Source organism: Varanus komodoensis, unplaced genomic scaffold, assembly GCF_004798865.1.
Source record: "Varanus komodoensis strain SLA01 unplaced genomic scaffold, ASM479886v1 scaffold56, whole genome shotgun sequence".
Lineage (NCBI taxonomy): Eukaryota > Metazoa > Chordata > Lepidosauria > Squamata > Varanidae > Varanus > Varanus komodoensis.
In genome coordinates this window covers 4,270,870-4,332,581 of record NW_025336169.1, presented here as the reverse complement: position 1 = coordinate 4,332,581, position 61,712 = coordinate 4,270,870, and the positions used below count along the sequence as shown (strand labels likewise).

The 61,712-nt window shown below is 53.2% G+C and overlaps 2 protein-coding genes across 3 annotated transcripts; one reads left to right on the top strand and one right to left on the bottom strand.

Moving 5' to 3' along the window:
- Positions 1 to 58: 58 nt before the first annotated feature.
- Positions 59 to 13,482, top strand: NEFH (neurofilament heavy chain). Its single transcript, XM_044448927.1, has 6 exons — positions 59 to 929; positions 9,054 to 9,253; positions 10,791 to 10,915; positions 11,802 to 12,435; positions 12,478 to 12,726; positions 12,808 to 13,482. The coding sequence occupies exons 1-6, from the start codon at positions 59 to 61 to the stop codon at positions 13,453 to 13,455; spliced, it is 2,727 nt and encodes a 908-aa protein (XP_044304862.1). The 3' UTR covers positions 13,456 to 13,482.
- A 5,965-nt stretch (positions 13,483 to 19,447) lies between these two features.
- THOC5 (THO complex 5) lies at positions 19,448 to 49,845 on the bottom strand. 2 transcript variants are annotated; one of them, XM_044448938.1, is made up of 21 exons: positions 49,779 to 49,845; positions 46,840 to 46,954; positions 45,408 to 45,551; positions 45,142 to 45,255; positions 44,352 to 44,449; positions 43,228 to 43,374; positions 41,183 to 41,297; positions 40,206 to 40,338; positions 37,718 to 37,795; positions 37,039 to 37,079; positions 36,361 to 36,460; positions 35,739 to 35,847; positions 30,152 to 30,253; positions 29,973 to 30,069; positions 28,402 to 28,516; positions 27,510 to 27,653; positions 26,815 to 26,918; positions 25,356 to 25,443; positions 24,586 to 24,701; positions 23,564 to 23,754; positions 19,448 to 19,693 (listed from the first exon to the last, which is right to left on the bottom strand). In XM_044448938.1, exons 2-21 carry the CDS (start codon positions 46,933 to 46,935, stop codon positions 19,630 to 19,632), a joined length of 2,196 nt encoding a protein of 731 aa, XP_044304873.1. In that variant the 5' UTR covers positions 46,936 to 46,954; positions 49,779 to 49,845; the 3' UTR covers positions 19,448 to 19,629. The 2 variants fall into 2 exon arrangements, with proteins under 2 accessions (XP_044304873.1, XP_044304874.1); XM_044448939.1 differs by lacking the exon at positions 27,510 to 27,653.
- Between the last annotated feature and the right edge of the window lie 11,867 nt (positions 49,846 to 61,712).

Genomic DNA, 61,712 nt, shown 5'->3' with positions numbered 1-61,712 from the left:
AAAAGCGCCGCCCGCGCCGCCGCCGCCGCCGCAGTGCCCTCGCGCTCCCCGCGGCACCATGATGAGCTACGGCGTGGACGCGCTCTTCGCCGGCCCGGGCGGCGGCGCCTTCCGCAAGGAGGCGGCCGGCGGGCGCTACCTGGCGGCGGCGCGCTCGGGCGGCGGCGGCGGCGGCGCCTCCTCGCTGGCGTCCAGCGGCTTCCACTCGCTGGCGTGGTCGCGCGGCTCGGCGGCCGGCTCCCGGCGCCTGGGGGCGGGCGCGCTGAGCCAGCTGGGCTCGAGCGAGAGCCTGGAGTCGTCGCTCAACGGCGCCGGCGGCGGCGGCGACCTGCGCGGGCGCAACGAGAAGGAGGTGCTGCAGGCGCTCAACGACCGCTTCGCCGGCTACATCGAGAAGGTGCGCCAGCTGGAGGAGCAGAACCGGCAGCTGGAGGCCGAGGCGGCGGCGCTGCGCCAGCAGCAGGCCGGGCGCTCGGCCATCGGCGAGCTGTACGAGCGCGAGATCCGCGACATGCGCGGCGCGCTGGTGCGCCTGGGCGCCGAGCGCGGGCAGCTGCAGCTGGAGCACGAGCGCCTGGAGGAGGACGTGGCGCGCCTGCAGCAGCGCCTGGACGACGAGGCGCGCCAGCGCGACGAGGCCGAGGCGGCGGCGCGCGCGCTGGGCCGCTTCGCCGGCGACGCGCGGCTGGCGCGCGCCGAGCTGGAGAAGAAGCTGCAGGCGCTGGCCGACGAGGGCCTCTTCCTGCGCCGCAGCCACGGCGACGAGGTGGCCGAGCTGCTGCGGCTCGCGCAGGGCGCGGGCGCGGGCCCCGCCGAGCCGCGCGACCCCGCGCTGCGCCCCGACGTCGCCTCGGCGCTGCGGGAGATCCGCGCGCAGCTGGAGGGCCACGCCGCCAAGAGCGCGCTGCAGTCCGAGGAGTGGTTCCGCGGTGAGTCCCCGCAGGGCGCGTCCTCCCCCGGGGGCTTGGCGCGCGGGCGGGCGGCGAGGGGGGGGGCGCGGGAAGCGCGCCGCGGGCCCCGAGGCGTCCCGCGCGGCGGAGCGGCCGCCCTGGGACGGGGGCGCGCTTCCTGCCGGCGATGCTGTGCATCGAAAATCACAGCGACCCCCTGGAAAATGCCCCCTGCTCAGACGCGCAGACCTTCCTTTCAGGTCCGTCCAGGCGGCGGCACCGGGACTGCGCTGTGACATTTCGCCCCCCCTCCGCCAAAATCGACCCTTTCTCTCCCCCGGCCCTGTACCGACCGCTGCTGCAATTTTGCTCCAAGCGCGAATGGGCCGGGGCAGCGCCTGTCCTGCGGGAGGGGTCCTGACGGGCTCCCGGTGCTCCCCAGGAAGGAAAATGGAGACCTTGTATTGCGGGGTGTCCCCCCCCACGAAGGAAAGAATTGCAGTGGGAGGGGTGCTGGCCTCACTGGCCCCAGTACAGTAAATTAACTTAATCAGGATATTAGCGATCCTCCCAGCCTCCATAGCCTCTGCATAAGTGCCCCCATCAAGACCCCCTCGGGAAAGGGCTGGCAGGCGGAGCAGAGAAGCTAAGCCACGGAGAGTGAGAGCAGTGCAGCGTGTGTGTGTGTGTGGGGGGGGGGGGGGGGGGGGGCTTCCCTTTCCCGGGGGGGGGGGGAAAAGGGGGGGGCCGCCGCGGGGGGGGGGGGGGGTGTTGGGGAAGTGCAGTGTCGAGGCAGGTGACTTCTGGAAAGGCGCGTTTCGGATTAGCTGGGCGAGGTGATCGCGAGGGGGGTGAGATGCACCCAGGGCAGGGCTAGGAGGAAGGATTGCGTGCCTTGGGCATATGGGGGGGGGGCTGCTCCCGTCAAGGATGCGGGTGGGCGACACTGCATTATCGCTGTCGTGGGAAGGGACGGCATCTCCCCTCGTAGGCAGGAATCTCCACCGGTGGGGCGGGAAGGGGGGAAATGAAGTCCCCACATTCCCCGATATTGTGCAAGGAGTCCAAAAGGAAGCGTGGGGGAGGGGGTTTGAATTCCCGGACCTCTGGGGGTAGGGGCAGCAGGGGGGAGAAGTGAAAAAGCCCCCGATCCATCCACAGGAGAACAGTGGGTGGGGTGGGTGCGGTTAAGTAACCTCGTGGGGGGCAGAAGGGAGGCGGGGGCGTGCCTGGGGGCGTGTGTGGTGCCATCTGCAGTCGCTGCTGAGTCAGCTCTTGTCTTCTGCAGCAATTTGAGGCCAAAGTCAGTGCATGTGGGCAGCCGCGGGGGCGGGGCGGGGCGGGGCGGGGGGAGGAGGGAGCTCCCGCTGGTGCAGCATGACTGGCCCTGTCCCACCCCCTCCACTCCCCGGCCAGCCCCTCCCAGTGCCCTCAGTGCCCCTTTGGGAGGCATCGATCTGCCCACAGACGGACGGACGAGGCTGTAGCATTGCGTGGGAAGGAGACATGGGGGAGTAAAGGGGGCCGCAGCCCCCCACTCTGGGAGCTTGGGGCTTTTCATGATGCCCACGAGCAAGGAGGCAGCCGGCACCTAAAACTGCACCGTCACTGTTCACAGTGCTCCTTTCTGGTACCCACCACCAGGCAGACATCCAGAATCAGAATGATGCCGTGGTAGTAATGGGGAGTGGCCTGTTTTGTGAGTGGGTGGGGGGCTTCTGAAGATCGCCTGAGGGCGAACGGGCGTAGGGACAAGTGTCCTCCATAAGGAGAGCTTGGAGACTTAGGGGGCTGCGTGCACATGGGTGGCTGAATCTCACAGGGACCCAACTCTGAAAAGTTATAGGACCACCCAGTGGAAAGGAGCCCCCGCCCCCATCCCCCTCAAAGGCTGCAGGAATCAGAGTCCCCGTCCCCCATAATCAGCCTGACATTTGGGCAAATTGCAAGGGCAGGTCTCGTCAATCCATCCCCTTTCTTTCCCCCACCGCACTCTGCAGCCGCAGGTCCGCTCTCGCCTCTCCCCACCCCGCGCGTTGTGCCGGGCGCACGGTGGGTGGGTAGAAGGTCAGCCGCGGGCCACTGGGAGGTTTCTGAGTGCAGTGCAGTGGAATCACAATTCTTTAACGACAGCCGCAGGAGAATGACCACCCAGCCTCCCTTTTGCCGCTGAAAGGAGAAGCTCAGCATCCACGTGAAAGGGCTGCGAGCTCAGTTCACTTCTGGCAGTGGCCTCGGCGTGCCATTATTTCACCCAGTTTAATTCAGTTAGCTAGCGGTGCTTCACCACGCGGCTCCCGGGTTCAAGGAAGAGCACAAAGGACCCCACAGGCCTTATCCTTGCCCTCCCGCTGGTGTCGGTCGGTCGCAAAGAGCGCTCACCGCGAGCCGCTGTCCTTGGTGCTGATGCGACGCTGGTCGGGTCGGCTGTGTGTTTCTGTCTGGATCCCGAGATCTGCCAGTTCGAGCCAGGTGCAAAGACCTAGAATTAAAGCATGGGGCACCTTTCAGCCCATCCTCAAATGTGTCCCTGGAGGGCCTGCCGTGTTTGCTCGATTGCATTGGAGAGAAAAATACATGAATTTTGTTGAATACATGAATACATGCCTACATGAATTAAAGACGCAGCACGATCAAGCACGGTTAGTCAGCAAAGACAGGCTAAGCCCGCTGAGAGGCACCCAGAGATCGGCTGGTGAATCTCCTTTGCTAGACCTGCTTTTGGCCATGTCTGGGCTGTCTTGCCTCGCTCCTCCTGTCCGGAGTGGAGCATTGCAAGGGTAACTGGAGGTTTTGAGCACCTCAGCAGGGTTTGGTTCCGAGATGGTTCTGGAGCTTTCTCTCCACTCTCACCATATTTTCCGCAAGGGTAGGGGAATGTGAGATTTCATGCCAGGTTGCTAAGGAGCAAAACCAATCAAATGGGAAAACAGAGCGAGGCAGATTTCTGCCACTGTGCTAATCAGACGTTGACCGTTACTCCTTCTGCTAATGAGCATGATAGTTCTATGCAGCATTTTAAAGTGCGCACTTCTCCTTAGCTCATTGCTTGTGCCTCGGCAGCCTTGTCCCCTTGCCCAGCGACTTCCCGTCTGCTGAGTCAGACGGCACTGGCACTTCTGCCAGGGACGGGGCAGCAAAGTCTGCCTGCTGCCAAGGGAGGGAGAGCCAATTCCTGCAAGCCTCGCCTTCCAAACCGCTTCCCACATTTCCTTCCTTCTTTCCCCACCTCAGATGGGGACAGACCTTTCTCCCCTCTTCTGGACGGTGCACCCTCCTCTCCAAAATCACAGGGTGGCATTGGACGCTTTTGCGTGCAGACCTCTGCTTGCGTAGCGGGACTTTTTCCTCCTCCCCCCTCCCCAAACCTGCTCTGGAGGCGTGTCCCCCAACCCTTTGCGGCAGCTTCTGAGGGAATGAGGGGGCTGCAGGAGGGATGAAGAGCCACCCCTCCTCATGCCAGTGAAGGAGGAAGGACTTGCTCGATTCCACCCACGTTCCTGTAAGCCACACTTACTCACGGAAGCAGGAGTCGTCACTCACATGCGCACCCACCGTGTCTCCAGCACCCCTGGCCTGAGACAGGCTCCGAGGAAGATCCGATCCGAGGGGCACTGCAGGATCCACTGTTTGCCACCGGGGTGCAGAACTCCCTGCAGCAGGTTGTGGCCCCGTGTGAGTGCTAGAGAAGCTCCCAGGGTGCGCATGCTGTGATGGATGGGGTGGGGGGGCAAATTGTTTTTTATAATAACAACATAAAAAAACAAAAATTGCTTAAAGAGCTTCCTGCCAGTTGCTAAGTCTTAGGAGACACAATTTGACCTTTTAGGATAGGAGCATTGGCACAAAGCCTGGGAGATCTCCCCATGTTTGCTGCCTGGGAAAAAGGGACTTGGACACCAGGGGGAACCTGATGCTCTACCCCCTCCCCCATTAAAGATCGAGCATCTTGATTTGAATTTGATCAAAGATCAAGATCTGCCTTGGTCTGCTCTTTCCGACCCCTCTCACCTTTCGTGGTTGCTCGTCCACCACACCGTTTCCATGCTGCTCTTGCTGGAACCGGCCCCTCCAGCCGTCGCCCCGTTTTGTAGGGCCCCTTTGTTCAGCACCGTCAGGGATGCGAGTGAAGGGGAGAAAAGGCCCCCTTGAGTGTGCAGCATCTTCCTCAAGCAGCCCAAGCGGCCCCGGAGGACCCAAGTCACATTCCAGCCAGTGCAGCCTTCCACCCGGGGAGCTGTTGGACCACAACTCCCAGGCATTCGCAAGCCAGCATCCAACACCCCGGAGGGCTCCGGGCCGGAGGAGGCGGATCCCGTCCTGCATTCTCCTTGGAGCAGCCCTCAGCTGCACGCCTTGGGGCGGTGAAAGGAAGTCCTTCCTCCGGTCCGGAGCCCCCGCGGCAGTGCTGTCTGTGGGGATGCTCGCAGGCTGAGATGCAGCACGTGAGCTTCGTGAAGGAGGACAGTGCCCGTGAGACTGGACCCAGGCACGCATGCTGCCTCCAGCCTGCCCTGTGTTTGCCTCGAATGCAAGAGGCAGACGACTTTGAAACAGGGAAGCCCCACTGGGTGATCATTGCTGATCCCCATAAATGACCCGTCATGACCTGCACGCAGCCCCCTAAGCCTGGCCCTTGTCCCACTTTGTGGAGGGGGTTGTCTGTACTGATGCATGACAGGCACACCAGGCAAGCAGGCCAGGAGCTTCAAGCCCTTTTCTTCGGACGACTTTCCTCCGACGCCCTTCTCAGGAGTGCCGATGCACAAGGGCGATGGAGGAGGAACGCCCACTCTCCGGGGCAGTGTGACCTCTGGTGCTGAGCCCCTCTGACTCTTCCTCTGAGGAAGACTCGCATCGGGAAGAGCTCCTTCTCCTCGTTTGTGTGTGAAGGTTATTCAGGGATGCACTTTTCCTTATCCCAACTATAAAAAGTACATTTAGTATCAAGCTATTTTTCCTCTTCCCTCCCCATCCCCATCCCCTTTCATGCTGCGTCTTTTTAGATTGTAAACCTGTGGGCAGCAGCTGCCTTGTTTACCGATGGCATGTGACCCTCCAAGAGCCCTTTTAGCTGAGGATTGGGCCGCATATCTTTTAAATAAATTAAATATCTACAAAGTGGAAGGCCTTTTCTGCAGTTATCCCTTGATACTCCTCTTCTGCCTGACAGAAGAATTGTATTCTTTTCCCAGGGATTTCAAATTTAAATTTGTATTTTTAGCTGGGTAAAAGTGTTTATCCTTCTCAGTATTATAGTTTTATGTTTAGATTTATACTTCTAATGTTCTTTCATTGAATACCTCACTTTTGTGATTTCCTCTGAAATTCTCTTTTGGATGAAGGTGCCAAATATGCATTTTTTTAAAAATAAAACATGGATGAGATTGTGAGAGAGAGTCACCGACAGCTCCTTAACTATTGCTTTAGCCAGCTCATTTTAAAAATGAGGCTGCAGCCCTTTACCCATTTTCTTGAGAGTAAAGCCTCTCGCTCACCCACCGAGACTTGCAGTCCAGTGCATGCCTCTTCAGAAGCAGGCTGCATTTCTCCCTCTCCACTCCAAGACCATCGCAGGGAAATCCTTCTGCACCTTAAAATAGTAAAATGTAGACAGAGATGAAAAAGGGAAAAAGTAAGACCATTCCTTCTGAATCGATGGTCAGAGTCACTGTTTATGGAGTGTCACGTCACAGCAATGCTCTTGTTTCATTATTCTGCAAGACACAAATGAAAAAGGACCACCTTTTGTTTCGAGAGAGGAGGCCTGCTGAAAAGCGAGTGAACAATTAGGACAACGACCCCAAGGCTGAGGATCCCCAGCTCTGTGGCTGCAGTTGTGGAACAAAGCCGAGGCTTAAACCATGCGAAGTATGGACAAGAGAACGAGGAGACCGGTGTATTCATAAGAATGCTTGGCGGTTAAGGGAGGGGTGGGGCTGGGCGCAGGGCACAGCCACACGGGCGCCAAAGGGCAGGCATGGCCCGAGGCCTTTGGTTCCCCACCCCTGCGTCGCGCAGAAGGGCCGGGGAAGAGGTGTGCAGGGCAAGGCGCTGGATCCCTGGTTGCCGGTTCTTGCTTTCCTCTGTTCCTCCTGCCAGGGACTGGGAGCGGGGCTGGTGGCTCTCTCTTGGGGGGCTGGCTTTGGGTCCTGCGCACCGAGACGGCGGGTGGGAGCGCCGCTCACCTCGAGCAGCAAAGCGTCTCGCGCTGGCCCCCAGTGGAGCGGTCACTCGGAGGTGCGGGCACTCCTCAGCTGCAGCCCAGGGAGAGTCCAGGAGGGAGGGGGGTCGAGCAGGATCCCCCCCTGCTGACCACGCTCCTGCTTCCACCTCCATCTGGAGCAGGGCTTTTGGTCCACACTGCCCCTGCAGTGAGTGCCCCCGCTGATGACCGGACGGTCGGTCGCACTTCAGTGCCACGCGTCCCGCCTCCGCGACTGCTTTCTGCATTATGTGCTGCCAGCCGCTGCAGATGCGCACCAAAGCCAGGGAAGGCACTCTCCCGCAGAATCCCAGGCCTCCTCTTGTTCCGCCTGTCCAGGAAGGGCAGGAACAGCCCAGGCTGCAATAATTCTGATACGCTCAGTCCAGGGACAGGTACACGCCAAGCCACGTGTCCCTGTTTCAGCCCTCCCCCCAGAGGTGGGGGCATCCACACTTTTCAGGAAATGCTAACAGCTCCTCTCGATGTGTTTGTGTATCACAGCGTTCCCCAGACATTTCGTGGCTGCAAATGTGTCGTCTCTGAATCAAAGCTGGAGCTTCACGCATCAGAGTGTGAAAGGGCGATTTCCTGTTTTCTGGTATCCTGAGATCTGGTTGAACAAGCAGTGAACTCATAATAAGGCATCTTAGTAAAGGGATGGTCCAGAGCAGCTTTTTAAAAAATGTAATATGTGACACAAACCTAATGCTCGCCTTGAGAATGTGCCTCATGTGGTGCTGTATATTCTCAGTTCTGCTGTATGGTATGGAATTGTGGACTTTAACAATTACCTGAAAATGCTACCCTAAGTGGAAAAGCAGATATATCAAGGGATGATACAAATGTCATGGGCTGAGAAGGTGACTGACAGAGAAGTCTGAAAGAGAACATATGATGACCAGGAAACAATGGAGCACAGAGAAGGCAGAAAGCTCAACTGCCTCGGCCGTACCTGAGGCAAGACTATGCTCAGCCCCTGGGGCCTTCCTCTGGGCGTCAGCCCCTCATGAGGGTCAGAGGGTGGCAGCAAGGGGGATGGCCTTTTCAGTGGTGGCCCCCGGCTTTGGAACAACCTCCCAGCTGCATCCCAGCTGGCACCAAATCGGCTGTCTTTTCAGCAGCAGGTTAAGGCAGGAATTGAAGAACTCCCTGGTCATTGAGGGGCCTGACAAGATTAGCCAGGGTCTTTCTTTTACTCTGGGCTGGGTCTTTTAATTGTCTTTTAATGTTCCTTTATGTTGTTTTAAATCAATTTTTAATTCTTCTTGTTTTTATCTATTGTGTTTTTATACTTTGTGGTAAACCACCCATAGAGCTTTGCCTACAGGTGGCATAGAAATGACATAATAATATCATCACAAAAAATGGAAAATGGAGCCTGCTGCAACTATTTGTGCAAGATAATATAAGTGGGAGGGAAATATAGCAACAACTTGATTGCAAAACTTCGAAGGTTTGGGGGGCACATGGTATTTTTATTCATTTATGTCACTTGCATCGCTGTCCAGAGCAGTCACACCCCCAGACGGTGTATCTGTGATGAAGTCTGATCTCCAGCAGGAGAAGTGGCGAGTTTCCGCGTGGCCGCCGTGGCAGTGCTGCCCCGCAGGACTTGGGAGCGGCCCCCCAGGGCCCAGCTCAGCAGAAGGGGCTGCCGGGCACAGCAGTGCTAGTCTGTCGCACTGTGAAGCCACGAAGTAGAACGTTTGACCACGGAGCATCCTTCTGCTCCCCCCGTCCTTGAGCACCAGCCGTCCTGGCTAAGGCTGGTGGGAGTTCTAGGCCCAGCCGCGTGGATGGCCACAAGTCGCCCCCCCCCCCCCGGGTAAGGCGCGCCCCTTGGCCTGTAGTGTCACTGTGGCATTGGCAGTGTGAAATCGCCAAAGTGTACACTGGCCCGGTGTGTCCCTGGATTAGGCGCATAACCCTCTCCCTCCCTCCTCCCCGTGTCACAGTGAGGCTGGACAAGTTGTCGGAGGCCACCAGGGTGAATACGGATGCCATCCACACTGCCCAGGAAGAGATTTCCGAATACCGCCGGCAGCTGCAGTCCAAAACCACAGAGCTGGAAGCTCTCCGGGGGACGAAAGAGTCTTTAGAGAGGCAGCGAGCTGACACTGAGGACCGCCACCACATCGAGGTCCAGTCTTACCAGGTAAAAAGCAGCGGGGTGCGTAGCCCGAGGTCAGATCCTGCACAATTTAGCCGCACAATCCGAGGTTCACACTGGCTTCTTTGCTCAAGCTCAGCCAGGAGGGAGAGAGCGAACAGGGTCCTGTTACGGGAAAAACAAAGTACTCACCCTGGTATCTTTTCTGGTTGAGTATGTTTTGCAAGGCTTGGGCAATACTGCAAATTCTGACGTACAGTACTTAAGCAGAGTCGATCGCAGTAAAAAGTGATGACACACCTGTACAGGTAAATGGAAATGATGCTTCTATTAGTCTCCCTCCATCTCCCCAAAAATGTATTCTCTGCCTTCAGGTCCACCTGGTCTTGCCCATGGGGCAACCCAGAGGTGCCACCCTTTCATTTCAGAGCTTGGAGTCAGTGAGGCATCACAATCTGCAAAAATGTAAAATCCAATCCAGTGCTTGAATTCAGGTTTCCACTTTTAATTTCAGGGCCTTTCAGAATTTGCCCTTGAAATATATTACTTAGCAGCTCTTAGAAAACACTAGATTAATCAGCATACCTGAAGATCAGGCCTGAAGGATGATGGGTGTGTTAGTCCAACACATCTAGAGAATACCAGATTGCAAACGACTACACCATAATTAATGTGTTACTCTTTAGGGCTCCCCAACACTGCTACTTTTTGCAAAAAATACTGAATGTGCCAAATTCAACACTCTGAAGTTCTTTTTCTTTAGAAAAGGCATAAATTCAAGAGCACCGTAACTGCAAACATATCATAAAAGGACATTGAAACTAGGAGGAAAACATAAATTTGAATGTGTGGGAGCCAGTGTGGCATAGTGGTTAAGAGCTGGGACTGGGACTCAGAGGATCCAGGTTCGAGTCCCCGCTCAGCCATGGAGCCAACTGGGTGACTTTGGGCCAGTCACAGACTCTCAGCCCAACCTACCTCACAGGGCTGTTGTTGTGGGGCTAAGATGGAGGAGGAGAATGATGTAAGCTGCCTTGAGCCCTTCGGAGGAAAAGGCAGGATATCAATCAATCAATCAATCAATCAATATGTGTTGCCTTCCCACAATTGAATCATCTCCCTCCACACCACCAGGAAAGGCACCCATTGTAAATTATACAAGGAATTCTTGCATGTTGCCGGGTGATTGTAACTGTTCTTGGGTTGAAATCCCATCTGGCCAGGCAGCTCAAAGGGCGACCTTGAGCCAATTGCTCTCTCAGCCTGGTCTACCTCACAGCGTGGCTGAGAGAATAAACCTGGCAGATGGTTCCTTTGCTTTATGACTGAAACACTGCACAGGCTTTTTAATACAGCTAGATTAAATTTCGAAAGGCACCTCCAGTGTAGGAGTGGCGGAATCTGTGACCCTCCAGTAGTTGTTGGAGTGCAACTCCCACCATCCCTGGTCACTGGCTCTGCCAGCTGGGGCTGATGTGTGCAGGAGTTCAACAGCATCTGGAGGGCCACACATTTAACTTTCCGGAGTCGGTTGCTTCAGGTTGGCAAGCGGATTGCTTCAATGCCTGCCTCTTTCCCTCAGGAGACGATCACGCAGCTGGACAATGAGCTGAGGAATACCAAGTGGGAAATGGCGGCCCAGCTCAGGGAATACCAAGACCTCCTCAATGTCAAAATGGCTCTGGATATCGAGATCGCGGCATACAGGTACAGGTCCTTCCTCCGGGGAGTTAACAGTCCAGGCTAGGTCAGGGCAGAAGTGACTGCCGAGGGCCATCTGGGCATGGGCACCTCTGCACTCCGGAGACGTGTTTGCAGAGGCTGCCCTTTTGCAAGATGGGTCACCCGCCCACCCAGTTCCCTTCCCCTGAGACCTCATCTCTGAGCTAAAAGAAAGAGAAAAATTGGAATTAATATTTTGCCCTTGGTTCTGAGTGCCGGCCATTAATTTTAGTTTAGTTTTAATACATTGCTTGAGATACCTATCTATCTCTCTATCTCTATCACCACAAATGAAGGAAGGAAGGAAGGAAGGAAGGAATGAGAGCCAGTGCAGTGTAGTGGTTAAGAGCTGGGACTGGGACTCAGAGGATCTGGGCTCGAGTCCCCGCTCAGCCATGGAGCCAACTGGGTGACTTTGGGCCAGTCACAGACTCTCAGCCCAACCTACCTCACAGGGTTGTTGTTGTGGGGATAAGATGGAGGAGGAGAATGATGTAAGCTGCCTTGAGCCCTTCGTAGGAAAAAGGTAGGATATAAATCCAAAAATAAAAAAAAAATGAATGAATGAATGAATGGTAAGTCACTTAACAGGTCAGGGGCTCTGTTTGGGTTGAAAGATTATTCCTAATTTTAGAAATAAAGGCACAAGGTGCCACCCTCACCCACTTCCCCCCTCCAGGTTTGCTTGTGGGCTGCCTTTAGACACTGATCTAACCCTCATTTTCACAGAGTGCTTCTTGTCTTTAGCCATAAGGGTTTGAATCAGAACAGGACAAGGAGAGGATCTCGCTGCACTGGCGTTGTGCTTCTCCGGAGAGCACACCGCAGGGTCTGACTCCGTTTCTCTCTCTTCTCCACCTTTTGGAAACAGGAAGCTACTGGAAGGCGAGGAGTGCCGCCTGGGAGTGGGGAGTGGGCCCTTTCCCTTCCCGGAGGTCCTCCCGAAGGGTCCCGGCATTGCTGCCCACATAAAGGTTAAAAGCGAAGAGAAGATCAAAGTAGTGGAGAAGTCTGAGAAGGAGACGGTGATTGTGGAGGAGCAAACTGAGGAAGTCCAAGTGACTGAAGAAGTAACAGAGGAAGAGGGGGGTGAGAAAAAAGAGGAAGAGGAGGAAGAGGGAGAAGAAGGAGAAGGTGAGGCAAAAGAGGGAGAATCTGAAAGAGGAGACGGGGAAGAAGCAGCAGCAGGAGAAGCAGAAGAAGAAGCAGCAGGAGAAGCAGCAGGAGAAGCAGAAGAAGAAGCAGAAGCTGCAGAGTCTCCATCAAAAGAAAAGGCGGCTCCATCTGCAGAGGAAGTGACTTCACCAGAAAAGGAGCCAGCGCCTGCAGAGGCCAAATCCCCAGCTAAGATTAAGTCACCAGCAAAGGATGAAGCCAAATCCCCAGCTGCCAAGTCTCCACCAAAGGTTGCTTCTCCCACCAAAGAGGGGGCCAAGCCCCCTGTCCAAGTGAAATTGCCAACCAAGGAAGAGACAAAAGCTCCAGCAGCCAAGTCCCCCGAGAAGGCTCTCTCTCCTGCCAAAGAAGAACCCAAACCTCCAGCAAAGGCTGCATCCCCCACCAAGGAGGAAGCCAAGTCTCCAGAAAAAATAAAGTCTCCCATCAAGGAGCCAGTCAAGTCTCCAGAAAAAGCCAAGTCTCCCGTCAAGGAGCCAGTCAAGTCTCCAGAAAAAGCCAAGTCTCCCGTCAAGGAGCCAGTCAAGTCTCCAGAAAAAGCCAAGTCTCCCATCAAGGAGCCAGCCAAGTCTCCAGAAAAAGCCAAGTCTCCAGAAAAAGCTGCCTCTCCCACAAAAGAGGTGAAGACTCCAGAGAAGGCCGAGTCACCAACAAAGGAGAAGGCCAAATCCCCAGAAAAAGAGACGCCTCTGCCAAAGGAGCCAGCCAAGCCCCCCCAGAAGGAGGCAAAATCACCTGTGAAGGAAGAGAAAGAGGAGAAGGCTCCGGTGAAGCCCAAAGCAGAAGAGAAGAAGGAGAGCAAGAAAGAAAAAGAACCAAAGCAGGAAACCCCAGCCAAGGAAGAGCCGAAACCAGAAGCCAAAGCCGAGGAAAAGAAAGTGAAGGCGGAAGACAAAGAAGAGAAGAAGGCAGCCGCTGTGCCTGAGCCCCCTCAGGAGAAGGAGGCCCCAGCTAAGGTGGAGGAGAAAAAGGAGAAGGAGCCAGCGAAGCCTGCCCCCAAGCCCAAGGAAGAGGCAGAGAAAGAAGTGGAGAAAGCAGCCAAGAAAGAGCCTGAACCAAAAGCTCCAGCTGAGGACGTGAAGGCCAAGACATCAAGCAAGCCAGAAAAGAAGGAGGAGCCCAAGAAGGAGCAGGAGGAAAAAGCCAAAGACGAAGCAAAAGCCAAAGAAGAACATAAGAAGGAACCGAGTGCCAAGGAGACTCCCAAGGCCGAGCCGGCAAAAGACGTGGCCAAGGTGGCCACGCCCAAGACGGAGAAAGTGGAGAAGTCCTCCAGCACAGATCCCAAAGATAGCAAACCCACAGAGAAAGCAGCTGTGGACGAGAAGGCCAAGAAGAGTGAGAAGTGAAGTGAGGATGCGGGAGGAGCATGACGGACCGGCAGGGGGTTGTGCAGGGCCACCCGCCACCGGGCCGGCTCTCTCTGTCCTTGAAAGACTTTGCTGAGGCGGGTGGCGACTTGCCAGCTCTCCCGCTGCAGCATGGGACTCGTTAGCAATATGCCCACGTGAAAGAAACAAACCGTAAACAAGCCAAGAGCCCAGCCTCTGCGAAAAGTTGGTTTGATTATGTTATGAATGCTTCTTGTAGCAGAATGCGATATATGCAGAATGCCGTATTTTAAGCACTTGAATCATTACAAGGGGGGGAAGGGGGATCTAGAGCAAAACCTGACTGCCCTTTTCAAATAAGTGCATTATTCCCAGTATGGGCAATGAGGGGTCAAACGCAATAAACGAATGTACACTGTTAGAGCTTAAATGATGCTTTGGGAGATGTCCAGTAGGCTAGAGAATCCCAAAACGATCTGAAATGCCTTGTCTTCATCATACACACACTTCGTAAGCACCATCGAGCGCTTCACCCACCATCGGTCTCAGGAGGAAGGTTGTTTTGGGCTTGTTTATACTAGACACTTGAATGGGTTTCTGGCTGTTTTCCTTGCCGTGGTTCCTCTTGGGCGGCTGGGCTCAAGGGCACGGAGAATTCTCCTGGTCTGTTGCAGAAGGGCGAACGTCCCCAGGACTGTCTGGGAGGGAGCCAGGCCAGCTCAAGCAGCTGGATGACTGATTGAAGTCTGTAGTGTCAACATGCCCCGACACCGACGTCAGCAACCACACACCTGCACACGCACATGTGCACACGCAGGGGGTGCAAAGTGCACCAAGTCAGAGATTCACTTCCAGTTGCTTCTGTGCAATAAAAGCAAATAAAATGCTTACAAAGACAGCCTCCTCTGCGTGGTGGCCTCCATTTGGGGTGCTTGGATGGTGGGGGAGCCCATGTCTCACTTGCCCATGTTGCCAGCTTCAGTCCTTCACCTCTCCAGCTGAAAAAAGGAACCAGGGAGCAGGTGATGCGAGAAGACCTGAGAAAACAGAGGAAATATTTTGTCCCCAGAGTGATGGTGGGGGTGGGCCTGAGACCCTCTGTTCTGGGGAAAGAGGTCCCAGTCTCCAGAAGGTGCTTTTGCTTGGATGCTTCCCCTTTGGGTGAGCTTGCTAGGAGACCAGCCTCCAGGCACGGTTGCTTTTTGACCCCTCACCGTGGAACCATGTGCATCCAGGGAGCTCTTTCTCTCTAGCTCTTTAAAGCCCAACTGCTAGCACATTTTCAGGACTGTTCCAGTCCCATCCTTCCGGCAGAGCTCTGCTTGGATGTGGGCATCCTAAGAATGCAAGTGAACCAGTCTGCATTCTGCATTCAGTTGAGCCCAAAGGACTCTCTCAGCCGGCTTTTGATACCTGAGTGGCGTCTGTCCGTTCCAATATACTCCTGTGGCTGAAGGAACAATGCCTAGGTATTTTTGTTTAGTAAAGGTGGCTGAGAAGGCATGTGGACTTGGTTGTGAATGGTGCACAACTAACAGTAAAGAGAGGTAGTTTTCTGTATCAAAAGAAGTCCTGCCTGAAGCAGCAAAACTTGTTTGGTTCTACCTTATTCCTAGGCAGAGTTTTCAGCATGTATGAGAAGGAGGGGATTAGCTTGGCAGCTTGGGTGACCCCTGCTGTCTAGTCTGGAACACTTCAAGACTGACCACCCAGCAAAACATCCCTATCAGTACGACTTGTCACTGCCATGACGATGGTTTTTAAATTGCCAAGAAAAGTGACAGTGGACATCCCCCTGGAACCTGGATTCTTTTGCTGTCCTTGCCCTGGTTATGGTTTGTGAATACTCTTTTCATGCCTTGTCTTTGTTTTGAGCCCTGGAACCAGAGGACACCCCCCCCCCCCGCCCCCAACACACACACACACACACACACAGAATGAAGCTTATGCCACCCTGTCCACTTTTCCCTGGGAGGGGATCTTTCAGACACAGGAGATCCTAAGGGAAGCACTTGCCCATCCAAGACCCCCACCCCCCACCCCCATGGACCATTGTGGCCACAAGGCCTGCTCACAGGTATCGTAACCTTTAAAAGAAAAATGAGAGCAGGCATTCCCAAAAAGCTGGGCACGAGAGGCACAATCCCACACTGCCCTGCTCTCCTTGTGATAACCAGCCAGAACACAGCCCTGCTCAGGCTGAGATCTCCTGCTTACACCCAGGAGCCAGGAGAGACACCCCCAGGGGAGCAGAACTGATGGTCCCACCTGGGATTCCTCCCTGGGAGTGGGAGCTCCAGGCGCCCCCCGGCACGGTGCTGGAGATGCTGCATGGAGACTGTGCCGTCCACAAGGGCTTAGCCTAAGCGTGGGCAAGGCAGCAGACGAGGGAGCTCCTTGGCTGGAGTGGCAGAAAGGCCTGCCACTCTAGCCAAGGGGCCAGTGGGCAGCCATCTTTCCCAGCCCGCCAAAGCGGCACTTGGGGGTGGCTTTCTGCATTTCAGCCTGGGCTGAGGCTGGGGCTCGGCAGGGAAGACGCATTCTGCCAGGAGAGGCCAGTGGCGCCAATCCTTCTAGACCCTTCCTCCATGGCCATCAGCCATGGTGCCACTGAACCTCCTCTTTGGGTTGGGGCCAGGGTCAAGGCGATCCCTTGGTCCCGTGTCCCTGCAGGGTCTGCCCCAGCAGGTAGTGCTGAAGAACCGGCTTGCTCCCACGGCACTGGAGTGGGGGGCGGGGGTGCCCACTGGGTCTCCTGCACTCATGAGCACTGAGTTGATACAGGGCCACAGGATCAGACCATCTGAGGACCTCCCCCTCCAACCTGGATCTGCTGGTGACAACCAGCTCAAATTTTTCTGTGCCCTTGAGAAAGCGATGCTGTGAAGGTGCCAGAATACTGCCCGATCTCGGTGCACGGCAGCCCTCGTGGTGTAGCAGCGAAGAGCACAGGGCTGGGACTCAAGCGAGCCGAGTGCTAGTCCCCACTCGGCCATGGCACACACTGGGTGACTTTGGGCCAGTCGCAGTCCCTCAGCTCAGCCCACCTCACAAGGTTGTTGCTGTGGGGCTAAGACTGAGAGCAGCAGGAGAATGGAGAAAGCCACTTAAAAAAAGGGGGATATAAATCTAATAAGTAAAACCCTGAGTGTTAACATAAGATGGGCACAGTGGCTTGGTGGTTCTGTGGTTGAAAAAAAGCTTGGGAAGGAGGCATGGGAAGGAGCTCGTAGAACAGGTTAGCCTCACACCTGCAAGGATACATCCTATTAGTAAAACCAGCGCAGGATTTTTTTAAAGTTCCATTTCTCTATCCCCGCCATGCACATGCTGAGGGTTCCATCTCCAATTGGACCGAATGCTGCCCGGATGTGAAGAACAATCGAGGACGCCGCCGCATCCATGCCAGCCGCGGGAGGCTCAGTGGCTGGACTTGTTCCCGCCTGGACACGCGCGGGGCGGTGCTCCTGCACGCGTGTTGCTGAGACACGGGAAGTGCAGGTCCTTGCTCACCCACAGGCCTGGCAGACAAAACGCAGCTGCGCACCACCTTGTCGGACAAAGCATCGCTTGCGGCAAAGCCTGCCGAGATCACGGTGGGCTTCTGCTGGCTGCCGGTGGCTGAAAGCTGTGTGCTGCCACCCCACCAGCCTCCGAAGCACACGCGGGGCTCCTGCCGGTTTCCTTCCCCTCCCACCGTGGGTCCTGGTTTCCGTTCTCCATCGTCGGTGCGCACGTGCAAGCACACCCGTCTTTCCTCTCCGCTCTGCCAGCAGCTGTCGTCCAAGGCTCTCCCCACCTCCCGCTTCTGCAAGCACGGAGGCGCGACATGGGGCTAAAAATAGGCTCCCCAGAGCCACTGCAATGCAGCCTTGCTTCTCACTTCCTTCTTCCCTGGAAGGGCGCCAGCTGACTTACCAGAAAGCAGCGCTGACGAGTAACCTGTGAAGGCAGGTGTGCAGGCAGCCAGCGGCTAGCCCGCCTGCCTCTCGGGGTGGAGGACGACCAGAGCAAGAGGCCCCCACGTCTCCCACTGGCAGTGCAGGCTCTTGGCACACCCGTCTGTGCACTTCTCATGCACTAGGACCCCCCCCGTTTGCCCACCCCCCCCATCTTGCATCTTGGCTGCAACACGGGGAGCTCACTCCTGCTGCGCCCGCCTCCCCCATCCATCCCAGCAGCACCTGCAACAGCAGCTGTGGTGTGAGGCGCTCACGGCTGCATTGGCCTACAGGGCGCGAGGAAGGCTTGGCGGCAGCCTCGAAACAGGTGCGGCTGGTAGTAGAAGCACCCAGTTTTCACTTGAATGCATTCTTTTCCAAAACCACAAAGTGGTAAAGGACTTTGGAAACAACCCAGCTGAACCCCTCAGTCAGTGCAGAAGTCTTGCAACGGCAACATAACCGTTCTTGACAGACATACAACCGGAGACCACTCCCATCTCCTGAGCGAGCTTGTCCCACTGCTAGAAAGGACTTGTGCTTAGCCCATTTCTCCTCCTGTCTGGCTCCAATTCACTCCCAGGCTTTCACCTGTTTCTCAAGACTTGGCTCCCAGGCCCTTCACCATCCTGGCTGCCCTCCTCGGGACACGGTTGGCTTCATCGGCGTGTCCCTTTCGATGTGGTACCCAGAGTGGACACGCTCCTCCAGGCAGGGCCTGAGTGAGCGCGGAGCGGAGCGTCTCCTTGCCGTTGTCAAGAGCGCGTGCTGCCGTGGACGGTGTCCGGGACGGCGCTGGCTCCTTCGGCAGCCTCATCGCCCTGCTGGCCCACTGTCAGAGGCTGGCCCTGTACTTCCGGCAAAGCAAGCCTCCCCCTTAACATGCATGCCTGGATTCATCTGGCATCTAAAAGCACTCTGCATTTACTGCCATGACATTTCCAATCTTGGGGTGAGGGAAGTAGGAAGTCCCCCGCCCCGCCCCCCTGGCCATTTTCAGCAGTTTCCTGGGGTAAGTCAGGGCCTGCCCCTCCTGGCAGCTTTGCCCCTCCAGCCAGGATGCACGCCTCCTCTCTCTGTAAGTAACGGATGAGGCTCCTCCTTCCCAGAAGCCTTCACCAGGGCGGCTGGGATGGCGGCAGAAGGCAAGGAAAGGGACGCAGGCTGGGATGATGGGGTGGGGGAGGGGTGGGGAAGCAGGAGAACGAGGGCCATGGCCCCCCTCCTCATCAAGGGATGCTGCAGAAGTGCTAAGGGGTCCCCCACAGCCTTCAGAAGGCCTGATCCAGCCCCACAGGCATGAGAAGAGGCGGCCAGGCGGGGAAAGCAAGAGGCTCAAGGCCGTTTAAACTGCACATCAAGCCTGTAAGCAAAATCTGAGCACGCACCCACCTAACAGCAGCCCAGAGCCAGAGTCCCTGCTCTGCATTCTGGAGGCCTCAGGTTCAATCACAGGGCATTTTAGCTGGCAGAACTGGGAGCAGCCTCAGCTGTAGCGGCTCAGGGATGGCCTGATCTATCAAGCCAGCTCCCGATTCTGGGCTCCTGGAGGCGCTCAGCCAGGGTGGGCCTGGAGGCTGTCTTAGATTATCTTTTCTTGCAGCCGCTTCCTGTGCCTCCACCTCTGCTGTTCAAGGCAGAGCCTCTCGTGCGGAAGGGCAGGAGGCGCTGACACGGAACCCTACAGAACCTCAGTGGGCTGGGAACAAAGTGCCAGGGTTGACACTGAAAGCCAAAGGATGCTGAATGGTGGCAACGAAAGGAGGTCCCCTTCGACGCAGTATATGGCATGAACTGCCAAGACTTCCCCAGGAGAGGAGACCAATTCACGGCAAATGCGGCGGTCGATGAAAACCAGTGCCGCAGGAAACAGCAGCAGCGGGTGCAAGCAGGTGTCTGGTTGGCCACTGGGACAGATGGACGGACAGACAGGACTCTGGACTGGAGAACCTTCGGTCTGGTCCTACGTTCTTACACTTTGGTTATAAGGACAAGCACCAAGTTCTTTCCCTGCCATCTTGAATCATCTGTAGGATGCTTTACAAGGCCAAGGATACGTCAACATAGCATTTAGGAAACACACTTGTCTTTACATTTTAATTCTTTCAAAACTACCTCCACTACGGATAACAGAATGGAATGAACCGAAGCCACCGAAGGCAGAAACCTCTGGCATGCCTGGGACAGGGTCAAGCCGGATATCTGCCCACCAAGCATCTCTCGCCTCAGGCCGCGCTCTCAGCTGCAGGGCTCAGCGATGGCTGAAGAAGCCCTGGGGGTAGTTGTACTTGAATGGCTTCATCCGACTGGGTCCCCTGCGAAAGGAGAGAGAATTCTGAGTTGCAAAGACATAAGTTGCATAAGAAGTGCTGGAAATGCCTTATTTCGGCTCTCCCCGACCGACTACCTCCAGCTGTTTTGGACTACAATTCCCAGAATCCCTGTCAACTGACCATGTTGGGGGGGGCTGATGGGAGTTGGCATCCCAAACCTCGGGAGACTACCAGGTTGTCTACCCGTGCACTGAGGAAGACCTAAGTAGGACTTAAAGGTCTGGAATGGTCTTAATCCAACTAAGACTATACTCTCCCAATGATTTAAAAAAGCAAAAAGGTTCCCTAACCAAAGAGAATGCTGCTGAACAGACAGGACTTAATAAGTAGAGGAGAAAAGGTTGCCGGGTTGGGAATGTGTCAGAAGACAAAACACAAAGACCTGGTTTGCACATAATGGCAGCAAATGCTGGTCTGCTTGACCCAGGAATTGCCATGTGTGAGTGAAGACACAAAAGCCATCTGTACTTTTAAAGAGTGACCCAGAAAATCATGGTTTGTCATTGGGTTAACCCAGGATGGGTTGACCCATGAACATAACCAGTGTTTCCAGGTCTGCATATCACGAAACAATACAGGAACTCAACACTTTATTTGGTTTGTTAAGTAAACACAGAAAAGACTCCCACACTCCACTCAGCCCTGCAATCACTGGCTAAAGATTGAGGAATTGCTGCTGCGATGTGTGAACCAGGTTCAAGCGTTTTAACCTTGAGCAGAGAAGTCAGTGCAGACAAAACAAAAAGCAGATAAATAAGGGAACAGAATTCTGCATCTCTGCTGCCATGGAGCGATAGCTAATACCCTGGGAAGAGAGAAGCAAGATTCAAGGTGACCTTGATAGGCTGGAACGCTGGGCTGACGACAACAGTCTGAAATTCAATAGGGACAAATGCCAAGTTTTGCACTTAGGAAAAAGAAACCAAATGCACCGTTACGAGGAGAGGAATACTTGGCTCAACAATACTGCAGGCAAGAAGGATCTTGGAATTGTTGCAGATCACAAGCTGAACAGGAGTCAACAATGAAATGTGGCTGCAAAAAGAGCAAATGCTATTTTGGGCGCATTAATGGAAGTATCACTTCCAACCATGGGAAGTACCAGTTCTCCTTTGCTCAGCACCAGTTAGGTCGCATCTGGAGTCTGGTGTCCAGTTCTGGGCACCTCAGTTGAAGGAAGATGCAGACAAGCTGGAAAAGGCAAGAGGAGGGCCAAAAGGCTGATGTGGGGAGTGGAGACAAAGCTCTCAGAGGAAAGACTAAGAGAACGAAGCATGTTCAGCCTCAGGAAGAGAAGACTGAGGGGAGCTCGGATAGCATTCTAGAAGTACCTGAAAGACTGTCTTAAAAAGGAAGGACGGGATCGCTTCACAATCAGCCCAGGGTGCAGGGCATGGTATAATGGGCTCAAACCGCGGGAAGCCAGGTTCTGCATCGTTAGCGCAGTGAGACAATGGAGCTAATTACCTAGGGAGGTTGTGGGCTCTCCCACATTGGAGGCATTCAAGATGGCAGCAGGTCGGACCTGATGGAACTCTGGCCCCTTCCAACTCGTTTGCTCTACTATTCTATGTCACAACCAAAGGAGCCTGGATTTCAGAAATGAATCTAGTGCAGGGTGTATGCTTCCCAGGGTCATAGCCTTTTCAAGTATACAGTCCTCATAATTCTAGAAAAACAAATCTTCTTTAAAACTGTCTGAACAGAAATTGATATAATTAAATATAAGCAGCTGTGGGGGACTTTTGGGGCTGAGCAGCTGCATAAAAATAATTCAGATAAATAAATATGAACAGGAAGCAAGTGTGAAAGGCTGATTTTCTTCCCTGCAAGGCCAATACTTTGCTCACATCAGCTGCCCATGGATCTCCTGTCTCTGGCATCTCATTTTCAGTGTATGCCGCCCTGCCCCCCCCCCCCCCCCCCCCCATTTTGGGTAAAAGAACGCAATGAGGCAGCATCTGGTTTGCTTCACAATGGCCTGTTTGTGCCATTAATTACTTTTTTTGCAGGGAAGATCAGAGACAGCCAGCGCACTGGTCACAGTGCCAATCAAGCTGAGGCGATGTTCCACTTGAGGGTGCAACACAGAAGAGGCCATGCTTGGAAGCAAAGGTGGCACTTGAGCTGCTGGGACCTCAAGGCAGCAGGTTCCGGAGGAAGGAGCAGCCCTTTCCCAGAACTCAGTCCCTTTTCTCCAGCCCAACGGGAAGGGGAGGGGTGGAGCGCTCTCGCCAGCAGGTAGCCGGAGCAGCTGTGCTAAGTGAGGCTCACAGCTGCCCCAGACAATGTGGGAAGAATTGAGTCAAAGCAGGAATGATGTGTCAAAATTGGGGTGGGGGGGAGGATGGGCAAAGAAGGGGAGAAAAAAGATTTTTAGCTGGTTAAAAATTAACCAACCTGTCGCCTGCTAAAAGCAGGGGAAGGTTTGCTTTATGAACACAGAGAGCCGTCCTATCCTGTGCCAGGTCCTTGCCCCACCAAACCGGTACTGCTGACACTGACTGGCAGCTCTCTGGGGTTTTAGGCAGGGGTGTTCCCAGCTTCACCTGGAGATACCAGGGATCAAGCCTGGGACTTTCAGCAGGCAAGGCAAGACCCCCTGAACCCAATGGCCCTTCCCTTTCATTTGGACACAAAGTGCCTTGCGTGCCAGCAAACCGTGTCAGCCACGGATGCTGGTGGAAGCGGAAGGATCACGAGTTCAAATGGAGCCCAAGCAAGAGGGATGCTTCCAGAGCGTGTGATGAACAAAGTGCAGACTGATATATGCCCACATTTAAAGCCCCCAAGCCAGGTGAGGCATGGCGGAACAGCTTGCATCCACCTTCCACGATATCCTTTTTCATGCCAACTACCTCGGTGCATGAAAGCCTCCCTGAACTCTTCGACTGGGCTCCACTGGAGTCAGGTGGTTTTTTTTTGTAGGCCAGCCACCAAAGAAAACTTCAAGATCAAGATCAGGCTGGAGCTGGCTGCTGCCTCAATTTTAATCTCCGAAGCTTCACTTTCAGGTGACTTTGTTGTCAAGACTGTGAGCAGCGCTTTAAAATTCCAGCTCTCTGAAGGGACAGTGAAGACAATGTGTTGATTTTATTTAAAGATTTGGGAAGTCTTTGAAAGAAGTGACTGTCAGAAGCAATCATGGTCACCTTTTCAAAACTCAAGATGTATCAGCAAAACTGTATGATTTGGCATTAAAAAAGAAAGGAAAGCTGGGCAGCAAGGAAGAAAGTGTTTGGAGGCTGCGTGTCGGGACCTGCTACAATTTGGGAGACAGACACTGTGAGAAAACGGTGCTTTTGGGGCCTGCAGGGACAGCTGCCGGGTAGGGACAGGGCATGGTGGGAATTCAGCACCAGGGTGCTCTGCACTGCGCGATTCTGCAGCAGTGCCGCATGGGCACAGACCTGAGCTCCAAAAGCATCGTTTTGAGCTCCTTCATTTAAAAAATCATCCTAGCCCCAAAAACCATGAGCGAGGACTTATGGGTGCTGCTTAGTGAGGTCTTCAAAGACCCTTTTGCAAATGAGTTCCAGTGGCCAGCATGTAGCACCTGCAGAAGCGCTGGAACCTCTGCCTCCGACATCAAGCAGAATCATGCGAAATAAGGAAAAGTTACGATTTAGGTAGGGCTGCAGAACCAAGTCTCCTGCTCTGTGGGATTGTTGGGGGAGGGGGCATCTTTAGGGCAGAGGGTGCCCGGCTCCCGTCTTTTGTCTCTTGGACACACCGCTGCTTCCTGCGCTGAGATTCCTTTTCCCTGCAGCCTGTCCAGCAGCAGATGAGACCCTTCCTTTGATGGGGCCGGCCCTGCTTCAGATGCTCCGCACACGGACCTCTCCTACCCACCTGACCAGGCGCAGACACATCTTCTCCTGCGGAAACTCCTTCGGGCCCTCCACACTGTTGTCGTGGGTCTCCGTCTCGAGGTAGACGTCCAGCACGACACACAAGCGCTGCAGCTGGTTGGTCAGGAGCTGGTGGCCGGGCTTGGGGCCTTGAAGCTCCTTATAGCAGACACTGACCTCGCTCTCCATGGCCTGCCATGCATGAGGGAGAGGGAGAGGGAGAGGGAGGGAAGATGGGAGAGAGAGAGAGAGAGGTCAGTCCCTGGGGGGGCTTTCCAACAGAGGCCCTCACCTGCTCGCTCACTCAGCTCTGTTCTCTCCTCTTCTGCGCAGCGTGCCTTGTGCAGCTAGATTTCTGCCCAGCACAAGGACATCGACAATACGCCCCACAAGTGTGGGGCAGACACTGCAGATACACTGTTAGACAGCATAGAAACAAAGAATCATAGAATCGTAGAGTCAGGAGGGGCCGGAAGGCCATCAAGTCCAACCTGATGCTGGTGCAGGACACCAGTGACACCATCCCGCTCAGAGGGCTGCCCAGTTTCTTTCTGAACATCTCTCGTGTGGGAGAGCCCCCACCTCTCCGGGCAGCTGGTTCCACTGCCGAATTGCTCCAAGAGGAAGGAAGCGTTTCCCTACGTTTGGGGTGTCGAAGCTTGAATTGATTGCATGGGCCATAAAGCAGGGAGACCCCCAGGCGCCCCGCTGCCAGGGAGGTGGGAGAAAGACGCGACTGCCTGCAACAACCTGGCCGCCCGCCCGCCCGCCCGGAGGTCTGCCGCAGAAGCACTGCCACGCTTTCCTGCAGAATTGTGCCCCACGTAAACAGTGTGCGGAGGCTCCTCAGACCTGCTGAGCCTGTGTGACCATTCCTGGCCTACCTACGGTCAGAGGGCTTCAAAAATGAAGCCATTTGTGCTGGGGAGGAAAGGAGGAACGTGCAGCAGACGCCCCGCCCCGCCCCACCTGTCCAAGTGGCTCCCAGCAGAGTTCGCTGCCCGGCCTGCCCCCGCTCCTTACCCGGATGTTGCTGTCGTTGCTGCCCGTCTTCTCCCCTTTCCAGTTCAGGCACAGGCTGAAGATGGGTGGAATGCTGGAGTAGCCGGGATTCAGCACCACGGCGGCCTGCAGTTTGGCTGCAGCACACAAGGGGGAGGGAGGGAAGCAACCGGACCGTGTGCATCAGACAGTCTGAGGCCTGATCCTGCCCTGCTCTTGCATGTTTCCAGTTGAGGACAGGTGTGTGGTGGCGCTGTCCAGCACAGATGAGGCCATGTCAGGGGGCACAGCCCAGCCCTGACAGCCCCCTTTCTTCCTCCATGTTGGAAGGAGGCAGCCCGAGCGTGGAGAAGGCAGCTCTGGCCGCCCCACAATGCCACTGCGACCGGCGATGCTGGCACTCACACCCCCTCCTCCCTGTGCAGGGAGTCCCGGCGCCCAGAGAGAGCAACTAGCCCCTCCGTGGGCAAGCAAGCAAAACCCAGCTGTGCCCCACAGCCTGAGAGCAGAGAAAACCACTGGGGGGGGGGTGCCCCCCCCGGGAGGATTCTTCCAGGAGGAGGTCTTGGGCCGAAGCTCCACCTCCTGGAGAATCTGCACCCTCCTTTAGGAGAAAAGAGTGCAAAATGAATCCAATGGTGCCGCCTCTCTTCGGAGGACTCTGAGTGCCGTATTTGATGCCTTTGCTGCGCCCGAAGCGTTCCGGCTCCCCAGCCTCATCCCCCACAGAAGGGCAGCGCAGCTCTCCCAAGCCTGCTGGAAAGAGCCCAGGAGAAAGGAAAGGCGCCTACCTGTCCCTCTTTCGACCAGGGCCATGTAGTACAGGTGCGTGTCCTCTGCCAAACCAGCCTCCACAACATCCTTCGTGTAGGGCAACTCCTGGGTGGGAAGAAGAATTGAGCCAGGGCCGGGCCGGGCCAGGCCGGGCCCGCACTGTGTGCTCTCAGCCAAGGACGCAGGTTGCCCCCCGGCTCTGAGTGACACAAGCACGTCAAACCACTGCGCCCAGAGTGCCTGGCGGGACCAGCGATGGGGGGAGGATCATTCTTCCACCTGACGTCCTGAGCTGCTAAAAAAGGCAGCTTCACGAAAGTAATAGGGAAAAATAGGGCCACTCGAACTGAGCAGCCTCGGCCTTGGTCCTCCACCATTTTCCGGTGGCCATCCTTCAGGAGGAGGCATGCGCAGTCTCTGCACATGCTCAAAGTGCAGACAGCCTACACTTCCCCCTCCCTTTTAAGTAGACATGCATGGTAAGTGCCCACTAGAGAATTGCCATGTCTGCATTCCAAGAAAACGAATGCTCAGGCAGAGCTTTCCATCGGATCAAGTGTAAGCCCCTTCATGCGAAGGAGAGAAAGAGGGTGACTACCCAGAGAAGGGCCTTTTCAGCTGTGGCACCAGCCCCCCAGAAAGGTGCACCTGGGACTGACACCATGCACCTTGCAGCACCAGGCCAAACTTAAGTTTTTAAATGTTTAATATATTGTCATATGTCCTGAGAGTCATTGACTAAATAGGAACAGTACATAAAGGGTTTAAACAGGTAAAATAAATAACATTTAAGGGCGCAATCGAACAGAGATTCCTGGCATCCTACCAACTCGCCAAACACTCAGACAGCCTAATTTGGCTGTGATGTGGCTTTGCTGCTGCTCGTGATGGGGAGAGGCTGAGGCTCCACCAGGACACCTCTGATCCCAGCTGAGCCTCGCCTTCCCCTCCATGCTCCTGGGAACCCACTACAACACCGGCTCCATGGCAAAGTCCTCTGTCCTTGAAGCTGTAGCTGCTGTGGAAAGAGCAGTGTCAGCTGTGAGGGCGAGAGGGGTGTGCATGGAGGCCGGAGACTCAGCTCTGGATTAAAATGGATTTCCAAGATCAAGACTATAATTCTGACATTTCCTATGGCTACTAAATGGCCCAGCAGACACAGGATTGCCCCCTAAACTATACTAAATGTGCTTTTCCTTTAAAAAAAATCCTAATCAACGATCTCCTGCAACTGGGGGAAAGAAAAAGACTGTCCAGGGGTCACATCCAGAATTAGTTGCATTTCAAGGAGACGCACTGAATCTTTGCAACTGAAATCATGCTTAAAGCAAGCTCCACTGATTTCAGTGAATTTACTCTAAGAATGACCAAATCTGGATTTCAACCCCATGTTTTCACCCCTCAAAAACATTCCCATTAAAATATTATCGAAAAAGACATCACTGGCTGTACGCATTTCCAAAGGATCCCACCTACCAGGTAGTCCTCATAGGTGATGGCTGTCCACTTTGTCAAGCGTGACACAATCTTAGCTGGAAAGAGGTGCTGGCATTCACTGGAGACAGGCAGGATTCCATGCTCTGAGGCCAAGCACAGAAAAGCGTCCCATGAACGTGGTCCAGGAGACGAGGCTTCTTCAGAGACCCAAACCCTGCTGTGTCATCTGAGCTCATGGCCTGAAGGCTATTTCTGGGCTGCTTCCCCTGCTCACAAGCACTGCTGCCCAGTTCTGATGACACAACAACCTGCGTTGGGTAGCTTAATGGCAGCTACGCTAATGGCAATCGGTGAAGAAGCTACAGTGGCTTGTTTTGATCATGCAAAATGGGTCAGAACCGATGGGCTGCCATGCATGAGTGGAAGAGACATCAAGCTCTGGCCAGGGCAACAACCATGGTTAAATCCATGGGTGAGTCATGGGTGAGTCTGGCCATTGGGTTTGCCTGCCTTTTGGGCCTTGAAAATGAATCTTCTATCTCTCTTACTTATCCCCCGCCTTTCTAACAAAGTAACAAAAATGAAACTCAAGGCAGCAGGCATTCATTTCAGCTAACGAGGACTAGGTACTTTTGCTTCTTAAAGCTCTGATTCATCCAATTGGCTTGATAGCTAAGTAGCCTGAAAGCAACTGTTTTATACTTAAGGATTCACTGCAACATCTGAGAATGTACCAGAACACCATTTGTGTAGTACATCAAAGCGCTTCATTACAGCTCTGCAAAGCAGACCAGGGGTTACATCCAAACTGGAGAACAAAAGAGCTTGCAAGAAAGCACAAGCAAGAGACATACGGGGTGTACGGCTTGTAAGGAAAACTGGAAAACAGGGAAAGGAGGAGCGGAAGCGAGAAAGGACATAAATGGTAAGGAATTATGATGGGTTTGTAGTAAAAGCCAAACTACACGTGGCTACTGCACATGTACCTCTTTCTTTAGAAAAAGCAGACACGTGTGCGTGGGGAGCTGATCTGGATGAAGCCATTCCCAGCCAAACGATTCTTCCAAGCCACGTTAATCGCAGGCTCCCCCAAGTGCCATTACAAGCAACTTTCAGGGGCAATTTTGGTCAGGAGAAGTGAGGGGGCTGAGTTTAAGTTCTCTCTTCTTTCAGGCTGCTGCCCTGATCCAGCCCAGAGACCTCATGGGTCTAATCATGAGCAAATGCTTTTAAACACAGTATAACCTTAAAGGGGCTTACACGACAGAATGGCCCCTCTGTTAAATAGAGAGGAGGACAAGCCCTACACACAGAAAATAAGCAAGGCCAGGAAAACAGTTGCCTCTCTTCCTCAAGGTGCTGCTTTTGATTTCGGAAAGGAGATTGGTATTTTTGTGAGAATTCTGCCAAGCACCGCTGCCCCCGGTTCCTGCTGTGTAAAATGATGGGCTCAGACATAATGTGGATCACCTCAGGGGAGCATGAGGCCTTAGAAGTGGGGCTCACGTTGCAGTGAAAGAGAGTCGTGGGCCTGCAAAGACTCTGCAGTGGCCCAGAAAAATCAAAACTGGGGTCTTGTTGGCCCAAAACTGGGGTCTTGTTGGCCCAGGAGTAGCTGTGACGTACCCAGCGAAGCAAACTGCTTATGCAGAGCGAGGCGGGACTCCAGCCTCATCTTGAGCAGCTTCATCGTCCTCTCCATGTGGCTGGCACTCAGGGAGTTATCGGCTACCACGGGACTCTGTCAAGACAAGACCAGACCAGACCAGACCAGACCAGACTGGGATACACTGCAATCCAAGCCTTGTTGGCCACAAAAGCTGGGTGGGCAGGCCAGGACTGGATTCTCTGCCCTGGAGAGCTGCAGGACATGCTGGGAAAGGTTGGAAAAACCTTCCTCTGCCTCAGTCCTTTCCCTGAAACCACCAGTCACGTTGCTGTTTGTCCAAACGGTCGGCCTGGCTTTCCCTCAGGCTTATTTCCCAGCAGTCAGGACTTCAAGTGGCTGGTACTCTGGCCTCTGCCTGGCAGTGGAATCCCTCACAAAGAGTGGCCCCAGGGGAAATCCAGCCCGCAGGATGAGAGGACCCCCCACTGTCCTTATGGTGTATGCACACAGTCATTTTACGGAAGGATTTTGAGGAGCAACCCTTAAAATCCTGCTTCCAGATTAGATGCCCTCGTGCTGAAGGGGGACCACAGATACAGGATATGAACTGCCCTGAAGGGCTCCACCTGACCTTCCAAGTTAGACCTTCCAAGTTAGTGCAGGAGAACCAGGAGGTGTGATTACTGCACGAAGAGGCAGCCTGGGCAACCCCAGGGATTTTGGACTACAGTTCCCATAAACTCTAGATAGAATGAGCAATATTTAGGGATTGTGGGATTTTTTTATTTTATGGCTATATTTATACTTATGCTATGATAATAAATAATTATAATCTATTTACATTTTATTTATAATTTAACTTATATTTATGATATAATTTATACTTAATTGTAATTATTATAATGGTAATCTTTCTCCCCCCCCCTTTTTTTGCAAGGACCCCCCGGTGGTGTACCTGATTCTCCTCCTCTCCATGTTATCCTCACAACAGCCCTGTCAGGGAGGTTAGGCTGAGAGTCAGAGGCTGGCCCAAGGTCACCCCGTGAGCTTCGTGGCTGAGTGAGGGTCAGAACCCGGATCTACCCGGTCCCAATCCAACACTCTCACCACGACCACCCAGTGGATCTCCTGGGACTGCAGTCCAAAACACCGAGAAGGCACCAGGTTGCCTACCCCAGGTTAGCGTCAGGCTGGGGAGATCAGCGTGGACATCTTTGCTCAGGTCCAGCCGCTGAGATGCTGCCTGTACACAGCACCGCCTCCTCAGCATCGGAGCCAATGAGCTGCCGTGGAAGAGCAGCAGTGCTGCCCACACCACCTGGCTCTCCCACTTTCACTCCACAACCCACCATCAGCACATCTGCACGTTGCAGGGTGGGGAGTTTAGGGGCTAAGCAGCCTTGTAGCTAACCCAGGAACAAGCCATGGGTTAAGTGCTGGGCTGTTTAGCCTCTAAACCATACAGAAGCCTCATTTCAAAGGTCAATGAGCGCCCTCTTGCTCCCTTTGCAGTTCGAACTCCCAGACTTGGGCCAGCACTGACAGCTACCGAGGTCTTGGGACACACCAGAAGCGAACTCGAACTTACCTGTGGCTGGTCTTTGGGGAAATTCAGCCCCCCCAGTTTCTGCACCCACATATACGGGTGGCCCAGTTCCGTGACATAGTCATTCAGGCTGACGATGCTGGAAAGACAGAGGGAGCGTGAAAGGACAGGTCACCCACTTGTGACTTAGGGGGCAGCTTCCCTCTCCATGACTGGCTTACCCAACTTTATCGAACTGGAACTGGTTGGCTGGATTGGGCGTTTTCTTTCCATGATCTCTGTGATACAGGCAGCTCAACAGGGAGTCAAGGGACAGGAGGTCTCTGGGAAGAAGAATGGGGAAAGGACACAATATCAGGATTTCCTGCTGCACCCCTTCAATCGCAGAAAACCCATGCACCTTCTCTCCTGGTGCTGTTTCAAGGCATTCTGGCTGACTGAGGAGGGAAACAGCCATTTGCACGTGCATTAGAAGTACTTGTATTCTCATCAGCGAAATTGTTTTCAAGCAAAAAGAAAAAGAAAAGACAAATGGCAGTGGAATAGGCTCCTGTGCCAGAAAGCTACCAATTCAGATTCACAGAAAATCTTCAGCTCAAAGTGTTCTGTGAGGAGGGAGGGAAGGGTCTAAAATCTGCAAGTCGATCAGTTGGCAAGTAGTCCACTGAGCTACTTATCTCCCCCACCAGCGTTCAATCACCACCCACCTTTTTGGCAAGAACAAACGCAGCCCTGTCTCTGAATCAGCTTGCTGCCCTCCCCCCAGTTTTTGCTCTCCACATTCAATCTCCTACCACATCTAGTTGCTTCTTCCCTGAACCACACGGCAAAATTCCACCCCCACCCCACCTGCCCCCTAGGAAAAACTCGGCTTCACACAGTTGTCATCTCCAGTTCTGACTGCTACAACCTCCCTCTGGGCCTTTCCCCTCTATAAGGCAGCAGCCTTCTTTACCCAGACTCCGCCGTGAGAACTGACTCTGTCTCCCATCGCTCAATGCGCCCCCATCTCTTAATTAGCTTTTCACTCCACTTTTATTTCCAGCACAAGCTCCATGTCCTCAACTACTGCTCTGCCATAGCCACTTTCTGGGTTCTTGCTATTCTCTCTGCCTGTCCGTCCGTCCCTCCAGCAGCTCTACCATTCGGGACTCTCACTCCCACGTCTTCCTGCCCCACGTGTGTCGGACTAGCTGTGCGGATGGGGTGCCACCCTCCCCTGCCCCTTTCTACATCCCACTTTCACTCCCAAGTGCCTGAGCCATAACAACGGAAGTGCGGCTACACGGGCTCCAATCGCTCCCTTCCCTCCCAAGGATGTACTTCCTACCATAGACCGGAAGACCGTGGCTGGCAGACAAGCCCGGCTGCAGTTCCCGCGAGAGGAGACTGGCTGGATCGGGCCCACTGCCCATCCGGTCCCGCAGTCGGTTCACACAGTAGCGGCCCAGTGGAACCCCCAGTGGGATGGGGGGCAGCAGCCCCCACACCCCCAAGCTCCCAGCTGCGGGGCACGCAGGCATTCTGCCTGATCCCAGGGGTGGCACAGCACGATCAGGGCTAGAGCCCCCGCAGGCCTTCTCCCCCAGGGATGCGTCCGGCTCCCTTTTGAAGTGGTCCGGAGAGGCGGTCGGGGTCCCAGTGAGCAATCTTTTGCTGAGGAAACACGGCAGGGGCCAGATACCCACAGGGTTCCTACACAAGCTGACTGCCACAATATTGCCTTTGTGTATTAAATGGCAGAGGAGCAAGGCTTCTTCCAGGGTCCTCTCTCCAGTCGCCCAGAGGATGCACCAGTTCTAGGCACGTCCACAGAGAGCCCAGGAGCCTTCCCGGCTTTCACTTCCTGCTCCGCCAGGCCTACTTCCCAGCCTGGCACCGCAGGCTGCTTCTCTAACGCCCAACTAAATCTTTAGCTAACAAACTACTGCAATCTCTTAAAAGAGCCAGCAACCATAAGTTGCCTGATCTGGGCTGAATTTCTGCATGAACACAGGTACAAAAGGCAGGACCTGCCCGGTGGTGGCTCCTTCCCTTTGGGGACTCTCCTGCCCCCTCACTGCTCGCTTCAGAAAACAAACACCTTAAACTGTTTACTCCAGTCTGCATTTGGCACTTAAAAATCATCAGCACCTGCTGTATGTTAGTTGCCTTATGCAGACAGCACACCCTGATGGCAAATTTGGTCTTCTTTTTTTAAAAGGAATGGTGATGATGTGCTTCTGTGACTGACATGGCGTTTCACCTGCAATGCGATAGTCCAATCTGCTTTTTGCAGAATTTACCGACCGACTAGTCGAGAGTGGAGCATTTTGTGGTGAGCGAGGTTACATGCAATTCCGGCTCCATCCGCTCGAGATGACCATCTGCAAGGCCACTTTAAAATGGAAACGGCCAATGCTGGAAAGCAGCACTGCATTTCACAAGATTGGGAAAAGGACACCAGAACCCCTGCTCTGGAATCGCCAAGGCAATGCAGCAGAAGGAAACTGCAGCTTTTCCAGAGAACCCATGCGCCGCTTGCGCAGGGGCATTTTCTTCCGCAGGGCCCCACAGGTGAAGGAGGAAAGGAAGAGCAAGGGTGCACTCACAAACATGCTGTCTGTGCCAGAAAAGGGCCCGGCATGCGCTGTGTGTACCTGAGCTTCGGGGAAGGCAGAAGCTGCCTGGAGGGGAGGCCAACCAGGGTCTGCCAGCTGCCCGGTGCTGATGCAGGGAGTAGCAGTCACCCTCTAGGGATGTGGCCTGGATTGGCACCAACCCGCCCGGAGAGGATGGGGCTTTTGGGAGGCAGAACAGGCCCTGCTCCTCCAAGCCATGCTCCCTAGCAGTGCAGCCGTAAGCCACGCAACCGGCTGCGGATCCACTCCTCTTCCGCTTTTCTTCCATGTGGACTGCAGGCTTGTTTGCCGATGCACCCTTGTAAAGGCCGAGAGGCCCCCCGTGCAAGTTCTCCCCCGCAGTCCAAAGGGGCATGGCAGGCACCCAGGTTCACCACCTGAGGGAGAAGCGGATCCTCAAAGTGGCCCCAGTGGCTGGCTAAGTTTAAAAAGGAGTCCAGACCAGAGAGCACTCTAGGCTAGCCCAGGATTCTGCTCCATGACACCTGGCGCTGCATGTGCAGCAGCCTCCCGCAACCGCACGCCCTGCAGAAGTGCCGGGCCGCAACCGCCTGCCTCTCCGGGAGGGGTGGCCAGTCCACCGAGGGGACACCGGCTCGGAGGAGCACCTTCCCCCAGTGCGGGGACACCCTGCCTCCTCGCCATACCCAGCACAGCCCAGGGAGGGCACGGCCCAGAGACAAACGCACCGCCTCAAGGAGCCCACTTCGCTTGGTACGTGTTGCTCCTCGAGGCCTGGAGGAGGGTGCTTCTGAGCCCATGCTTAGCGAATGCCCACGGCATCAAGGTCCGAAGTAGCCCATCGCCTCGGCACAGGCCTCCTGAGCCCCCGCTTGGCCGGGGCTCCCTGCCTCACAGGCTGGTTACGAGGGCGAAATCAAGCGCACCACGTACACTGCCCAGGGCAAAGCGAACAGGAACGCCGTGTGCTCCGGGAACTGCCAGGAAAGCCACCAGCACAGAACCGAACTGCACAATTCTACACAGTTGCGATGTGCTCGTGCAGCCAAGCTAACAAGCCAGGGGTTCTCCTAAGCCGGCCTTGCCCTTACGCACCGGCCTCCACAGGCTCTGGAGGGACCAAGCTCCAGCCCTTGAGGCAAGGTGGCCCGCACTGCGGGAGGGGAGGCGGTGGCTGAGCGGGTGCCACAGCAGGAGAGGGAGCCATGTGTCTGCCAGAGGGTGATGGGGGGCAACAGGGAGGCCGGAGGCCGCCAGCCCCCGGTCCGTCTGTGCCGGCTCAGCAGATCGGCAGGCACACGCAGCCGCGACCAGGCAACCGGATTTGCCTGGCCGTGCCGGCCATTCTTCGCCGCTGCATCAGGCTCCACCGAGTCTCGCAGCCACAATAAATTAAGAGATGCTAGACAGGCCCTGTCTTCTCCGATAAAGTCTCCTTGCTGTTCAGGGACAAATGAGTCCCAAGAGGGACGGCACTGCAGTGCCTCCCAGGGACCAGACCCAGCCAGCAGAGGGGATGATGTGGCAAAGGAAAAGGAGCCCCTACAGCTCCCCCTGCTGTCGTGTGGGCAAGGAGAAACTTTTGCATCCAAATTCTAGCCCATGTGATACGTGGCAGGTCAGGAAAGTAGAATCCGCAATTCTGCAAATTAAGACAGGCTGCCTCCGCTGCCACTGCCGCCCAGCTGGTTCTCGGCCGATTCTAATCCTTGTGGAAAGGAGGCATCAGCAGCCGCGCGATTAAGGCAGGAACAAACGATGCCCTTAGCCTGGCTAAAATGGTGGTATGAACACTCCAGACCAGAGAACCACTGACAGGATCACTGCAGTCAGGAATTTGTGCTGCCACCTCGGCCGGGAGGAAGGCCTTGTTCTACGCAGCCTAACAGGAGACTCAATACGTTCAGCCCAGCAAAGATTATGGGGTGATGCGACAGCCGCCTTCAGATTTCAGACGACAGAAAAGACATGTTCTCTGTTGCTCCAGAGAGCAGGGCTACAAGAAGCTCGTGGGAGCTACAGCAAAGCAGGTCCCAGTGAAAAACTGGGGGAAATCTCCTGACAGGGTGGGCTCTTCGGCAGCAGAACTGATGTTTGGCAGGTGGGATCTCCTTTGCGGGAAGTATTTCAGCAGTGGCTGATGACCATCAAGACACCTGTAGCTGCACCTCCGATGGGAGGTCCGACACTGGGCAGGGGGGTGGATTGTATGACCTTCACAGTCCCTTCCAGCTCCATGACTCTACACTCTGAAATGCCCCTTTGCACCAAGCGGCCTAGGGGCCACTCAACCAGCCTCGGTTCCCCAACGGCGAGAGAGAGGGGCCTTACTCGCAGCGCTGCAACAGCAGTGCCCTAGCCATCCTGGTGCCTTGCAGGGGCACAGGACTGTCCCTTCCATCCTTCCCAGCCAACATGGGACGTCGCAGTCCTACTTATCTGGAAGACACCAGGCTGGCGAAAAATGCTCTAGCACCAGGATCACAACAACAACATATGAAGCACCTTCTCTGCTCGAAAACACTGTGTGAAACGAGCTGTCATGATCATTAATGAAGGACATGCAGAGTCAAAACCCCCACGTTCCAAGGAGACGATCCAACATGCAGCAGCCCTGGATGTGTGCTGCATGCAGGTGGCTCCGGATTCAGTCTCGGGCACTCTCACAGGAAGCAGGTGCTTGGCCTCCAGGGCTTGTAAAGAGCCCTTCCTGGCCAGCAGCACCAGTCCAACACTGGGTTAAGCCAGGTCTTGGGCAGCTAAGCCACTCTGCTGCACCTCACAAGACAGCCAGAACTGCACTGACTGCTCCCCCCTTTCTGCAAAAAGCAAGCTGGACTTTCAATGGATTCGGCAGGGCAGATATGGGCGACACACACCGGCAGGTCCTGTGCGGTTCCGCCCCACCCTCCGTGGCGGCTGAACCCTCCTGAAATGGTCCCCAGAGCGCAGCCACCAACTCAGCCGCTTGCTGCCAAAATTCGCTGACAAGCTGCTAGACAGAGCCTGCAGCTTCTTCCCAAGCTAGATGTGACCCCGGGGACAATCAGTGGCAAGGCACAGCCTTGTGGGACGGCAGCAGAGATTCGAGTGGTGCAGCAGGTGGGGCGAGGGGCCGGCAGCTGGGCCCCCGAGCTGCTCCATCTCCGGCTTGTCATCCATCTCCCGCCACCTCTAACTTCGCCGCGGGTGTGACCCATGTGGCATCCCGCCACCCAAAGCTCACCCGGCGCTGACGGGCATGGTCATCTCCGTGGCCGTGGTCACCCGGGCTTTCACGGTCATGACGTTGAGGTTCATCAGATAGTAGAAGGTCAGGAGCAGCAGGCTGCCATCTGCAACGACACACCGTCAAGGGTGGGTGTTCGGGAAGGAGAAGGCAATCCGCGGAGCTGCAGAAGGGCGTGGGACCATGAGAGGACACGCTGCAGCAGCTGCCAACTGAGTGCAGCAGCCACTTGTGGGGGAAAACAGCAGCCCTCTTGCCCACTGCAAGGGGGAACAGGCCAGCTGTGAGGAGGAGAGGGGGCAACCGGGGAGGAGAGTGGCCTGCATTCCAGGCTGCCCAAGCGGGACTGCACTGGCCACCGGGCAGCTCTTGCAAGGGAGTGAGGAATGGTCGGCTATGGCCGCCCTGCCCGAGGTGATGCCTGGCAGGGCCAGCCCCATCCCACCTGCTTATAAACCGTCACCAGCAGCTCGCGTGAACTCTAGGCCTCACACCGTGTTCTGCAGAGCAGATTTGTGCCCCCCGGGTCCTTCAGCTGCACTGGCGCATGAAGACCGTGACGGCATCCGACTGGGGACTGCAAACCGCGGGTGCCAGCAGGACCGCTGTGCTCTTCTACCTTTGCATGTCAGCTCCACGGTGACCGAGAGTGGGTGCCTCCTGAGCATCTCCTTGCGCTTGTCATCCAGCTGCACCCCCAAAGTTGGGCGGCGGCGTTTCTAGAGTAGGGGAGACAATTTCACAGCACATTTTGTCTCCTTCCTCCCTTCTAAGGTTGGACATGCACATGGTGGGCATGCTGTGAGCGGAGCTGACTGGAGCCGGGGGTCAGACTAGATGGCCCGGGAGACCCCTTCAGACTCGTTCTGTTTCTGTGTTTCTGTATCGTCGTTCCCCGTCTTACGCATGTACTTTGACGCTCGGCTGTGAGTCCTTCCGCATGAGACGATCCCCAATCCCCTTGCCCCCACAAGAGCAGACCCTTGCTCACCCCAGGCTCCAAAGAGCACCTCCCTTTGGGGGAGCCTGGTTTAAAGGCTCGCTGTCACCTCTTGCATACAGGATGAGTGGGGAGACAAAAGGAAGTCAAGCAGAGCAGTTCCAGGGGTTTTGTGATTGTGATGGCAGGAATGGAGGACGCAAGAGGGCCTTTGTCCCTATTTTTCAGGGTGGACGGGGGCACGCACTGCACACAAGCACACCCCCGCCCATTCCACCATGATACCCAGATGGCGCTTCCCCACCGCAGGCAGCCCCTCCCTCCAAGCCCTCCAGGAACAGGGGGACGGACGCTTACTGTGGTCTGCTCCTCCTCGGCATCCGAGTCGCTCTCATCATCTGTGAATGCAAACAGAGGAGTGTAAGAACGACAGCTGAGCCCTCCGGCTGGATCACTGCAAGGTCCATCAGGCCCAGCAGACCGTCTTCTGCAGTGGCCAATCAGGTTTGCTTATTTGCGGCGACAATCCTGCGCAAGTTCAGACAGAAAAAGGGTCTCCCACTCCTGTCATGCTGGGAGTCGTAGGCTGTTCCTGGCCTCAATTTCCGCAGGACTGCCCCTTTAAGAATGATGCTCATGCCAAGTGTCATTAGATCAAGTTGCCTTACACCCAAGCCCATCTGAACCGGTACCTGGTTCCCAGGGATTCAGGAAGGGTCTTTCCGAGCCCTACTTAGAGAAGACAGGGGTGGAACCTGGGACCTTCCACCTGCAAAACAGCTGCTCTACTTCTCAGCTACAGCCCCTCATTCTATCTCAGTTCATTTCTTACATTTCTATACCACCCACCAGCCAAATTTCTCTGAGCAGTTTACAAAAATGAAATCCCCTAAAAATTTGCTGAAAACATACGAACAGACACGGGCTCTCACTGACTCCAATTTCACTGGAGGGGCTGGGCACTGGACATGATGAACATGCACTTCACCACCACGTCACACGGCAGACAACTGCAGCTCTCAAGATGATCCCTCACCTTGAGAATCCTCCGGAAGCTTGCAGAGAGCCTTGGCTTCTTCTACACTTCCTTCTATGGCCACAGCTAGCTTCTTATCTGCAAAAGATGAGTCCATTTTAGCCACTCTGGCCACATCCTCCCGAGAGCTTCATCGCACTTAGCAAAGCATGTGCATCTCCTGAAAGAAAGCGTGACCTGAAAACAATCAAGCCCAAGACCGCAGAACATCCAAGCACAGCATTCCATGATCTGGCCCCCTCTCGGGGGTTTTGGATTCCCATCAGCCCCAGCCAACATGACTGACAGTAGGGAGTGTGCTGCAAGTTGAAATTCCAAAGTAAGGAAGGCTGGGAGTTACAGCAGTAGTAGAGGTAGCTAGAAAAGTCATTCTCTACTGTCTAGGGGATGTTGGGAGTTGTAGTCCAACACATCGGGAGGGCACCAGGCTGGGGAAGCTGCTCCAGGGGCTTCAGCTGAGATCTTTTCCCAACCTGCTACCCTATTTGGAACCCAATGCGGATTACACTACCGCTTCCCAAAGTTGCATGGCCAAACCAGCGCTCCACGCTAGGATGCCCAACTTGTTGGTTCTGGCAAGGGTCTCTTTGTCAAGCACACTGCCAAACCCCTTGAGCTGCAGGGAAGGGATGTAAACGAGCCAGACAACACCACTCAAAGTCTGACAAGCGGAGGAGCTGGGAGTGGGGACAGGCCTCGTCCTGTTCTGCCCACTTAATACTCCCCACAAGCTGAAATTCCCCCGCCCTAGTTTACACCAAAACAAGAGCGTATGTGGCGTGGAGGGGCTGGGGCGGGAAGCAAGGACACGCACAGCCACCAGTCATGTAAGACAGAGAACAGGTGGTGCAGCCACCAAACGAAGAAAAGCCCTCACTTCCTGGTTCCCTGAAAAGCTACCTGTTGGAGGGCAGGACCAAGGCACCAACCGGGGGGCTCTGTACAGGGAAAGTCCGCTTGGCTTGGTCACGGTTAATCGCCGAATGGCTGTGCCAAACCGCATTAGGACTGGCGCACGTTGTAGCAGCCACAGGACCAACATGCCGGCCAGGGCTGACCGGGACCAGAGGGATGGACCCCTGGACTCTGATGGGAGGACACTCTGCACGTGTTGAAAGGCACTACCATCCCTCACCACTTTCCCACAGAAATGCCAATCTGACTTGCAGGAATGGAAGGGATTGTGGTCCAAGACACAAAAAATGCAGATTGAGGGACTGAAATCTGTGGCCCCACCAAGAGCCGGAGGAGCCCCAAGCAAGAGCAGGGATTCCCAGGGATGTCTGGTCGGAAGATGCACTGCAGCCTTTCCAGCGTACTGCCCTCCAAACAGGCGTTATCAGAGGAATCCAAGGGCGATGCAGATGAACTGGGGCTCCTGTGAATTGGACCTGTGCATTCCACCGTGGACTGGCTTTTTCTGAGTGGCACAGACTTCTCAACCATTTTCCATTTTTGAAAGGGAGCGAGGTTACACAAGTGTGCATTTTCAAAGAATACATTTCTTTGTACTTTACTTTAGAAAAATCCAATTCCATCGATGAATGGATGACAGAAACCAAAGATGCCTGACAATCCATGAAACACAGATTTAATGAGAACCACATAATCCAGCCTCCAGGTGTGTTGGGACCACAGTTCCATCATTCCCAGCCAGCATGGCCCAAATGGGAAAGGCTGCTCTATGCAGTACAAACGGCAGAAGCAACCACATTCCTTGTTATTTTGCCAAGATCTCTGCAAGCTCTTGTAGGCAAGAGAAAAAGAAAGGTACTCACCCTTCCTAAGGGCGGAAGGTTTCATGTGGGCTAACAGGGTTGGCCAGAAAAGAAAAGCACAAAAAGAAAGGGAGTGGACGGAAGGAAGAACAGAGGAGAGGTGAAGAAGAAGAAAAGCAGCAGCAAGACATTACAGTGTGAGTTCAGAATGAGAACATCCTCAGAGGTTGCTCGCCGTCCTGTCCAGGCCCACAAGCCTGCCAGTTCTCTGCAGCTCAGCAAAGCCACAGGGTGGCTTTGAGCACAACGTTCGGCTAAGCAATGCAGCTTTCACCCAAAGGAATGGCCACGGCTTTCTAGTTCACGTGGTGGCACAGAAGGCACCGGCAGGACTCGCGCCCTGCACAGCCCCCGTCCATCTGCGCTCAGCCAAAACAGGATGCAGCCCTCTTGGGAGACAACTTTCAAGAGGAAAAGAGAACTGCAAGGCTCTCAAGCTGCAGCCTGGGGACCAACCAAGCTCTCAAACTGGGCGGCTGCATCCATGTTCGGGCAGCTGCTCCGACATTCTCTTCCACACACACCCTACCCTGCCGGCTCGGGGAAGCTGGACAGCCCACGAGTTCCCAGACGATCAGTTGAACAAAAAAGCCGACACGACAGTTTCAGCTCAGCGGTGCTTCCTGCAGGGCCCTGCGACGGCAGACCCCACTTCCCCCCAGAGCAAGACAGGCGAGGTCTCCCACCTCAGCCAGTTGCGGGCAACTTACCACAGGCCTGGCCGTAGGCACTGGCTTGGACGAAGAGCACATAGAGGGGCGGAGGGAGGTGCCTGGCCATCTCGTACTGCTTGTGGACCTGATCAAAGGGCATCGAGAGGTACTCTTGGACGGGCAGAGAGGCCTGGCAGGAGAGAGGACAGACCCCGCATGTTGGCTTTGCAGCTGCAGCTCCACCAAAGCAGCTACCCACACACTGGCACCAGGAAGCACCCAAGAGGCCATTTTTCCACGGCAATTTTGCCTTGCTTGACCCAGCGGACCACCCATGGGTTTTACTGTGTATATTTTAACAGTTCCTTGGTATCTTGAGCAATTGAAACAATCACCATCCTCATCTGCTAGAAGTTGACTCCTTAAGTTTCTTATGAGTTGGATGGGTGAAATCTTGCCTTTTGTTTGTCCAGAACCTACTGGTTGGCACCTTCCTTGGCTAACCCCAAGCCCCAGTACTGGATGAGGGAGAAAAAATAGCTACACCATCCAATAATGAGTGCAGAATTCTCTACCGCTGCTTATTATCCTTTTACGTAATCAAAGCCGCACACATTCTAGTTTCTTCAGATAGGGTTCAGCACCCCGAGTTGCCCTTCTCTAGCTCCACATGGTCTTTGAGGGCCGCAGCCTCCTAAATAGCAAAAGACTCCCAGCACAGTGAAGCAGAAGGAACCCTTTGGAGGCATGAGGGGACACCTGGATGTAGGGAAGACCCCCACCATGAACCTACTTTTGAAGCCTTTCCTGGAAACTGCTCATTCATTTGCAGTTTCTCCTCCATAGTGATGAAGACTAGCACTATGAGCATTAAAAAGATTCACATTTTCAGGCTTCTATGGCAGCTATCAGATCCAAAACTGAAGGCCACGTCCAATGCTCTATAAATAGGATATGCACATTTCTAGGCCTTATGTTTCAAGTAAAGCAACAGCACCACACCTACGCACGAGAACTCTCGGCTCACAAGATACCTGCATAATGCTGTTGAGCCGAGGCTGAAGGTTGCTCAGGTATTCCTTCTTCACTTCTATCTCTTTAAGGATCTTCTCTTTGTTGGCCAAGCTCTCTTTGTACTTCTCTGCCAGGCTGAGTCAAGCAGATTAACAGTTACCCATAAATCACTACAACCTTCCTTGTTAGAGATTTTCCTTGTTAGAGAGTCGCATTAAACTTAAAGCTTAAGCATAAACTCAGAAGGCGCACCTTTCTGGCACAGACACATGCAAGATTTTAGGACAAAAGCAGAGTTATTCCCACAAGCCAACAGGACAAGGACAGGCGGCTGTAACTCCAGCTACATTTATTTGCATTAGGCAGATGGGTGTGTGACAGTATTGTCAGCTAAGACCTGGTAACAAAGGAATTCCTTGCATATGCCCAGAGGTGCCCTGTCTCTTAGCTTTATTTACTCTGCATCTCAAACAGACTTGGGGCTCTACTAAAAACACTAACTAGATAACAGAATCATGAAATACCAGAGGTGGAAGGAGCCCATAAGGCCACTGAGTCCAACCTGCAGCTCGATGCAAGACTCCGATTGAAGTTTCCCTGACCAGTGGCTGTCCAACTGCCTCTCGGATGCCTCCAGTGTGGGAGAGCCCCCAGCCTCCCCAGTTCTTTGGTTCCATTGCTGTACTTCTCTAACAGTCAGGAAAATTTTCCTGATGTTTAGCTGGAAACTGGCTTCCTGGAACTAGAGCTCATTATTCCATGCCCTGCACCCTGAGATGAAGAAGAGAGCCTGCCCTTCCTCTTTGTGACAGCCTTTTAAGTACGTGTATCCTATCTCCCTCCAGTCTTCTCTTCTCCAGGCTAAACACGCCCAGTTCTTCAATCGCTCTTCACAGGGTCTTGTTTTCAGACCCTGGATTGCCCTCCTCCTCTGAACCCTTCCTGGTTTGTCTGCATCTCTCTTGGAAGCGTGGTGCCCAGAACTGGACACAGGACTCCAGATGGGGCCTAACCGGTGCTGAAAAGAGGGGCACCAGCACCTCACATGATCTCGAAGCTGTACTTCTACTAATGCGACCTGACAGAGAAATAGCTTTGTTTGCCGCCACGCCACATGACTGACCCGTACTCAGCCTGTGAGCTACAACAATTCCAAGATCCTTCTCAGTTGCAGAATTGTTGAGCCGCAGAACTTTGCACTTGTCCCTCCTGAATTTCACTCTGTTACTTTCAGCCCAGCGCTGCAGCCCACCAAGAGCACCTGGAACCCTTTTTTGGCCTTCTGGGATATTGGCCATCCCACCCAATTTTGGGTTGTCTGCAAATCTGACCAGCGATCCCTGTACCTCGTCATCCAAGGCATCAATGGAAATGATGAAGGGCAGTGGCCCCTGCAACACCCCACTTGTATCCGCGGGCCTGAGGTTGGCTCACCTTTGTCTTAGGCAAACCTGACCTGCAATACTTTCCCCTGCAACCTGTAAGGCAGCTGGAGCTGGCGAGGGAAACAACCAGCATGGGTCTTCAGAAAAAATCCAAGCTCCAAATTTTGCAGAATTGGTGGTGAGACTGCTCGAAATTGGGTATAACCGAAATTCTCTACAGACTACTCTGAGAGCGCAAAGCAATCCGCATGAACTCTCTCAGTACTCCGTACACCACCACTTTAATGCAGACCTGCAACACAAAGTTGCAGCGCATTGCCTGCCTGCCCCCTCAGCAAGATGCTCTGCTCCTGGTGCCGGCGAGCAATTCCCCGTGAGCGAGGCACTCCTCTTTCCTCCACCACTACTTCTTTCCCACTGCCTCGCTACAGTCTATTCAGAGGCACAGTTCTTGCTGGACTAGGTGAGTGAGGTTGCCATCTTCGGTTTCTTCTCATTTTTTGGGGGGGGGGGGGGGAATTTCATGGGGTTTCCCCAAATATTTTCATGAATGCCCTCTTGCTTCTCTGGGGCTGCATTTTGGCTACGATCCTGCAGGCACACTGCACCTGGGCTGGCTATTGAGCAGATACCCCGAAGAGAACTCTGGCTTGCTCAGGGCCGCTGCTCGTTTTGCTCACCGCTTGCGTTGCTCCAGCTCCCAGTCGAGCCGGGAGAGCGTCTGCTGGTGAGGGTCGCTGCGCGTAATCTCTGGCTTGCTGATTTCTGGAGGGGCTTCCTTGTAAAACTCCTCCACGGTGACCAGCTCAATTTCTTCATGCTTGGACCTGAAGAAAAAGCACACCAGCAATGTGGACAGCTTGGGATAAGACCCCCCCTCTTCATTCAATCTCACATACTTTCACGGTCCCAAACTCTCACTTGGCTACAGTTCACTGACACTTCAAATGCCGGGTCTTGGAAAGAGTTCCAATGGTCATGAATGAGGATTCCACCCTTCACACAGTCAAAGCCACAGACATTTCCTGCAAAACAATCTTTACGGACCAAACTGTGTCCAGGAAGCACAAACACCCGGAATGAATTGCTGAGCAAGCACAGAGCGATTTGTTGACCCTCATCTAGGAACAATGTTTACGAGCACGTTTGGGGCCCATCCTTTCAGGGGCCTCCTGGGAATGGGCATGCCACTCTCTGCACACCGATCCCCTACCTGGGTTGCCCTCCTCTGCTGACGTCGTGTCATGGATGAGCTGTCCCACTTTGCCTATCTCGGAGAAACTCCCCTGCTCCAAGCCCCTCCCGACAGCAGCACATCCTGGTTATGCCCAGAAGCTGCCAGCTTCTCTCACCTCAACGTCTGGAACTGGCCCACGTTCAAAGGCCCCCTCCTGCCTTTTGTCCTCCTCCGAGTCCCGATCAGCAGGCCCTGAGCATGAGCTCCACGAGCCACTGTCCTTCTCACTTGCAGCACCAAATTCTAAGCAGCCCAGGGCTCCATGGGGGTGGCAGCAGAACCAGCAGGCCGCCCACAGCAAGAGTGGTGGGGGGAAGCAGGGCTTAACAACAGAGCCAAAAGCCCACACGCCTCCTGCATGCTTCCTCCATGCAGATCTTTCTGCCTGGCACAGGAGGAATTACATCATGGCAGCCGCCTATTATCGGCACTCTTGTGGGTTCTGATTATGAATTTCCGTTCTCTTCCCAAACTGAATCCACAAAGGATAATCTCTCTGACTCTGACCGGTACTCATCCAGCATTCAGCCTTTCCACCTTTCTACCGCACCCCTTTGCTGAGCTTACTTAAACTCCAGGCATTTAGTGATCTCCTTCTGCAGATGCATGACTTCATAGAGGAGATTCTGGAGCTGCAGATGGTAAGCGTCCACCTTCTGCTTGGCCTGAGAAAGAGAGGCAAGACCTAACTGAAGGCACAGATGTTTTGCCCGTTCTGCCAATCTTGCAAAATCACAACTGCATCTGGCGCATGAAGAAGCGTGCCTCTTAAAACAGGTTTGGGAAACAATGGTCCTTGTTTGGCATGGACACACTCCGCCTTGCTGTTAGTGTAGTGCTGGATCTATCAGTCCAGAACAACTGAAGCTATTTGGATTGTCCTCATAGGAAGATCTGGGCAGCCGGGTCACACAAGGATGTGGTCAAGGTTACCACGTGAAAACCTGCCCATTCCTTTTTATTGGCCACATGTCTTACAGGAGAATCCATCCTTTGCCAAACTCCAGGACATACTAGTTATCTTGGCTGGGGATGATGGCAGCTATAGTACAACTCAGCAGTACAACTTATTGTCAGAATAGCAGACTGGGGGTGGCAGGGTCTTCTATTGACTGCTATTCAACATTTCCACTAAAAATGGTGTTCAAGGCTGCCAATGAAAACACCATAAAAAACCACAAAGTTATAATTAAAATAGTAAAGGACCACGCATAAAGAATTTAACAATAAAATGGTATATTGCAGCTTAACACACGATACACATCAAATGAGGTGGCTGAACCAATGCACGAAGAACTGTAGGGTCCAGCCGCATGACACCAAAACCCCAGCGAGCGCTTTCCTGACTCAGCCATACCTCGTGGGTCTGGTCCCTTCCCTTCTTCAACCGAATGTGAGCTAGACGGTTCAGCTTCTTCAGGGTCATGAAGTGGACACAGCTCTGGATGCGGCGCTCCTCTATCTCACCGGCCTGAAGGGCAGAGGGGAGACATGGGGCGTTAATGGGTCCCTACGGGGGCTCCCCACCCTGTGCAGCAGCCGGCCTCTCTCTCTGTTTTAGCCCATGCTTTTCTACCCAAGGAAACACATGCACGGTCCTCTGGCCACACCACGACATCTTACACTGTCTTTGCTGCCTTTGCTCTTCAGCTCTTGGATCTCAGCCATAAGCTTTTGGAGGTCCTGGCAGGTCTGTTTGTACAGTTCATAATCTTTGTTGGGGTCCCGCAGATCCACCTCGGCCTCTTCACTGTAGTATTTTGCATCCTGAGAATTGGAAAGAGAAGGGGAGTGAGCTCTTGTGGGGTCTTTTTCCATGAAAAAGGGCAGCATGGCAGCCATGAAGCACATGCCGCAACATCACACCCCACTTGTTCTATGAGCAGCATGTGAAGCCGGTGACAGATGAACGAGCGATCCCTGGTGCTACAAATTCCATCAGTACCCCTCAGGTTCAGTAATGCATTTATTCTGCTTCAGAGATCACAGTACAGTAGAACTCAAGCAGAAAATAAATTTAATTTATGGGAGCTGCTAATGCAAGTGCCTGGAAAGTTCCCAGCACAAGGTGGAAGCTTTTGAATAAGAATCCTGGCCGAGCATGTCTCAGCCATCCCTCAGAGAAAATCCTCTTTCAAAGACAGAAAGACAGGTTCTGTGTAGGCTTCCACCTGATGGCTGAAAGTGTCCTTCAAGCAGTTTCTATTTTAGTGTATCATATCCCAGCATTTTCCTTCTTGTAAGAAAAGCAAGGGAGCTTATTGTGTCCTGCTCCTTTTCCATTTTATCCTCACAGGTTGGCCGAGAGTTCGGGCTGAGAGTTGGTGACCAGCTCAGAGTCACCCAGTGAGTTCCATGGCCAAGAGGGACTAGAATCCAAATGCACTGAGTCCCAGTCCAGCATTCTAACCGGTAAACCTCACGGTCCCTCAAAATGTTCTTGGAAATTGCATTTACTAAATAGAGATAAAACGGTTTAACTCTTGCCTGGCTTCCTGAAGCACATACTTTTGCTATGCAAAATCAGGTGAGGGGCTTGCGACGATCTCATTCTCAGAAGTGCCTGACAAAATCCATTCATTTTTGCAAGCCCAGAAAAAAAGGGAAACGAGGGAGTTTAACCAAGTTTCATGTGACTCATCAGAGAGTCTTAACTTCCTGCTCACTGCAGCTACGGTATCCCTGAGACACAGCCAGCCACTGCTTAAAAATACCTCCAGTGAAGGAGAACCCACCATCATCTGAGGCAGCCAATTCCACAACCAACAACCTTCTCCCAACTTTAAGCTGAAACATGCTTTCCATCCACGGATCCAAGACCTGCCCGTTGTGTGTAGCATCCAGTATTTGTTATGGCTTTGTCGGTCTGCCTGTAGGTTTCTTTCGCTCTTAACACTGTTCAGACTGAAGAGTTACTTGGTTATGACTCAAACCCCTTCTATTAAAATAGCTGACCCAGGTGCTTCTTTGACAATGAACACAATCCACCCTGCTTTCCAGTTATCCTCATAAACAGCAACCACGAGCCCCTCTGGCACCCACTCCCTGAAGCTACCTGGTCAGCATCTGGCTTGCCCCTCTTGCCCTCCTGTGGGCCTCCATCTGTGCGGATGACTTTGGGCTTCCTTTTCTTGCTTGAGTCAGATGACATTCTTCTTAAACCTGAAAATCTGCCAGACCAGGAAAAAGCGGTGGGGGGGGGGGAATAAATTAAATTCAGATTCAGGAAAGCTACTTTCAGAATGATCACTCTCTAGGACAAAACAACATGAGAACTGTTTGCAGTTGGAGGGCAATTCCTTTTCTTAAGGATGAAAGTCTCTCCACGTGTCTCATTCACATGCCAAGAAACTCATTCACATGGCAAAGCAAGTATCTGCAGGGGCATGAAGCCACTTTATTTATTTATAAAATTTGTATGTCATCCATTACTTGTGTCTCTGGACAGCTTACAAGATAGGTCAAAATAAAATAGATAAATCGACAATTCCACTCTGGCTGCAAACAATAAAATCCAGTTCCCATTAAAACATATCAAAGTATTAATTAAATAAAAAGGTCTTGACCTGGCACCGAAAAACATATAATGATGGCGCCAGGCAGGCCTCTCTGGGGAGCGCATTCCATATTTCCCACCATCTAAAGCAGTCCTCCTCCTACTGCTACCTTTTGCCACATGTGATTGCTGTTCCCTTGAGATCATGCCTCTCAAATTAAACCCCTTCTTTTTATGTTTTCCATTTTGGGAGGAACTATTTTAAATCTAAGTTTAGAAGATAAATGATTCCATTGTTAGAGAAATTTTTATAATTCCATTGGCTGGAATTGTAGGAAAGAAGCTAGAACCTGTTTGACCATTGGCACTGTAAGGGTAGATTAACTTATTTATAGGGGGGAAATAACTGAATTTAAATTAGCACACGTCAGTAATTTTATGGTTGTTATTCACGCACAGCAAAAATATTCTATAGCAAAAATGAGAACAGAAATTATGGTATCAGCTAAGAACTGATATAAACAAACTTGCTATGCTAAGGACTGGAAAGCACCAACCCATCAAGTAATGAGTGGAGAAATAATCTTGTATTTCTGCAGTAGGAGCAACATTTGCAAAAAATATTCAATTATACCCAGACACATGTTCTCAAAATTGGAGAGAGGAAAACACATTTATCAAATGGTATTTTACGTTTATTTAATTGTGACTTTTTATTATTGGCTCTTCATTTGCCTGTGCAGGGGTGATTTTACACAGGCATTTTAAAGCTGCACTGTATCCCATTACTTTTATCTGTTACATTTCTATACCACCAAACAGCCTGCTGTACTCCACTATTTTGTCACTGATTTCTCCATATATGTTGTTTTTATTTCTTTTAATTCTCTCTGTAGGAACTCTTCTGTGAGGAAAGAATTGAACATCTGGGCTGTTTACTTTTGAAAAAAAAAGACAAGTGAGCAGAGATATAATAGAGGTGTACATAATTATGCATGGTGAGGAGAAAATGGATAGAGATACTTTTCTTCCTCTCTCCTAAAACTAGAATCCAAAGGGATCATCCTAAGAAGCTGACTGGTGGGACATTCAGGACAGCGCAAATTAAAGGTTCCCTTGGGGGAAGCCGCAAGGCAGAGTGAAACTGCGGAATTCACTTTCACCAGATGCAGTAAGTGGCACCCATTTTGACAGCTTAAGAGGGGCCTGGACACATTTCTAGCTCTCAATGGCTACACGTTCTGATGGTGAACTGCTGTCTTCAGCATCAGAAACTGCCTGCCTAGGTACATCAGTTGCAGGAAGTGCTGCTGCACTCATGTCCTGCTAGGTAGCTGGTTATGAATGCTGCACTGCACTGACTCTTGCCTGACGCAGCATGGCTCTTCTTATGTTTTTTATTGCAGAAGGCCAAGTAAAGCTCAGCATCAGTAGCCAGCAGCACAGAAAACAATTCACTTGCCATTCAGGCTGCACTGCCTTCCCATGGCAGCCTGACACACACAGCTGCTAATGAGTTTAAAGTAGAAAGGCAGACTGGAAGGAATGCTGTGGGGTTTTTTCCCTTTAAAAAGTGAGCAGCAATAATGCTGGTCTAATCCAGCATAATTTCCATTCAATTCTTATAACACAGGTTGGGGAAGGGAGACATTTGCATCCTCTACCCATTCTCAAGTTTTGGGTCAGCCATTCTGGCAAAAGAATTAGGGTCCGATGCTGCAGGGTTCTTCTTATGTTCTCACAGCAGAAAGCCAGGAAAATCCCAGTGTTAATAGCAGAAAGCGGCACGTCACTGTTATTAAAACAAGAGTAACAACAGCGGGCTTTTCTGGTCTCCCAAGGGGATTACACACACCAACAGCCACTGCTAATGATTTTAAGCACCAAGGCAGGCTGGAATAACTGCCTTAAGGGTGTTTGTTTTCTTTCTTTTGTTCAAACACCAGCAGTGATGAGGCTGGTCTGATCCAGCAGCACTCTTTGCTTGTATAGAGGCGGCTGGGGAAGGCCAGGATGGGGAGAGCCGGTGTGGTGCAGCGATGAGGCGCGCAGGGCTGGGACTCTGGTGATTCGGGTTCTAGTCCACCACCGGGTGACACTGGACTAGCCACAGACGGTCAGCCCAACCTACTTCACAAGTCTGTTGTTGTGGGGATACGATTGAGAGCAGGAGCAGAATGTGAGCCACTCTGAGTTTGTTGCACGAAAAAGGGCAAGGTATAAATCTAATAAATAAAATGCAGGGCGAGGGGAAGGCTGGCCGCACCCAGCAGGGCACTGCTGCGCGGAACGCCGCCCTGCAGACACCGAGCCCAGACAGGCACCGGGGGGGGTGGTAAACGGAGACCCTCGACACCCCCCAGCTAAATTCCGCCAAGCAAGAGGACTCCCGGGCCCCCTAAACCGGCCTTGCGACGACTCCAGGCTTGGCGAAAGGGAAACCCTCCCTGCCCAGCTCGCCCGGAGAGCACCCGCGCCCCCGGCCCCGCCGCCCTCACCGCCGCCACCGGCCAGCGTTCCGCACGCTCAGGCAACCGCTTCTGCGCCTTCACCGGAAGCGCCAAACCGGAAGCGAGGCGTCGAGACCGCCCGGACGACCGAGCTAGAGCGGCCCTGCCGCTTCCCTTCCGCCTTCTGGTGGAGCGCCGCGGCCTCTCTTTCGATGCCGCTTGCGCTTGGTATCGCTCTGAACAAGTTCTGTCTTTCCTGAATCTATAAAGGCACTCTGCACATGCTCAAGGGCATTTCCCCCATTTATTCAGGGGGTCTTTTAAAAGCTTTTTCTCACCTCGAATTTTATTTTAAAGATATTTCTCCTGGCCCCTTACCAAGACAGTTTCGGGGGCGGGGGAAAGAGGGTCAGGGAGAAGAAGAAAAAGCAAACGAATGTTCCACAAATGACAGGAAATTACTTAGGGATATTGAACAAACCCTCTGGCATGAAAAACCAGTCCTAAGACCCCCTAAAAAGGAGTGGAGGAAGAAGTCATTAAAAGCATAGCTCATTTTTCAAAGTTCATTAAAAATAAAGAGGGGTGCTTGCCAGATTTCATGAAGAGAGAGCCGTATAAGTGCTACACCACTCTGGAGAAAGCCCTGGAACAAAGTGATGTGAATGTCTTCATTTCTTCCAAGTTTTAAGGCTGACGTTGAAAATACGCCACAGCTGAGCACAGTCACCAATGCATCTGATGTGGGAGGAGTCTGACCCATAAAACCCCAATAGCCTCGAACCCACACGGCTCAGATCCAGGTTCCACCCCAGTACTAGCCTGCCCAGAGATCCTAAAGCACCCTTCAGACGGTCCCTTCTGTATGGAGATGTGGGTGACAAGCAAGGAGAAGCCTTTGGGGGCAGAGATGCTTTCTCTTAGCGAGGCTGGCCCAGCTCTTCTGCTGACATTTCAAAGCTTGCTAAGAATAAAAAAAAAAAAAAAATCCCCAGGCCTTTTAAACCCCTCAAACTGTAAAGAAATTGTGTGTTTGATGTATTTTAGAAACCAGAGGCTCCTTTCTTTCCCTTGCCCTTCCCATGGAATGAGATCTTGTGCAGCTAGGAGAGCCTCGGCAGTTATAGGCGGCCTATAAATACATGTATAAATAATATAAATAAATATTTTGTCTCTTGCCTTTCTAAGGGCACAGTCCAATGCATGTTAAGACAGCAAAGAGCTCTGTAGTTCCCAGCAGGCCCCAGCTGGGCTATCATGCCCCAAATCGAGTGAGCTGTCGTGAAGAGAAAGATGTGGCCTGACGCAGGTTGCGGCTTGATGGACTCGATCAAGCTTTTCCGGGGAAGGACCAGAGTTCGGGGCAGAGTGTTGTTCTCTGCCATTGGGCAGAGGGAGGCGGGTGCCTTCAGGCAGCAGGCGCTGGTGGGTGGCAACCTCCAGCCTGTGTCTTGTCTTGGAGGACACAGCTTTGCATGCCACGCAACAAAAAACCCGGTCAGGTGCGGCTGTTGCCCCACCACTGAAGCTACCTCAACACCTCAGTGACTCATCTGTCCACCCAGTCAGACGCGGACTGAAATGGAGACACACGTCTTGCCCTTCACTTTGGACAACACCTGCCTTTGGCCTGCAGTGGTAGTGGTCACTTTGGAAGGGAAGGCACTGATCCTGACCGTGCCCACAGCTCCGCCCTCAAGGTGGGACCAAACGTTCAGGCATCGGCCTTCTGTCTCAGCAGACCACTTCTAGCTGTTTCACCTCCCCCTGGTCTTCAGTAGAACTGAATGGTCATTTCAGGCCCACCTCAGACAACCATATATACAGTTGGCACCAACTCTTATTTTGGTGCCAGGTGAAAACTTTTTATTTAAACAAGTTTGTGGTTGATTTGATTTGATTTAATACTTTTATATCTTGTTATGGATTATTTAATTTAATTTTGGTTAATTTATTGGTTGTGTTTATTTGATGTGAGTATATTTTATTATGAGATGCTATTTATTTTATTGTTTCATCTATTTTATCTGATAACTAATTGCTTTATTGTATTCTGTGTATGTTTTTATGCCGTTTTAGAATTTGTAAGCCACCCAGAGAGCCTTTGGGTTATGAGGCAGAAAAGAAATGGAATTAAATAAATACATAAGCCATACTATGTCAGTGCCAGGAAAAATCATTTGCAACAAAATGTGGAAGGAGCAGAGATTTTGGAGGGGTGGGGGCAGCTGATGAGATCAGCCAGGGTCCCCACTTGTAAAAAACGGTGCTGGGGCTGCCCTCGGTGTGCCCTGGTTGTGCCGCAGCCCGGCAAAGAGAGGCAGCTTCTCTGGGGACTGCCTTGACTGGCCCTTACAAACTGGGGGGGTTGGGGGGGGACTGCAGGGGTGCAGTCCAATGCACGCCTAAGCAGGAAAGAGGCCTATGAATCCCAGCAGGCTGGAAGCGGAGGCACTTTTCCCTCTTTGAGCAGGCAGGTGGCTTATAAAAACCTGAGAACTGTAGAAATTGTGAAATTCAAAAGAAATGGGAGGCGAGCAGTTTTGGAAAGCCTCTCCTCTGGGTTTTCTCCGGTGCCCTCTTGGAGGTTGGGCCAGGATGCCCGCCATCTCCGGTCAGCCCCCTTCTGAGCGAGCACTCGGGCCCTCCCTTCGCCAGCCAGAGGTCACCACACCGAGAAAGGTCATGCACGGAACTTCCATTTGCTTAGTATCTTGCCATACACCAAGAGACATTCAGGCCCCCGTAGGGTGGGAGCCGGGGCCTGGGCTTTTGTTTTCCTTCATGTCTTCCCTGATGCCTTTTGGCTTGGCTTGTGCAGGAACTGTCAGCGTCGTGGTGATACTTGGTGGCTCATCACTATGGAAAGATTCTGTGGGGCTGTTGGCAGCAGTCCTAGAAGAAGATGAAGAAAATGATGGTGGTGGTAAAGAGGATGATGATGACAAAGATGATGAAGAAGAGAATGACAAAGAAGAAGAAAAGAAGACGACAAAGGAGGAGGAGAGGACAAAAAGAGAAAAGAAGAGGAGGGGGAGGACAAAGAGAGGAGGAGGAGAAGACAAAGAAAAGAAGACAATGACAAAAGAAGAGGACAAAGAAATGAAGAAGAGGACAAAGAAAAGGAGAAGACGGAGGAGGAGGAGGAGGAGGAGATGATGACGACGAGGACGACAACAACAACGACGACAAAGAAGAAGAGGAGGAGAAAGCTGGTTTGGAGGATACAGAAAACCGTGCAGGGCGAGGGAAACGAGGCAAAGTGCACAGTGCACAACTGGCACGTGGGGTTGTTGCCGCTGTGGCTTCTTACCGCTTTGCCCCCACAATCGTGACAGCCCCTCCACTACCATTCCCGGCTCCACTGTGCTGAGAGTGCTCTGGAAAACCTGATTCACTGCTCCTGAGATGTGATGTTTACAGCATGGCCCAGGACTGTGAAATCTTCTGGAAGCAACGCCTCAGGGAAGCCGCGGCCCGGCCCGTCTTGCGCCTCTGGCACAGGCCCGTGGGGCAGTGCGACGCAGGGTCGTGTGTGGGCGAGCTCGACAGGTCCCTACCTTGGAACGCTGGAGGGCTTTGGCCTGCTGAAGGAGTTGCTGCCCAGGAACGAGGGGCAACAGCCGCTGGGCATTAAAGGGTGCAGGTCAACCATGCTGCGGAAAGCAAAGGGGAGGGCGGAGCGGTTAGCTGCAGAACCGTATGCGTCAGATGGCGACAAAAACTTTGCTCATGGGCACACATGCGTATCAGATGCACTTCCATTTACTGGCAATGCGTTTAACAGCCAATTAACAGTGTGGGGGGGCAGCTACCTTCACCTTATTCATATACTTCTTGGCTCCAATAAATTGCTCTCAAAGTAATCTGCAATAAACATTAATGTCAATATATACGGGCCGTTGGAAGAAACGATTTTGCAAGGCACACCTGCATGTTCAAATAAGTAAAAAGCAAGCACCCAATGAAGAGAGCTTGCAGGCAGCGCTACAGTGAAACAATCAAGATCTGCTCCAGAGCCAATGGCGAGCAAGTGCAGGACGGAGGCCGTTCTGCTGGGCTTGCGGTATTGTGGCTGCCTGGCGTAAATGCAGCCAGTGGGAGCAGAGAGGCCCTCTCCCCAGGCCAGTCGGTTCACGACTGACTCCTGCATCTCACTGCCAGGGAGGCTAAGAGGAGCCACAGGGAAGTGTTGGGCCCCGAGTGTCCCCAGAGTAATTCCAGGAGGGTGCGGGCAAGGCCGAAAGGTTATTCACTTGACTACGCGGATGGGTCATCAGCCCCACGACCCATTTCCCGTCATTGTTGGATGCAGACATGTTTTCACTCAAAGTGCCAAGAGACTGTTCCGTTATTTGCATTATACCTGGAAGGGGGAGAGCAGCAGTCCTGGCCTTTTTAACAGCAGGAAACGGTTTCCTACGGTCCCGTATTCAGTAAAGGTCATGCTGCAGAGATCAGGCAACGGTGCCATGCATGTGTCTGCAATTTTTGCCCACGACTCATGCCAGGTAACAAATTCACACTCAGGGCTTTCGAATTCAAGTTCCAGGGAGGAATCAGCATCAGCCTGAAAGTCTTTTTCTTCAGGGTGGTACATAAAAGAGCAGGCTGTAGGCAGGTTGGTTTTCATCACTGAGATGAGTCCGTAAGGTAATTAGTGAATCAGGGTAGGGGATGCGGATGGATCACCAGAACTCCTGGGGTGGCTGGCGTGGTCCTTCTGCGTATCGTTTACCTCGCTGCCTGAATGAGACCTCGGCCTCATCTGGCATAGTGCGCTGTGGCGGTGGAGTGTTGGGCTGGGACCTGGGAGAGACAGGTTCTGGTCCTCACTCAGCCATGAAGCTCTCTGGGTGACCTTGGGCCAGTCCTCACTCTCAGCCTAACCTACCTTGCAGGATTGTTGTTCTGGAGGATGAAGATGGAAAGCAGGGGAACTAGGTGACCCAATTTCCTTGCAAGAAGAAAAAAAGGCAGGATAAATGCAACCTAGTCTACCAGTTTCTCTATGAATGTGTGAAATATCTCCTCATTAGCAGTGCTGTGTCTTTTCGTCTTCCCAGCAAATGTGTGGATGTCCTTTCATTGCCATGACATCCAACCTCGCAGACCGTAGAGCCAGGAACCCGGCTCAGCATCCAGGAATACAAAGCAGTGAAAGCAGGAGTCCACGAAATGTGTAGAACTGGTGCACAAGGTGTCTTTTCTTGGGGAGTTTCTTCATGAGGCACTTATCGTACACTTGTGATCCCAGACTCGCGGAAATTTGCCCGTCTGTTGCCCAATATCTTCAACCTCCAGGACTTCGCTTGTATTTTCTAGGCACGTCCACATGTTTCTTTTCTCAGAGTGGGAAATGCAACTGTTTTGCGGGGTGCCAGCACGATTTGCTCCAGTGGTCGGATGTGGGGAGTGGGGAGGAGGGCTCCCTTGGGCACCCCTCCTCAAGAGCTGCTGGCTGGACTCTAGAAACAGAAGAAAAGATGCGGGGGGGGGGGGCAGAGTGGCCATCCCCAGACATTGAGATGAGAGAAGCAGAGACCCCCATCTCAAGGCCAGACTCCCCAGGTAGGCAGGCAGTCGCTGGGAATAACCAGGATGCACAGTTGGCGGACGGAGACTTGGAGCAGGGGAGTGCGGTCAGCAGAAAAGAGCGGCCCAATTAGTGGATTGGCATGTCGCCAGGAGGCGTGCCCGCTTTCCGAAGCCCGCTTCCAAAGGGATGGGGCCCAGGAGGGTTCTTGAAGTCGAATTACAGGCTGGGTTGAACAAACTGCTCTGCGCAAGCTGAGTGATTCATTCCAGGTGCTTGTGCATCTGCAAAATGCTTTGATCAATAAGGAACATTTTGCAAGAAGGGTCTGTGCCTTTGGGTGTGCAAAGGAAGGGATCCTGGCTCGTGACAGAGAATGGATTTTCACAATTCCACTCTATCCCGTTACAGTGTGTAATGTAAAAAACAGAGGCATATAGGAAGGCAAAGCTGAAAAACCCTGAACCCTGATCCTCAAAGAAAGTGGAAGAAGCTGCCTTAGGCGAGCGGCAGGTTTAATGCCTGGCCACTCTTTGCTTGAGATGCACGTTGGCGCTTGCGTGGTTTGCTGCACAAGCGCGGGTGCCCTGGCCACGGGGAAGTGTCTTCTGCTTCCTTTGGAGCGCCCCCCCCCCCCAGCCTGCTCCTACCTTGCTTGCTTGCCTGCTGACACTCCTGCCCAGGGATGCTTCAGCTCCATGTTAGAAGAACCCGTGGATTTGTCTGTCTGTAGTGGGTGAAGGAGGCACTCCTGAGATGCACAGGAAGCAACGGTTCATCCCAAAACAAAGCAGTCCCCACAGTTGCTGGCCGCCCCACTCTCAGAGTCTCCTTTTGGTCCAAATGGAAATCCCCCTTCGCAGTCAAGCAGCACTTGCTTTTGTCACCGAGCAAGTGATGGGAAGGCGCCTCTGGCTTGCAGGCAGGCCTGGTTCCTTTATTGATACAAGGCCATCCATCTGCACAAAATCCAAGCACAGGACCCTGCTTCTGAGGCGCTGGCAATCAAGACCTTGCCAGGGGGAGAGAGTGAGATGAGGAAGGCCAAGCTCAGAGGTAGAGCGACCTCCTCAGGTTCCATCTCAAGCATCTCAAGATAAACGGGGTGAGCGGCAGGTGGCAGGAAGGCCTCTTTCCATCAGATGAAGGCCACTGCAGTCACGGATATTGCTGAATGTGCTCAATGCTTACGCTTAACATACTTGAATTTTGTTATTGTCGGGTAGGCCAGGAACCAGATGCCTGCCAGATGTTTTGAGCAACCATCTTTATCATTCCCAAGCAGCATTAGCTGGGCTGTCTGGAGCCTTTGGGTATTGTAGTCCAAAATGGCTGGATGCTACCAGATGTCCAGCCCTCTGGGGCTGGAGCGAATCAGCTCTTGGTCATCCTTTTGCAGCCTCAGCCCTCATTTTTTGCAGATTTGGAGCAAGGAATAATATGAGGCTCTGGACGGAATGGCCTTCAGGCGGGGCTGGCAGGCGCAGACTGTCTAGGAGGCAATCTGCGCGGCTTTCCTCTGTTCCTAATGTGGTTGCCAAATGCATTTGGACCCTTCCGTGCATCCTGCCAACGGGGCGTTGCCCTCTGCCCCGAGTTCTGACCAGACTGCAGTGTAGGGCATCTGTGCCCTCTCTCATTGTGACTAGTAGCCACTCACTGGCCTGCACTCCTTGCATTTGTCCAATCCCATTTGGAAGGCGATTTGGAGGATGTGTGTTTGAGGGACTACCCGTCCCGCATTTGCCGTCAGTAGGCCAGATCCTTCTCTGTGTCCCTCCACTGTCTGACATGCCGAGGGCAACTGCTGGCGACAGGGCCTTCTCAGCAGCGGCACCCGCATTTCGGAATGCTCTCAACCAGGGTGATCCCCACAGCACCTCCCTTAACACCCTGCCAGGGCCTATTCAGATTTTCCATCATTTAAATTCAGTCCAGTTTGTGGTGCCGTGGATGAAGTTTCACTGGTCCGAGCTGTTTTATCACTTTTTGCACTTCTTTGTGTGCTTTCGATTGGTTTCATTGCTTTATTTTTCCGTGCTGCAGGCTGCCTTGGGAATTCCCCACAGAGTATTCCTTTCTCCCCACCGTGCCCCCGCCCCATGCTCATGCACAAATGCACACCCTCATCCTGCTCCAAGAAAAAAGCGTGTCCCCATTTTTCCTCACTTCCTGCCCAGCATTCCTTTGATGCAGCCTGCTCTCCCCCCCCACCCCCCCCCACCCCAAGCAAAGGAGGCCCAAAAAGCAACGTCCGTCCACGCCGTGCAGGATCAAAAGAACTTGGCGGGCATTACGAGCACAAACCTGCTTTGGGAAAGGACCAAAGATTTTGGGCATGGCAGGAATGGCTGGCTCAGGAAGCCTGGTGTCTCTCTGGCTGAACTTGCCCCGTGGAACAGTCTTCCTTGCCCGTCTTTCCACCTGCCACTGCGATACTCTCTTGGCAGCTGAAAAGGAACGAAGTCAGCTTCAGCGAGCCCTGAGTGAGTGGATTGTGCGTTGCTGTTGATATGGGGCTTATTGTGCATCTGAACGCAGCTGTGCTAACAAACCACGGCTCGCTACCCATGAACAGTCCTTGCAGAGAACCCATGGCTTGTTGCTGGGTTGTGAACGGTGGGTTTTTCACTGAGGTTTGCTCACTTGGCTGGTTCGGACAACAGGATAACCCATATTCAAGCACACATATTCCATTCAAGCCACGCTTGGCCCCATCAGGGCTCAGGGTTACCCTGCTGTCCGAATCCAGACAAGGGGTGTAACTACCCAGTGAGTACGACAGTGGTAATTATATAACAATCATAATAACAACTACAAAAATACTCATAGCAGCAACAAGGAGGAAGAGGCTTCAGCAACCAAATGTTGCAGTGCAGCGTGTAGTACTGTTCAGGGTTCCAGCTGACCAGCCATGCCCCTTTCCAGAATATTCTGTTCCAGGTATAGGCTGAACAATGTTTTGGACCAACTCCGGACCAGCTGATGGCAGCTGCCCACCCGAGCCCGGTCTGCAGTGCCTTCCATGACCCCTCCCACCAGGCCTCCATCCTTGCCTGCCCCCAGAGCCAGGCCACCAGGCTGTGGCCACTCAGTTTGCACTAGGTCCCAACTACGGTGTTTCGGAGATTTCTCTCCCCTAATGTACTCGCACATTTATGTAAGGGTGCTTTACCTCCCTCTTGCTGAGGCTGCAGGAGAGAGGCCCCCTGTACGCACATAGGCTGACTACACAGAGTGTAACCAATTAGGAGCACACTCTGCACTGAACGGGATCACGCCATGCTGGAGCCGGTTTGGAGTGGGTGGGTGCAGGGCAAGAACAGCCGGGCAGAAGGAGACCTCGCACTAACCGAAGGCGTAGTTGCTGGCCCTCTGCATCTCGCGCTTCAGCTGCTGCACCTCTTCTCGAATCTCCTCCATTTCCAGCGGATCGGTGTAGTTAAAGAGCGACAAGAACTTGGCCTGGAAGGCAACAGAGATGTGGCCGGGGGTGGGGGTGGGGGGCTGCCTGGGGCTGCCTGACGTGCAGCGGGACGAGGTGCAGGGGGTCTAGAAGGAGCAGGATGGATTGTGCCAGAGGCTGATACATTTTGGAATGCTCCACCCCAAACGAGCGAAAACACGGCTCCCTGCGAAGAGGAGGCCCATCAGGGAGAAAGGCACCGGTCCAGGTGGTTTGCCAGTCCAGCAGTGTTAGAAAAAGGCCGGCCAGTCTGTATTGATGCTTGCACACTATAATTTTCACAGAGTCCATACACAGACTGTTTCTGTGACCCAGTGGATAATAGATGGCCAGGCCATGGGCCAACCTCTGGGTAGCCTCAGCAATAGTTATGAGGCTGCTGAAAGCAGTTCCCGATTTAGGTTCTGATGCTTAAAGCTGTAAATCAATTAATCAGTGCAAGTTTTACAGATCTAAGACTGCAAATCAGATAGTCAGTTTGGAGCTAAAATAGGACACCTAGATGCTTGGAAAGGAACAGCTGCCATAATCTCAAGTGTTAAGGGGAAGTAGTTCTCAGAAAAACTTTTACTGACTCCAACCACAGACTAGGACAGGGAGGCATCTAGAAAGACCCCCAATATGACAAGAAACAGTTCTTAGAAAATACCAACAAAACACCTGGCCACAGGACCCCACTAATGACTCTCAAAAGGTGCCATGGCATGGGAAGCTGATCTGGACTGGAGAGGCCTTGCACATGCGCAGTTCGGACTGCTGACCAATCTGTAACCCCTGAAGGCCATGCCCAAACCTTTGCTTTCTGTCAGCTCCACTTTTGGGCATGAGCCACGCTGCTGACCTCCTTTGCATGCAAAAGGAATGGATTCAGTCTCTACCGGGTGATGCTTCCCTTTTTCCTGATAATCGAGACCCTCCGGGAAAAAGGCAAAAGGCATTCTTGCAACAGTGAGGGCAAGAGGAAGGCCCCTGATCTAGCCCGACAACAGAAGCCCCAGCTGCGTGGGACTGCTCCTTCCAGTCAGGCCGCGAGGGGCATGGAGGGGTCCCGGCCTGGGCAGGGCAAGCAGCAGCCCGTTCCCAGGCTCCGATGGAGGATGAGCGATGCAAAGGGGCCTTCTCATGGGCCTTTATCCAAGGATGCCCACTTCACCGACTGGCCCACACACCTCCGGCTGCTGTTATGGGCATCTGCTCGCTGCAAGCTCCGGCTTGGTTCTGCCTGCGGGATTTGGGTTCCTGGGATCTTAGAGAATTTCTGGAAACAAACCGCAGCAGCTACGGAATGCGGCCACCGGGCTGCTGAGGGCGCGTGTCAGTCTCAGCGTTGGAGTGGCAAAGCCTCGGAGGCTGACAGCTGCACTTCTGGGCTCCCTTCTAGGGAGCCCAGGTACACAAAGGACCAGCTCCTCCCGTGTGAGCTCACTCGCCTCCTAAGATCAGCTGAAGGCCCTAGCTCTGCATCATCTCTCTGCCTAAAGTACAGAGGAAGATGGCAACCCTGTTTGCATCAAGAAGTCAGTGTCAGACACTAACAAGCAAAGGAAAGGGCAAGCCGCAAAGTGGAACTGGGAAATGCAGGAAACTTGCTATTGCACCCTTGATGGAAGCTTCCCCCCTCCCCTCCATCTTGCCACTTCTCTTGCTCTCAGCCCTCTTTGCCAGCCATTTGGAGAAGGGGCAGCCCTTACTTTCAGGTAGGAGGCCAACCCAGCTTCCTTGCTCTCCAGATGCTTCCTTTTCCGTACGATGGACTCGCAGATTCCGGGGTTCTGTTCCATTTTGCTGTAAAGATCTTGCAGGGATTTCTGTGTGTACGTCAAGGACTGCCTCTCAAAGTCCTCTGGAGATATCCGCTGGCAGAAAGAGATGTAAAGTGGGGACTCGTTGTCAAATTCTCCCAGGATCTCCATCTTAGACCTGTTCATAAAAGAGGGGGTGCATGTTAACTCTTTCCCCAAATATTTATAATATTCCACTGCCAAAGTGTCCATCGGTGCAAGGTTAGCATCCGGAGTCACAGGCTCCAGGACAAATGAAAGGTGGCATTAAATGCATATTGGTGTTTCATAGCGCTAGCTCTTTTCTTCCTAAATATCTGGTAAAGATAGCATTTCCTTCTCCCAGGACTAAAAGCAGCTGTGGCTGAAGGCTGATTTAATAACAGTACAGTTTTCATGATTTTGTAGTGGAATTTTCTGGGGCTTCTACTGTCACCAGTATTTTATATTGTATGTTGTGAGTATTGTAAACAGCCCAAAGAGCCTGGGATATCATGTGATGTAGGAAAAAAGAGGAGGAAGAGGAGGAATTACTGATGTGTCTTCTACCCATTTTCACTCCTCCTTCTGATTCTAATCCAGCTTTCCATATGATATGTTCTGCATACAGATCGAGCAGATAGGGAGATAAAATATGCCCTTGTCTGATGCCTTTGCCTATGGAAAACCATCCTATTTCTCCACACTCTGGCTTCACAGGAGCTTCTTGTCCTCGATGCAGGTTAAGCATCAGGACAATCAAGTGCTCAGGCACCCCCATTTCTTTCAAGACCAGTCATAGCTTCCCATGATCCTCACAATCAATGGCTTTGCTGTAGTCTGTGAAGCACAGATCGATCTTCTGAGTTCTTTGGTGTGCTCCTGTAGCCAAAACATATTGGCCATAGGATCTTGAGTGGTTCTTCTTTTCGGAACTCAGCTGGGACGCCAGGCATTTCTCACTCCACGTGAGGTCATAGTTGCAACATTTTGAGCATCCTTTTGCTTGCATGGCAAATTAGTGGAAAATTTGCATCTCCTTTCTTGGCAACCGGAATGTATATCAAACAAAGTCTGTGTGCTCTTGTTCAGTTTGTCATCTTTGTTGGCATCTTCTTTTTAGGATCTGGACCTTCTCTTTTTTTTAGAAAGTACCATTACCGGTTCTCAAGAGGCAGATAGGGATAAAATAGTTAGTGTTATTAAGAACAGGTATTCAA

Excerpts from the sequence above, each read along its gene's own strand:
- NEFH (XM_044448927.1), top strand. The coding sequence starts at position 59 with ATGATGAGCTACGGCGTGGACGCGCTCTTCGCCGGCCCGGGCGGCGGC. Across the intron at positions 12,436-12,477 it reads CAGCCAAGTCCCCCGAGAAG|GCTGCATCCCCCACCAAGGA; the intron begins GCTCTCTCTCCT and ends CCTCCAGCAAAG. Across the intron at positions 12,727-12,807 it reads CTGCCTCTCCCACAAAAGAG|CCAGCCAAGCCCCCCCAGAA; the intron begins GTGAAGACTCCA and ends CTGCCAAAGGAG.
- THOC5 (XM_044448938.1), bottom strand. The coding sequence starts at position 46,935 with ATGTCATCTGACTCAAGCAAGAAAAGGAAGCCCAAAGTCATCCGCACA. Across the intron at positions 40,339-41,182 it reads GGCTCAACAGCATTATGCAG|GCCTCTCTGCCCGTCCAAGA; the intron begins GTATCTTGTGAG and ends CTCTCCTGCCAG. Across the intron at positions 37,080-37,717 it reads GCTTCCGGAGGATTCTCAAG|ATGATGAGAGCGACTCGGAT; the intron begins GTGAGGGATCAT and ends TTGCATTCACAG.